The 72,089-nt window shown below is 35.5% G+C and overlaps 1 protein-coding gene across 2 annotated transcripts; it reads right to left on the bottom strand.

The window, feature by feature from the left end:
- Positions 1-14,412: 14,412 nt before the first annotated feature.
- LOC149845042 (nuclear transcription factor Y subunit A-7-like) lies at positions 14,413-66,110 on the bottom strand. Of its 2 annotated transcripts, XM_089995464.1 has the most exons (6): positions 66,069-66,110; positions 63,845-63,952; positions 23,374-23,519; positions 18,084-18,155; positions 17,796-17,960; positions 14,413-14,993 (listed from the first exon to the last, which is right to left on the bottom strand). In XM_089995464.1, exons 2-6 carry the CDS (start codon positions 63,879-63,881, stop codon positions 14,838-14,840), a joined length of 576 nt encoding a protein of 191 aa, XP_089851590.1. In that variant the 5' UTR covers positions 63,882-63,952; positions 66,069-66,110; the 3' UTR covers positions 14,413-14,837. The 2 variants fall into 2 exon arrangements, with proteins under 2 accessions (XP_089851590.1, XP_089851589.1); XM_089995463.1 differs by lacking the exon at positions 66,069-66,110 and having other exon boundaries at positions 63,845-65,983.
- Positions 66,111-72,089: the final 5,979 nt, after the last annotated feature.

Here is a 72,089-nt window from a genome sequence, read left to right as displayed (position 1 = left end):
TCTAAGTTAAAAAAAGTTAGAATGTCAGACATTTCTAGCTCCACTGAGGTCACGATGAGCAGTGTCAGTCCATTTCAGCTAAGATTAGTTTATTTCTCACGAAATAAGTTTATTTTTAGCTCGAATTTTAGCCAGACTGTCTTCAGCCAAACCCAGTAGATCATATCCCCAGGAGTCTAACATAAGTTCATCAAGAGTTTGAATGGTCCAGTTCTAATTCAAAGTCAATTTTTACACACTAAAACCTTCATTTTAACTCATTTTAGCACGTTTGAGCTCAATTCAGTCCAAATTGAACTTACTTTGACTGGTTGAGCTAGTGTTTTTACTCTGAATTTATTTCATCTGAGTATAACTGGCTTCAGATTCAGTTCATTCTAATTCAATCCAGTTTAAATTAGCTCAAACCAGTCTAGTACCGTGTTTCTGCCCCTGCAGAGCGAAGACCAAAAAAATAAAAATTAACCAGGACATTGTTTACAACAATTTTTGAATTGGGGCAAGCCCCAAATTCAGACTCGGATCAATTCCTTCATTTAGTATTTCATCAATATCCGAGATCCAATCCATTTCAGTTTGGATAGTGGATCTAATGCTGGATCTGATATCCAAATTTTATCCCGGACCTGGATTTCTCATCTGATTCATTCTATGATTCATATTCAGAGTCCAATTTATTCATTCAACCTAAAATATTTCATCAGATATCCAGGATCCGATTAATTATTTTGGATCCATTTTAGTCTGGATCCACCTTCTGATCAGTTAAGAAGGTTAATTGAATCAATTTCTGAACTCAGATTCGTCTAACATGTGAGATCCAATTTTCACTTCTCAGATTCTGATTCAGATCCAAGATTCAATTTCATTTTTTTGAACTGAATCCAAGATCCAAAATCAAAATCCCAATTTTTATTGAGAATTTGGGTTTTTTTCCATTTTCAATTCTTCAGAAATCCATATTTAATGTTCGATTCCCATTTTGAACCAATTTCTTTCAAATCGAGATCCAGATCTAATCTTTTTCGAAATCTCAGATCCAGATCCTTTTCAAAATTCAATTTTATCCTAATTTCAAAATCAATCTTTGGATTTTCAAATTCAAATCCATCATTTTGTAAAACTCTTTTGAAAAATACCCTGGATCTAGTTCAAAATTCAGTTTGGATTTTGAAATGTCAAAATGGATCCAGATCTATTATCAAAATCCAATTTTTATTCAAAATCAATTTGAGGATTTTAAAATTAAAATTAAAATCAAAATCAAAATCCATTTTTTATCCCCAATTTCAAAAGTAATCTTTGAATTTCAAAATCCAAAATCAGTATCTTTGCAAAAATTCAATCTGGATCCGGTTTTTGCCCAAATTCGATTTCATAAATCAAAATTGGATTTTTTAATCCAATTATTTCAAAATTCCTCTTTTCATTTCTCATATTTTATATATTTTTTTAATCTTAATTTCAAAATAAAAAAGGAAAAATATTGTTTTCAAAGATGGGCGTCACTTGGTATTTTTGAAATTAAATAAAAATCATTTTTGAAGCTACTTTAAAAAACCCCTTTTACCTTTAAAAACACACATGGGCATCACTTTGCAAAGTGATGCAATGTGTCAAAGTTTTGCCAAACTTTCCCTTATTCCCATTTACAAAGTTTGAAAAACGCCCACATGGGCACCCACTTGCAAAAGGGATGCCACATGTGTCTTTTTTACCAAATTTCTAACTTTACCCACTTGAAAAAAATGGGAATACTCACATGGGGTTGGCGCCAACTCCTTGGAGATATTTTCCATGATTTCATACCCAAAGTGCCCTCATTTAGCACTATAAATAGACCCCTTGGGGTCTCTCCTTTCACAAGTTAAAAAATTAAGAAATTGAGAGAATAAAAAAGAGTTCTCTCTTTCGCTTCTCCTCTCCTCTCTCTCAAGTGCTCCTCCTCCTCTTTGGATCCTCTTTTGGTGGATGGAGTGAATAAGAAGAAAGCTCAAGGTAAGTCTCTCTCTCTCCTCTTTTCTATTTTCCTTTCTCTTTTATTTTTCTCAAAATCGCCCCCTTTTTTTCTCTTCTTTTTTGCAATTTCCTTTCAATATCATGTAATAGCAATGTAGATCGAGCTTGATTCCATGTTAATTTCTATTTTTATATTTTTGATCCATTCAATTTGCTATTTATTTTATGCATTTTCATTCTAGCCATTTAGAATTAGGATTTGATCTTCAATAGATCAAATTCCATATTCTATAAGCAAAATCAATTTCAATTTATGCCTCAATGCTTTCAATTTGATTTCTAGATGGTTTAATTCTATTTTTACATCAATTTCATCATCATTTATGATCTAGAATGATAGATTTCATGCTTGATCATTTGATCAAATCATTTATGAGATTCTATTTCATTCAATTATGTTGAGATGATATTTTCAATTCTGGTTCATTTTTTAACTCATCTATTTGCACATAATTAGATGTTATTTTGATCTGATTCTTTTACTGCATCTTCATGCATATATTTTCGGAATCTCCACCAAAAATCAGATTGATCTGAGTTGTTTTGATAAAAAAAACCAGGATTCGGACTCTGTCATTTGGCCTCGTCCGGATTTGACCCAAAATTAGACCAGCTTGTTTGAGTGATTTCTCCCTAACTAGAGATGATTTCTCAAATTTGTCAAAAGGGATATCTCCAAAATTGAGTCTAGTTTGTTCACACCAATTTTCATCAATTTCTATGGTGTTTTCATGTCCGATTTTGGTTAAAAACTGTAATCCTTTTATATTGTGTCACTTTTAGGGTTTGGGTTTTAGCCCATTTTGTCAGAGTCATATCTCTCTAATAGGAGATCATTTTTGAGATCTGTAAAGGGATTCTCTTCATATAAATGTCTAGTTCATCTCAGTAAAGTTCCAACTATTTCTATAGAGTATTTTTATTTCTTTTGCATTTTAAGTCGGAACCCTGCCTGTTTGCAATCCCAGGCATTGCTCAAGCCCAAGACTAACTTGTTGCATTCATATCTCCCTAATGGGAGATTATTTTTTAAATATGTAAAAAAAAGTTTTCTTCTTAGAATGTCTAGTTAATGTATGCCATGTTTTATAAACTTTCATCAACTTTTGATCTGTCATTCAGATAAAAAACCAGAACCATGTTGATTTTCTATCACAGGTTTTGACCTGAATTCTTTAGATTGAATCTCTCCAATGAGAGATCATTTTTTAGATATGTAAATTGGAAATTTCTTCTTAGAATGTCTATCTTATCTACATAAATTTTCAACAATTTCTATAAAGTTTTCATATCTAATTCTGAATGAATTTTTTTTAAACATTTCTTAAATTACTTCATTAAGCATTTTTTAATTTTTATCTCAACTTATTTAGATGTGTTCTCTCTAATGAAAACTCATTTTTGAAATTTGTAAATAGGGTTTTCTTTCATTTTAAGTCAAGTTCATCTATATAATTTTTTTTTAATTTCTATGGTCATTTGACCCTTCATTCATTGCATCTTCCAAAACCAATTTCACAAAAGGCTTTATTTTGTTAAAATTAGGCATTTTAATAATTTTAAATTCAATTCTCAAGTACAATTCATGAATTTAATGAATTAAAAATGTTTTTTATAAATTTAGAATGCCTTGACTTCATTTTAAATGAATTTTAGAGTTTATTTGCTTTTTATTTTAATCATTTTCAATGTATTTCCATTAAAACTTCAATTTCAAGGTTAAATTCATTTTTAATTCAAGTTTTAAAATAGATTTATATGTTTTAAACCTCAATTTCGAAAATATAAAACTCCAAAAATATATTTTGAAATGCTTTTGCAAAGGCCATGCATCATTTGCATTTTATTTTGATTTTTCCTTTATTTTTTGGGGCATAAACAGGCTAAATTATGGATTTTCTTTAATTTTTCAATAATTAAAGAAAATTCATAAATGCCTACATTTATTTCTAATATGTTTGCTCATTTTTCAGGATTTTCTCTTTCTTTTATTTTCAATTATTTTTATTCATTCAAGGGTTGTAATAATTATATTAATGAGAATTTTTATTTTATTCTTAGTTTAGAATGAATGAGCATATAGATTAATTTTTCATAATTAATTATTGCACATTTTGTCTTTTATTTTTAAATACACTATGAAAAACATGAATGATACATACAACATTTAATAAAGGATAAATAAAACTAAGTAAAATTTATATTTTCGGCCCAAGTCAGAATATGAATAATACCTAGAATTATTATTCTTTATTAAATAAAAATTTGACCTACACTTTTAGGTTATTTTAAAAAATCATCATTGTTTTCATAAATCATTCTCTTTTCTTCCTTTATTTGAATTAAAATAAGGATTAATTCAAAATGTATTTATGGCCCTAATCATGAATATGTTAAAAATTAATTTTGTTTTAATTCTATAAAGGTACAAAATCTTTTTCTTTATTAGAATTTTAATTAAAGATTAATTTAAAGTATATTTGTGGCCCCAGTCATGAATATATAGAAATTAAACTTATTTTAATTCTATAAAGTATAAAATTCTCTTTAAAATTCAAACAATTTTTTAAATAAATAGCATATTCATCATTTAAGATACAATTGCAGCATTTTTTCAAATTATTTAAGTCATTTTCAAATTTTCAAATTTCCAAATAATTTTTTAAATGATTTTCAAAAACAATTTTCATTTCCAAATTCAAAGCCATTTTTCAAATTCCATTATCAAATTCAAAGTTATTTTTTAAATTTCATTTTCAATTTCAAATCCTATTTTCAATTTCAAATTTTTGATTTTTATTTTCAATTCTAATTTTTCATTTTCGAATTTCAAATTTCAACTTTGAATTTCGTTTCTATTTTAAGTATCAAATGCAATTTTCTATTTCTTTCAAATTCCAAATTTCAAATTTTATTTTCATTTCAAATTCGATTCTAATTTTTCCATTTTCAAATTTCAACTTTAAATTTCATTTTAATTTCAAACATCAATTTCAATTTTCTATTTCTTTCAAATTTCGAATTTTAAATTCCAAATTTTGAATTTCATTTTTAAATTCAAATGTCAATTTCAGATTTTCTATTTTTTAAATTTCCATTATTAATTTCATTTTCTCACCTTTTATTTCAAGTTTCATTTTAAATTTCCAATTTTAAATTCCAATTTCATTACCAAAATTTCATATTCAATTTTAATTTAGATTTTAATTTCAATTTCAATTTAATTTTCAAATTCAATTTTAATTTCAGATTTCAATTCTTCAATTTTAACTTCAAAGTTCAATTTTAATTTCCAACTTCAATTCTAACTTCTGATTTTCAATTTTAATTTTAAATTCCAAAAAATTGATTTCTAAATTCAATCCTCAATTAAAAAATCAACTCCAAATTCGATTTCCTGTCAATTCAAATTTCAAATTTCTTAACTTTGAATTCAATTTGAGACCCTTCAATTTGATTTTGCCATTTTCAAAATTCAAACTTTGAATTCTATTTCAAAATCGAATTCAATTTTCAAACTTCAATTATTCAATGTCAAACTTCAAGATTTCAATTCAAATTCATTTTGAATTCCAATTTCTCAATTCAAATTTAATTTTTGAACTTCAAAATCAATTCCTAAAGGATATTTTCAAATCCATTTCAAAATTACTTGGAAAAAATCCAAAATTTTTGAAGTATTTCTAAAAGCATACATATTTTCAAGTTTAAAATCATAGCACAAGCCTGATTTAATGTGCATTTAGGACTTAGAATAATTTTTTAGGCAAATTTAGGCAAAGCAAAGGCATGAATTCGATCCTTGGTTCAATTACCTCTGGTAAAGGCGTGAGTAACGATTGAACCTCGTATTGATGAGCGAGCCCTGTCTCCCCATTTTCTCGCAAATTTCAAAACGAAGGTGAGTTATTTCAAAAAAAAAATCTAAAGGTCAAGTGGACCTTGTGAGAGTTTTCTCTTTTCCTAAAAAGAAAAGAATTTTTTTTGCAACGATCACAACAATGTGCTCGGCCAAGCCAAAGCCACAATTATATGAAAATACCCCTGCGTCATGGCCCTGATCTAAGTTTAAGCTTGTGTTAGTACCCATAGAGCTAAGAATTGAAACATAAAGTGATTATGCATTTAGTTAGGCATGACATATATCATTTAAAAAAAACTTAATTAAAGATAAAAAGTCACTCATGCATACAATTCAAATTTTGCAATGGTAAGTGCATGCATTATTAACTGCTCATGCATGTTTAAATGCGTATGGTTAAGTGATTGATTTTGATAGAATGAGTTATGCAAGTATGAATAATTGATAGTCCTGTAAAGCATTGCATTGTATGTATTTTTAACGTGTTAATTGTTATTTGTACGTGTGAGTATTGGAATATGCTATTGCATGCTTGTTTTAATTTGTGTATTAAATAATAATTTTCTATTGAGGACTTGTTAGTCTAAAATATCATTTAAATGTTTTTCAGGTAGCAAATAGAGGACCATGCGATTGCGAGAGGTTGCGACAAAACCGAGTCAAATATTTCTCCTTTTGATAGTGTTTTGGATTGCGAACATTCATAATTGTTCAAAGACTTTGATATTATTTAATTTGAAAGTTTGTAATGGACATTTATTAATTGTGGATGTTAAATTTTAAATTTGAAGTTTATTTGAAAAAAATATGATAGATCTGTAATAGGCCAAAGCTTTTATCCCATTTCGAATTTCTGTTGCAATTTTTAAAACCATTTTAAAAAAATTTTTACACGTTTTTGAGGATAGAAATTTTGGGGTGTCACAATATGGGTCTTGAAGTAGTTGGATCTCTACAAAACATTTTTAGAGTAAAAACGATTTTTGAAAGATCAAGTTTTGTGAAAAAATGATTTTGGAGGATCATGTTGGTTTTTGTGTTCATGGGTTTTACATATGAATTGCATAGTGTATGTCAGTCCATTAAGACCCTAAGGCTAATGAGATATGGAGCTTAGTGGTATGGAACCCCAAAAATGATTTTGGGTAAATCGATATTTGGAAAAAAACCCATCAACTCGATTTTTGGGGATACCAATTTGAAAATTCTAATCCATATTTAGGATTGAATTAAGTAGGGTCGGTTCATGTACATATGAAAAAATTAGATTTATGGCAAATCTGTGATTTTATATATAGGCTTAATGTGTTCTTTAAAAAAAAAAGAATTTATTTCATAAGATCAGCTTCCTTAGACATAGGACATTTTCGTTGGTGATTTTGATTCATGCTGGTTTGGAATTAATGGTTAGCATTAATGTTAGAAGTTTTAAGGTTGTGAGTAATACACCTAGGTTTCAAAGTTGGTCGGAAGGTGTTTGATGTCTTGGTACGAGTTCTCTTGCTTTAAAAAAATTAATTACATGCAAAATATATAAATAGAGTAATGTTCATGATATGAATCAAATTTGCTCTATTTTAGCATGATTGTTAACTACGACTGATGTATTTAAAACATGTATACACCATGCTTGCTTTGTACTCATAAATGTATGTGCTAACCTTGGTTAGATTACATGTTAAATTAGTAGTCTAATTGCTTGTTTGAAACAGTCTATTCAGTTTTGATGTTTTGGACCTGACCAATCCCAAAGATGGACTTGTAACCCCAAAACTGCGAACCCTATGGCTGTCAAAATTTTTGGGGGTCTTCTATACACATAGAAGATATTTCAGACAAAAATGGGGCTCAGGGTGGCATGATTTGATTTTTTTTAATTGTGTTTGTAGGGAGGTTCTGACATGTTTAAGAGCATGAATTATTTCCCTCAAAGTACACGTGATCTGGTTACAAGATTTTTACACGTGTTAGACCACACATGGTATAACATGAGATAAAAACCTTAAATTTTTATCTCTTTACCAATAAGTACTAGAAAATCATGCAATTGTAGTACAAATTTAGATTTTTTTCAGAAACTTGTTCTCTCCTATTCCATGAGTAGTGTTTGATCTTAGTTTCTTAATTAATTAATGGTAGTAAATTTGAACATAAGGTTTTTCGTATATGAAAGATAAGACATTAGGAAAATGCCAGAAAAAAATATAATTTTATTTCTATCTAAAAAATTCACAGTCATTGAACTTTGATAACAGTCTTGTGCCAAAAAATGAACGGTTTATTGATGCTTAATAGAATTAATGAAATATTCTATTAATGGTAATAAATTATGCATGAATGATAATTAAATTAATGAAATAAAGATTGAATATGCACATTAATTCTATTGATACTTACAATGAGAAGGTAAGCGGTATTTTTGGCTCCATAGAAAGTTTGTTTAAAAAATAAAAGGTTGCTTCTCCCCCCACTATGAAGATAGGGAAATCGACTGCCATTGTAGTCTCATATATCAAGTTAGAGATGTTGGGAGCTCTCTTTCGATGATGGTCGTCCCTTACCCAACACTGGTGAATAGTGCACGACCAGGGTTAAGCTACAATTTTTTTGAATATACCCTTTTTGAGCCATTGCTCTGATCTAAGAAATATATTTGTGTTAGTACCCATAGATATTAGATTATCGAAACAATTATTGACTGTGCATTTAGTTTAGGCATTGCATGCATCACTTAAGCAAGAAAACCTAAATAAAATATGTTAAAGCCACCTATGCGTGAAGAAAATATCTGAGTCATACTATTAAGTACATGCATTATTTAACTGTTAATGCATAATTATAATATTTGCACCTGGATTAAATTATGGCATGTACTTGTATTTGATAACATATTCTAAAAGCGACCACTGCCTATTTATTTTGTATGTATTAATGGATGCATGCTATATGTATAATTGGTTTATGAATTTCCTACTGAGACTCAATAAGTCTAACCCTACTTATAAACATGTAGGTATTGTTTGACAAGCCTTGTCATGATAGGATGCTGCAGTGGTATTGAAAGCCAATCATTTTTCTTTTTCAGGATTGATTTTTTAGAAAACAATTATTATTTATTTTAGACTTGAGATACAATGAATAAACTGTTAATTTAGTTAGGACTGAATTAATTTAAATAATGAAGGCTATTTATATTTTAATTCAGTTGAGTAATTCAGTTAAGTAATTCAGTTGAGATGGTTGTATGATCTATAACTCACCCAAAGTTCTAACCAAAAGCAAAATGAGGTTTACACAGTTTGTTTAAAAAAATATTATGTGTTTTTGGAGTTAAAATTTTGGTTCATTACATGAATAGTCCAGAGATGTCATTTTTGTCCAATCGGGTAGGATGACTCTTGGCATGATGCAATTTCGGTCTTTGGGTTCCAAGAAATGGGTAACGGCTCAACTAAGGTTGGGATGAGGAGTTGGACACCACTTATAAGTTTGCAGCAAGTTGGGGAGAGGTCTCACATATTTTGGAGTGCTTATGCTTGATCCAATGAGGAAACACTGGTTGGATCATCAGAAAACATGGTCACACTCACCAAGCGCTAGAAAAGCTTTGGCTCTCCAAAAGGTATGATTGACCAATCTATGGAGGCCTAGTCTTCACGTGGACTAGCGGGAAGAAGAAGAGAGAGACCAGTAGAACCATGACTGAGGATCCTCACCACAAGAACCTCTGAATAGGACTAGGTAACAACAATGGTTGAGGGGTGACCTAGACCAACTTGGGCTAGGTCCTCAAGATGGGCTAGGGTGGAGCCTAGGAGAAGAAGAGATGACGTCAAAGGGTAGGGACATCAAAGAGGAGAAGAGAGAGAGCGACATCTAGAGAGAGGAAAGAGAAGAGTGGAAAAAGAAAATCATAAATTCTATTTCATAATGTCATAAACTAAAATAAAGGGACCTCAAGCCTCTATTTATAGTGCTTGGCCTGGGTTTGGGTCCAGCTTCAATCTAAAAAGTAAATCTAAACCATACACCCTCTAACTAGTCCTAACTGGCAATCATAACTAGACTAAGAAGGGGGTCAGTTTGGCTGACTGGAGTTCTTCTCTAACTAGATCTAAGACTTACCAAAAATAAATAAAAAAATATAAACTTCGAGTTTGTTGGATCCTGGTCACTAATTTGGAATATAAGAAAAGAAGAGAAAGAGGGTGGGACATTTCTCCTTGTTTTCTTTCTTCTTTACTTTCTAAACATGTGTCCATTGACTTTTCTTCTAGGAGAGGAACCATGTCAACAACCACATCACCTCCTTGGGCACCACTTTAACTTGGGAAGCTTCCTTGTCTGGATAAGGTGGCAATTGGATCGTAGAGTAATGAATTAGATACTTTCTTTAGATTTCAAACCGTAACAGATCCACCAGGATGTGTTACACCTTGCCCCCAAGGTGCTAAGTTTGTGAACCTCTTTCTCGGGTGCATCGCCAAATCTCTATTGTCGTGATCTCACTCAACTAGTGGCTTCTACGCCATCCGTTTGTATTTTTGCAACCTTGTGGTTTCGAGGTTGCCGGTAGGCTGGGGCTCACAAACTACTCATGGGGCACATCCACATCAATCGAAGGCTCGCTATGGTGTGACTTGATTCGAGGTATATAAAAAAAATAAAACAAGTTTCTACTTCTTCAGGGATTGTCAGACGCTAGGTTAACTAGAGGGAACAAAAAAGCGAGAAATAAGATTGCCACATCAGCCAACCATTGGTTGGCTGTCGTGACCAAGTCATTTGATGCATGTGTGTGCATGTCCAAGTCAGTTCCCATTAGGTACTTGCTCGCACACTTTCCCTGCAGTCTTTATGTCTACAACACCATTCGGCATTCATGTACCTTACTTGCACACAAGCGGTCTGTGTAGGTGACATTCTCGCGAAGGAGCCTAGTTTACCAGTGGTGTGTCCACGGTCAGGTTCCACCCAGATAAAAAATGAGGTTTGGTCAACCTCATGTATTGCAATGATTACATAATTGTTCTTTTGCACTCTCATAACTTCTTCCCAACTCCCAAACCATGTCATGTCTAGGCGAAGGAGTTTGGGACCTTGTTGCGTTGCCTCGAAGGTGGCATAAGTGCAGTTTCATGAATGTGCAAAACATTTAGCTTGTTGGTTCGACACCTGGGTGTCTCATGATGTACGCTCATTCCATGCACCAGGATAGATGTCTTTACAATTGAATTTATGCAGGATGGACTACATCTATGTGTGGAAGAGTGCTTGTGTGTGCAGCCTTGGTAAGACAACGAAAACATTCACCGCCAATAGGTTGGTGGGCTATAGCAAAAAGGGATATGAGACTGTAGCCAATTGCATGCCCTACACATACCTGAGCTCAATATTCGAGACATCGATATTGTTCACTATTTTGGACAGTTGGATGTTTATCAAAAGACTGAGTTTGATAGATGGTGCCTGAGATACATGTACATTCTCCACAAGATTCTTATCATTTGATTTATTAACGGCTTCTTATTTAACTTTGCAAACAACAACTTCTTTAACTTTGCAAGCAACTATATAAATATCACCACTAAATAACAACGATTCTACATCATTATCGTTCAGTACAAGTATCCATATATGTTAGCTATCTATGTTTGGATAACAATTATACAAAACGATCATTGACTATTTCATATATTCGATTTTACAAGACATTAAAACTACAAATTCCTTACACCTATTATTTTTTGGGACTATTATAGATCTTCAAGTAGGGTAATCAGTGCTAAGATAGTATGTTTTAACCCTTTTAGAGAGCATCATTAACTGCCTATAACCACAAAAACATATCATTCATCTAATGAAAATAACATGTGAGAAAAAATCATTCATATACATTTCATACATTCAATTAACATAACTGCTTACAACAACCACTATGAAAACTAACTATACACAATAACCCCCTAACCCCTATATTCAATGCTTGTGCACAGGAAACACTAGCCCCCATTACACCAACATAAAAATACCAAATATTAACTGAAAGACGAACAAACAAACACAAATAAGCTACGCCACAAACAAATATATATATATATATATATATATATATATATATATATATATATATATATAATGAAAAAAACCCTAAATAGTAAATCTAATGATAAATATTAAATAAAATATAGGAAAACATACAAAAAACATCCACAACAACAACCAAACACAAATACGAATGGGGTTATTAAATGCTCATATCTACAAACAAAATAAAAGTTTGTAATGAAATAAAACAAATATGCAAAGACCTGTGAAAGTCACCTTTCGACTTAACTTGGAAAGTTAATACGAAGGATACCACAACCTCATCAGAATGTAGCAAAAAAAATTATGAAAATTGTCACAAGGGGAGAGAAAAAATGTTGAGAGTTATAGAGGAAAAAGGGTTAGGGTTCTTTTAAAAAACAAACAAAAAAATAAAATAAAATGAAATGAATAAAAATGACTGTATATGATTCAACAAACATGAGAATGCATGCCAAAAATTTGTATTGATTGCCCCTTATTTGTAAATCACCTTAAAGTTGAGTTACTTAAATGAGAGCTACAAGGTTATATGCAAACTTCGTATTATATATGCGAAGATAGTAAAATATTTACAAAGTTAAGCATGTTTCAGTTAAAGAAAGTTTGTATATTTGAAAATGTGAACTTCGTATTATATATGCGAATTTAGTGAAATATTTGTAAAGTTTATGCAAGTTTCAGTTACAAAAAGTTTACATATATGGGTATGCAAACTTTGTATTATATATGCAAATTTAGTAAAATATTTGTGAAGTTTCTATAGGCTTCAATTATGTGAAGTTCACATATATGATGAACTTCGTACTATATATGAAAATTTAATAGAATATTTGAGAAGTGTCTAAATTTCAATTACAAGTTCACATATACAGTTATGCGAACTTCTTAAGGTTTACAAAAAAATAAGTATGAATTTACATTTTAGTAAGAATCTACAGTAGATCTTACTCAGTTTTTTTACCCAACCTAGCAGCTTTAAATAATTTATACCCGAACCAGGCATATACCAAAATTGTCATATTTGACCTATTTTTATACCTGGCACAAATGGTTCTATACAATATGTACTGAACTGACCTGAACCTAATCCTGTATAGGACCTGACACCCAACCAGATCTTAACTCGAATATAATGTATACAGATTATGAAAATTTTAAATATAATAATTATTAATTAAAATATAATCATAATCCAATAGGTTTCCTTTACCATAACAATTTGTCTAGCTCTAAAAAGTTAAAAATCATAATAGAAAACTCACCCATTTATGCTCGACCTAAGGCATACCTAAATCGATGAACCATACAGGTCTGCAGACTTAGTAATATATAGGCCTATCCCGAACATGAATCAAATTAAGACACAATCCATTTGGAACGAACCCCATTAACCCATATGGGTCAACAATTCTGTCATACCTGAACCTAAACCAAAGTGGGCTGGGTTTGGGTCTATTTGTTAAGCCCGATTAAGTAACAAGACAAATTAAAAGCCGTTTGAACCCTAACCAATTTGCACCCAAGCATTAACCCGTATGGGTCTTCAATTTTTGTCATACCCAAACCCGAATCAAATTGAGCCGCTAATTTTTAGACCCGACCTAGTTACACCCTTAATGTTTATGACTATTATAAATCAAAAGCTTTTTTGCACTAACCTACCACTGCGTCAACCTTAATATGGTCAATTTATTCTTCTCTTGAGCCCTGATTGGGACGCTGGCATTGGGAAGGAATATTTACATGTGTTGCCAATGTATGGTTTTTCAGACTAGACAGAAACGTGCTCTTATGAATTGTGTTGGAATCCGGTGTATGGACCACCAATACCATTCCAAATGCAGTGTTTTGGCAACACCCCTGCTCCCAAACAGCAGAGAGAGCACTGGGGGTACCATAACACAGCTCCGAGCTCCCTAACAGAGCCTTAATCCAAAATTGAACGATAATGTCTCTTACCGTGAAGGACATGATACCTTTGGGTTATCGCCCAAATTAAACAACTGCAACCTACAAACTCAATACAAAGCCACGAAACAGCTGTGGTTAAACTGCAGTTAATAGATAATCGCTCTTGCAAAACCCCAAGATTTTAGTTCAAATGCTCAGAGATCCGTCGTCCTGAGCAGTCCAGGAAAGTTCACTAGAACTGGAATGTGTTGATCCTCATTCAGTCACAATTCCGACTCAATATGAGTTGTAAATAGGGACAGGTTGACCTCTCAAACGAAAGCAAAATGGAAAAAAATCTACCACCAACAAAACCTGAAAGGAGAGAGGGGGGCAGCCTGAACATAGCAGCCATCATTTTTTACTTTTAAAAGCTCTATTGCAACATCATTGATAGATTGCATGATCTATTGTGTGTGTGTGTGTGTGTGTGTGTGTGAGAGAGAGAGAGAGAGAGAGAGAGAGAGGGAGAATCTTTAACGAACACAAAATGGGGGAGTAAGAACTATACACTGCTCGGAGTGCTTTTATCAACATTAACAAAGGTCATGGCAATTTCACAGGATGCATTTGTTTTCTCGGGGAGACTTCATAACCTAAACCTTAATTCTTAACACAACAAAGGATGTTCCCTGTCACACTTCACATTAATCACCTTCCACGATGTAACAATCAAATTCTATTTCACAATCTGGTAATCAAATCCATATTATAACTGCTTACGAAAAGAACTCTGACAAGAATAGGTGATACAGGGTGCTGGTCTCCCATCCCAGAAGCTTCACATTGGTATTGAACTCCAACGACTCGGTTATGGTACGGAACCACTGTTTTAAGAAATTCTGCATAATGCTACGGTACTGCCAAGCATATGGTATGGATGACCATGCACATGACGCTTACTCTTTCCCCCAACCTAAGAGTTATCTGAATTGGATGCACTAATAGGTTGAGATGCGCCCCCCCCAGATGCTTCAATTTGATTTGATTCGGCCTTTGAATTAAGAAATCGACCTCCACATCCCCTAGCCCTTTTCAGAGCATGCAAGTGTCTTGACTCATGGAGATAAGGCTACAATTGAGAAGTTCAAAAAAAAAATTTAACAGGAAAGAACTGAAAAGAAAAATTATGCCTCTAATTTTCAACTGTAATGCTAACAAAATTTGGATAGGGATCACTGCTAACAGAGTAAGAAGTGCAACCCCTTTCACAGGCAACTGCATGAGAAACATTTGTTTCACATATCATGATTGAAAGTGCACTTTATCATTTGAATATACTAATACGTAACCAGAAAATAAAACTGGTGCAACTAAGATACAAAGGAAGAGGCAGAACCAATGTGTTTGAACGTTAATTGGCGCACAGGATTCATATTAATAGAGAATTCCATTTAAGATGGTTTGGACGTGTCCAAACCTCTCACAGCACCTATAAAAAAAGGTAGATAAAATGCAAATAGAATAAAATAGAAAAAAAAAATACCATTAAAAAGTTTATAGGGAGGCAGTGAGGTGTTACGAAAAACTACAAGGTGACTGAGGTTTTAGCTCTAGATAAGAAGGAATTGAAAAAAAAGATCGTAAAGCCGGCCCCATGTAATTGGGATAAAAGATTGATGATAATGATGATGCTTCGTATTCTATCCATTTGCAAGTTTCACTAGTACATGCTTGTGTGCATTCATTTGTAAGTTTGACATATGTGTATCACCACAATGAACCAAAATGTCATGATAAAAAAGGGGGGCTTTATATTGGCTCAATCCAAGGCATGTTTTCCAGATAAACGATCCATGTTGGATGCATCTGTGGATTAGACTAAGCAAACAGATCTTGCACCTATGTTATCTAGACAATTATACAATTGTCAAGTGCTGGAGCTGGGTACAAAGTGTCAAGACATGTCAAACTTTGAAAACTATATATATGTTAATACTTGGTCAGACTGCCATGATGTCTACAACAACAACAACAACAACTACGCCTTCATCCTAAAACAATTGGGGTCGGCGATATGAACCAAAAAAGAAAATCATTCGGGGTCTTCCACATGAATCCTTCTCCTCCAATCATTTCTATCCAATGCCATGTCCTCGGTGAGGTTCAAAGCATTCATATCCTTTCCTATCATCTCCATCCATGTCTTCCTAGGCCTACCCCGACCTCTTTTAACTAATATACTTTCCCATTTCTCCATCCTTCTAACTGGAGCATCATTAGGCCTTCGCCGAATATGTTCAAACCACCGTAAACGATTCTCTCTCATCTTATTTTCAATGGGTGCAATGCCTACCTTCTTACATATCTTCTCGTTCTGAATCTTATCTTTTATTGTATTTCCACACATCTATCTAAGCATATGCATCTCAGCTACACTCATTTTTTGAATATAATGTCTCTTGACAGCCAAACATTCCGTACCATATAGTAAAGCGGGCCTAATAGTCATCCTATAAAACTTTCCCTTCAACCGCAATGGCATTCTACGATCGCACAACACTCTAGTTGCACTTTTTCATTTCATCCACCCAACCTTTATCATATGATTTACATCTCCATCAATTTCTCCATACTTTTGAATGATAGATCCCAAATATTTGAAACAATCATTCACCGGTATTTTTTGCTCACCAAGCTTCACTACACTCCCATCACTACTTCGTTGCTTACTAAACCGACATTCCATATATTTTGTCTTACTCTTACTCAACTTAAAACCTCTTGCTTCCAATGTCTGTCTTCATAATTCTAACTTAGCATTAACCCCAGCTCTAGACTCATCAATCAAAACAATATCATCAGCAAACAACATACACCACGGCACATTTTCTTGAATTGATCTCGTAAGCTCATCCATCACTATAGCAAATAGGAAAGGGCTTAAAGCAGATCCTTGATGTAACTCAACCGTTATAGGAAAATTGGTTGTCACCCCTCCACAAGTGCGGACATTGGTTACTACTCCTTCATACATATCTTTAATTATACTAATGTACTTTAGAGAAACCCCTTTCTTCATCATTGTCCACTAGAGAACGTCCCTAGGTACTCTATCGTATGCCTTCTCCAAATCAATAAAAACCATATGCAAATCTTTGTTCCTCTCTCTATTTCTCTCAATAAGTTGTCTAAGAAGATATATAGCTTTCATAGTTGATCTTCCAAGCATAAAACCAAATTGATTCTCCGATATCATGACAACCTTCCTCAACCTAGACTCAATCACCCTCTCCCAAAGTTTCATAGTACGACTCATGAGTTTTATACCATGATAGTTTGTGCAATCTTGTATATCACCCTTATTCTTATATAGAGGCGCCCTTATTCTTATAGTTTGTGTTCATGATGTCTGAATGGGATTATTTTTTTCTTTTTTTTTTTGTTTTCAATGAAACTAACTTTATAGATGTGTTCTACATGGTTTGCTTAGTGGGAATTGGCTGTTGAGTAGGCAGGATTTTATAAGGCTTCAAAAATCAACAGCCCATAATATCATGTCTTTTCATAGAAAAAAACACTATCGAAGAGCCAAGCTATAGCATTTGGGCCACATTAAATACATCTATGAGGTCTGATTGGGTGAAAACAACCAGCATCTATGATTTCTAGCTCAATCGGATGGTCAGGTTGCCATGACCGAATATTTCCCCTATATATACATATATATAAGAAAAATATTATAAATCCTTTTTTAATAGTCAAAAGGAGAGAAAAGGAAGAGAAACCAAATGTAGAGAGAGAGGGAGAAGGTATGCTAAAACCCAAAAAAGAGTTACAGCAAATGCTAGTATCAGGAGTAGCCATTGGTGAAAATGAAGTTGGTTTTCATATGACTTGCAGTGAACAAGCCCCTGTAGTTTATCATGCTTACCTTCCGGGATTTGATCAGTTTATTTTCTGATTCAGCTTTTGCACGTGATTGACGTCGCCTCAAGATCTGATGATACTGCTTTGCATTGACATAAACAGGTTCTTCAACAGCATCGATTGGTAAAGGCAATCCTGCTTGATGAATTCCCATCATGTGTGGATGGACCTGAGCACAACCAGAAGTATCAAAATATGTACGGTCTAATATAACATTTAGACAGTCAATTTCTAGATAAACCATACGCCAACACAAATATGAAATGGAAAGCCTGCAAGAAGAGCCATATACCATAACTTGAGCACCATAAGTTGCAACATAACTCCCATAGTATGGATCTGGATATGGATATACAGCTTGACCCTGCCCCACATTTTTAGTTTGAAATTTTGTTAGGATAAATAAATTTACTGAATGTTTCAAACAATCTAAAACCAGATTACATTTACCAAAAACTTGGAATGTCCACGTTACACACTAAGCAAAAGAAAGACCTTTTTGTAATGCACAAATGAATGTACAACAGGTTATTACAACAAAAAGAGAAAGGATGTATATAGTACAAACAACATAGAGACAATAGATTGTTACAACAAAAAGGGAAAGGATGTATATAGTATAAATGCCGTAGAGTGAATCCAGAGAACAGTTCCCCATCAACAACACAGCAGAGTCCTTGCGTCCTCCTCACTCCTCAGTCAGAAAGAAATGTAACTTACAAGGACCGAATTCATTTACTTAGTCCAGGATACACAATTCAGAATGATATAACCAATATGCATCTAATCCCATTCCACAGGGTCAACTATACCAAGTTGGACATGCAAATGAATGTATCATTTAGGCCATTTAGGTTGACTATAAGAAGTTCGCAAACCAAATATGTTCTGACTCCAACCCTCCATCATAAGTAAACTAGCACCTGAAGATTGCCAAAGTATGTTGGAAATCATGCAAGTGGAAATATGAATTTAAGGGAAATATCTTAAGAATGAGCCTAAGAAGCTAGTATAATAAATAGACTTCTTGGGCATTGTATATCAAGTTTACATTTAACAGCATGCACCAAGCAGAAAAACAACAAAACAAAAAATCAACAGAACAGTTACAAAATTAATTTTACAAAGGCCATTTTCATGTCAACTACCTCATACATAATTTTTAAACCAAAGTTATTGAATGCATGGCTAAAGAACATTTTCCAAATGTTTGGCAATCACGTTTACTATAAGGAGTTAACTAGGATCCAGCATTTGAATAATAGATCTTTTCTCAGCCATGAGACAATGTCTCATGCCTGAGAAGCTAGTATACAGCCAAAAGCCATGAGGCTCATTCTTGAGATATTTCTGTTAAATTCATATTTCCACTTGCATGATTTCCAACATACTTTAGAAATCTTCAGGGGACCCTCATGGATTTTGGCTGTATACTAGCTTCTTAGGCTCATTCTTGAGATATTTCTGTTAAACTCATATTTCCATTGCATGATTTCCAACATACTTTCACAAGGAAAAACTTTGGAATTTTGCATTCTAACTTGATAGGGAAAAAAATCAATTTTTTATCTTTATTTTTCTGAGATTAAACTTGAGCCATTAACTTTTCTTTTTCTTTCTCGATAAACTGTAATTCAGGAATCCCCTCTTCATATCTTCAAAATTTTAAAACCACAGCTCCAACCAGCTAATCTCCATATCACAACACGGCACTGTTGAATATTCACAATTTGTCCACTGTGAGCAAGGTGCTTCTATCATCTAGTCATTCTCTCCTCTTGATAAAGAGTCTTTTATATACTATAGTTCCACTCAACATGAAATACCATCAATAACCCTCCCAACTTCTATAGCTTTTTCAGAACTGTTAACTTCACATGATACCATCTGCAGTTATCATCTTTGTCATGTGTCAATTACTTTCCAAATGGTGTGTCAAGATCTTTGAAATCTTCTTCATCAAAATATAGGAGCATCATCATTATTGACCTGTGCAGCTCTGGCTTCCATTTGAACTCCTAGATCATCTCCAACTGGTATACCTATTGCTTGTTCCTACCTACCATCCAGACATCCGCCATGCTCAGTTACCCAGGTTCACGCATGGTTGTTGTAGAACGCTAAAACAGCTTTTCCTTCCAGCCTTAGAGTATAGAGAATATTTGGGATCTAAAGGATCCTCAGTGACCACAATGATGCTGTCAGATTCAACATGGAACTAAGTATGGTTGCTCGAACTAAGTACAAACAGGTACGGCTGATCTGATAGTTTCTCCCAAAAAAAAGGTGCAGAGGCTGTGTATGTGCACGTCTGACAAATTGAGAACTTCATTAAAACGTAATGAAAGATTTAGAAAAAACATCCATAAAACAATATAATATACCTTGCATAGTATATAATATGACTGGGTATGGCAGCACCCATAAAACCAGCATTATGCTGGCATCTTGAATCCACCATGTTAGACAGATTTTGCTACGTTGGCTTTTAGGTGGATTGTGCCCTTTTGCAGCTTCCTCCCCATACATATCAACCATAACTTGGATTAGTAAACTACCTGTCTCACCAATCCCTCAAAATCTTATCCCATTATACTAGCATCTATGTCACATGGGTGTGGGTGTGGGTGTGGGTGTGGGTGCGGGGGTGCGACACTTTCAAAAAACCCGGGTGAGGGGGTGCTGCAAAAATATAAAAAATTATATATATATATATATATATATAGTCCAAAAGTTGGACATAAATGACCCTAGGTGCGTTGACTGCACCCAGGGTCAGGTTGACCGCATCAGGTGCGGGTGCCGGTGCGACACCTAGTTGGAGAATCCCTGTGACATATAGGGCAAAAAAACATTTCTTGGCAATTTTTTTAAGTCCGAGAATTGGACCAAAATGACCCTGGGTGCGTTGACCGCACCCGCACCTGCGTCGAGTCGCGTCAATGCGGGTGTGGCACCCTGCTAGCCGAATCCCTGTGACATAGACTAGCATATATCATGCACTAATTTCTGTATCCCCAATTCTTGCTGATGCTTACAGCATTTGTAGGACGAACTTGCAACGATACTGATTGGACTAAAAAAAATCCATCTATAAAGATGGAGATAACCAGATAAATAGACTACAACATGAAAAGGGAGAAGTTGAACTTGACTATTTATTAAGAAAGGAAAGTTCAATATACAAAATTGGGACCTTTAAGTTCTATATATATATACCACCATCAAGAAAGGCCTCACCATAACATGGATTCTTACAAATAAAGTAAACATGATCTAGTTTGTGGCATCAAATGCAGTGTCTAGACCGATGGTGTTGCATCATCTTGACAGAGGGTCCCCAGTCTAAATCCCACACGGAATTATTGTTTCGTGTAATAACATATATTGTATTGGTATTATTGTGTATGCATGGATCAAATTAGAGATATTGTATGCACTTGTCTATTGTCAAACAGTTGAGAGAGAGAGAGAGAGAGAGAGAGAGAGAGTCAATAGCATGAAGCTACTGAGAATGCTGCAAAGTAGTCACCATTGACTGCGATACAGAACTTCAGAAAGAATATCCGGAATTATCTGGCTTTGATCTCGAGGATGAAAGTGCAAAGGTAGATGTGAACCCAAGACTTTTTAGAGAAATTTTTGTAGCATACCACTAGAATACCACTATTGCCAGGAAACTCATCACTTTAACTTGCATCCTCTCAAGAGAACTTATAGCTCATTCCGATGCCAATCAAGAAATTATGGGGCTGACAAGACCTACCCATTCTTCACTAAAGGAACAGTTTTTGGTAGAAAATTTCCAAGACAATGCAAAGACAATTCATGTTTGGCTCCCTTCAAGACCTAATAATCCTATGACATGCCTTAATCAAATTTCTGAATGGGAATTGACAATGAGCTATATCTAAGAACAATTCTCCATGGAAATAATCAGGATTTACTCTACGAAAGCAAAGGGAAAAAAAAGAAAAGAAAAGCTGATCAGAATAGGGGAATGCACTTATAATTTCTACTATTAAAGGGCTCCATGGGATCTGCAAGAACCTTTTTACCTTTTTGTTCTACTGCAAAAAAAATATTATCTTCTAATATGTGTTCTGGAAACATTTGCCAATTATGTATCCCACTTCTCAAACTCTTAAAGAGCCAAAGGGTTCACATCATTTATGGTTTTTGATCTTTTCAATTTTAATTCTTCAATAAGCATAAGATATCAAATAACGTGCTCCAAATAGGGAGGGTAATTATGTTTGAAAGGTTGGTGAACCAGCAATCACATCATGCAGTAAAAATTGAGTTTCTCCTCATGTAAGCAAAATAGTGAATGCTCATTGAGTTTAGCAATCTAATAACTCATCCAATGCACAATTTTGTAATGAAATATGCGGAAAAGCAAAGAGTGCATTAAGCACTTACAACATCCACTAAGGAACAAACAAAAGGGCTAACACCCAAACCCACAAGAGACAACACAACATAAAAATATAAAAGTCTCTTATTGAAAAGAGAGAGAGAGCTCTCATTAGTGAAAAATACAAGAGGGGTTCACCCCTATTTATACACAAGAGAAGGAGAGGGGGGATGGCCAAGAGGCCTTAAAAGGAGAGCCACCTAGGGGCTCCCCATGTAGTCGTTGGGAGCCCCCAACAGTCACATTTGGGGCCCCTTTTGTGTGAGCAAAAAACATAAAAATTAAAAATATAATTTACAAAAAATAAGCAGGAAAATAAAAGAAGAAAAACAAGTACCCCTATCGGGTATTACATATATATATATAAATATATATATATATATATATGAATTACATGTATTTTAACAAATTTTGCATTTATTCATTTATGATCATTGCATAGACGGTTCTACCTTTTATGATACATTACAATGAAGTATCCCATTGTTCATTTGTATTTCATATCAACACCGCCAGTAAATTGTTAAGTGGCAACTTTTTCTTTTCTGAGCATGAGAATAAACTTTTCACTCAGAAACAATTATCATAACAAATTGCAGTGCATGTTCTTCACATACTTGAAATTTTTTAAATGATTTGAAACTAAAATAGATTTATTTCATTTATTTCTCCAAAACACTTCTAAGGTAATAATTCTTCCATCAAAAAGAAAAAAGTAACTATCGTACTATTGTCTTGTTTTTCTTATTTTCACTCTTTAACTAACAAACTTAAAAATCCATTACCAGCTTACATGATCAATGCAACAAGTTCAGGTCATAAACGGAAATTTAGATGCAAGTTTGGTCCATGCATCTGCTATACAAGACAACGTTCAGAAAAACAAAAACAAAACAGAAGCACTATTTGAAGTACTCTTAAAAAGAATTGCCCAAATGTTTTTTTCAGAACAAATTATGTCCCAACCATTTTTTTTAGATAAGGACTAAGTCAAATGATCCACAAAGCATTATAGCAAACAAAACAGTTAAATGTTTGATCCCAATATTCAAAAAATGGAAAAAGGCTGGAACAAGTGCAAGTGTGATACTAGAAAGCTGAATGAGAAAATTTTCAGGATTCAGGCACAACACTTTCAATTGGCATTTGATTCAAGAATAAATACCATGGCATGACCAATATCTAGATGGGTGTGAGGCATCATGTGCTCAACAGAGGGTGCTGCCATGCCATGATGGTAAATCCCAGTAGGAGACTCAGGTTGCATCTGCATGTGAGCTTCCTTTTGTTGCTCATCTGCCCCAGCATTATCTGAGCTTTGCACAGAGGGTAAGATGAAAACAAAACTTCACATCAGAAATTTAGACTGGAAAGGCAGAAACATAAATTTTCAACTCTTCAGAATGTTCAATTAAGAGCCTACAACTTCTGTTCTTCTACACATGCCTACAAGTGCTATGTGAACCCATATATGGGAATAAATAGATATGCAAGGCCTATTAGCAATTCCTCATAAAGCGACTGACAAATAATTAAATATATTGATTGTTGAAATTGTTAATATCGATCATAGAACCCCCAAACAGAGAACTAGTGAACAACTTTCTAAAGAATTAAATACACAAGAAACATATGGTAACTTGACTCAAACATAAAAGAGCAAGGTGTTTCTTTAATGAAGTATGCAGAAATACAAAAACAAAGTGCACATGCACTGTTACAAACCCAATATGGGTTAATACACAAAGCACTAAGGCACTACACGACTTCAAAGAGTCAAAAAGATCAACACAATATGATAAAAAATATATCCTTTATTGCACATAAAATGCTTAAGAGAAGCATTGAACAAATGGGGACAAGAGGTCCCATATATATAGGCTACACATAAAGTGGGAGCTCCCAACGGTCATAAATGTGACCATTGGGAGCTTCTCTATGATCTCAATGACCATAGAGTCCTTACGTAATATCCTAAAGACTAAAAAAGAAGAAAAATAATAAAACTACAAAATTGTCTCTAATGGACAACAAGTATTACAATGAATGAAAAGACAAAAATACCCCTAGTGGGTATTACTTATTACATAAGAAATAAATAAATAAATAAATAAATATATACATACATATCCTCAAACTTATGGTGAAATTACCAAAAATTTATTAAGGAGAAAAAAAACCTAGGTACAACAAGAGCTTTAGTAAAGAAATTTGCAAGTTGGTACTCCGATGTAACATACGGTAACTCAATAGTGCCTCTCGGATATTCATCGCGTACATAATGACACTTCATCTCAATGTGTTTGGTTCGCTTATGGAAGGTGTGGTTGCTTACAATGTAGGTTGCACTCTTATTATCATAACACATCTTTAAAGGATTTGAGATAATCACTCTCATGTCTTTGAGAAGACTTCTTAGTCACACAAGCTCCATTGTTGTTGTAGCCATTGAAGACAAATACATTCCCAAACAGTGTACTAATTTTTAATCTTTTGTTGCCCTCTAAGAAGGTGGGAACCTAGGATGGCTGTCGTGGGGGACAGGGTGGTCGTGAAATTTTTTCACAAGATCATGATAGGTTGCTTATTGTCCTTGGCCACAGTAGTAAGGGACATTTGCCACAATTGAGACCCGAGAATGGTGTGGTTTTGGGCTTCAGTTAAGCGTTATTGGTATACCAAGCAATAGTCGTCTATGGTATTGTATCATGATGTCATCTCGAGGAACAAGTGCATACCAGGTTAATAAAATACAATTGTGTGTGAAAAAAAATACCCTTGGTGATTGCCTTGTACTTCGGTTTTTGCTTGTGAACAGTACCCACAGTGGGGTCGAGAAAACTTAAATTAATAGCAATTAACATGTTGAGGCATTCAAAAGTAAGCGGCAATAAGAAAGATAAAAGTTACTACATGCATTATGCATTGGTTTATGTATCTTATGTGATGAAAAGCATATTTAAATTGTTTTACGTACTTTAACATTTTCTAAGGTTGATGTTTGTTAGATTTATGTTTTATGCCATATTGTTGGATTATGTAAAATTTTGTACGAGAACCGTGGCTTTCACCCATTGTTTTATATATATAGGTAGTGAAACTCATGCATAACTGAGCAGCATGATTGCGGGACTAGTGCTAGACAGATCTATGGATTATTGAGTGTTCTTTTTCTAAACACGATGGGTTGAATGGAAATTGTGAACTTAAGTTGAAGTTTATTAAATTTTCTTTATTAGTTTTACCTATTTTGTTTCATCAATGGTTTGAAATGAATTGTTGGTTTGATGGTGAAACATAGGTTCTAAATCTGTGATGTGCCACGGAGCCATGGGAGGTATTTTCGTTTTTATATAAAGATTTCCTACTCAGTTTTGTAAATGAATTTTAAAAAAAAATCATAATATTTAGGGTGAGTTTTGGGGTTGTTACAGTTCTCCTTCTTTCTTGGTGAGCAAAAGTTGAGGTTTGGGAATAGTGCCCATAAGGTATCTCCAAAGTCTCTTCCTTTTAAGATTATTCTTCATGACAGAAGTCCACGAAATATAGTTTGTACTAAGGTTGTAAGTAATATACCGTTACCCGTATCGGTCAGGACAATAATAACAACGTATCGTATCGTAAATTTTTAATAAAAAAAATTTAAATCCAAAAAAATCAAAAGCATTTAGCAAAACTTCTAAAAAAATCATATCACATGAAATAATGATGAATTGCACAAAATACAACCATAAAATCACATATGAAGCATTTATGCCTCTATGAGCCGCGTAAGATATCACCAAGCATCAATTAATATAGAATAATATATAATATTGCATGCATATCTCACAAAAACAATGCAAAATATTAAATATCTTACAATTAAGAACATATCACAAGACTCATACTTTCATACATAAACAAAAATAAAATAACCAAATTTATGAACAATTAAGTGTTAAATCAGTGTTTTAAAACTAGCCGAGTCAACTCGTTGACTCGGCTCGGCCCTCCAGCGAGTCAACCCGGCAAGGCAAACTCGGTTTGCCAAAACTCGGGCCTGACTCAGCTTGACTCGGTCTGACTCGGGCGAGTTCTGGGATGTTTGAAATTTGTTTTTTGAGTTTCAAATGGTAATGATATATATACATATATGCAGTCTACTGTTTACTGTCTGTACAATCTAGTTGAAAAATCATAGGTGCAAGTTGTATCTAAGCAATCTGACCTCATATATGTGTTCAACATGGTTTATTTGCTAGGAATCACACCTTTATCATATTTTTTTATGTAAAAATATGTTTTTTTGAGTCATGAAATTTTGGCATATTGTAGGCCATTGATTTGTGAAGCCCTTGAGAAACTTGCTTACATGTTGACAAACTATTTGAAAAAAAAAATTGTGTTCTAATAGATTGTATGTACAATTGACTGTGTAAAAACATACATTGAAAAACTTACTCTATTGGCAAAACCAGGAGATTTTTGTATGCATTTGGTTTTGTCAAATAAAAAATGGTCTATTTTGCAGTTTCAGACCTTGTTTACCTCAAAATTGGGATTGATATGAAAAATCAGATAAACTGTTGAAATGGAGAACCAGGTCTTGAGTAAGGCTAAAAGAGTCTAGTACTTTCTGCAAGCTGATGAAATGGTTTGGGAGTCGGGACTTAAACTAGCAAAATTAATGAATTTTTGCTTGTCGTGACCAACTGTTCTACATCTAATAAACTTTTAATCTTTAAACTCCCAGATTTCTGTGGCACATGACAAATTGACTGTCAAAGTGCTTGTATAGATATCAAATTCAATTATTCAAGCAAACCTCTATAGCTCTTTGCAGTTGTTTTTATATTCTTACAGACATTTGGAGACTATGTTTACTCAAAAACATGGTTTCAGACAAATTATATATTGTTTTTCTTTTAAAATCAAAATTTAACAAAACCCGGTCCGAGTCACCGAGTTGACCCGCCGAGTCACGAGTCAATAAAGAACGAGTCGAGTTCCGAGTCACGGGTTTTAAAACCTTGTGTTAAATATCCAGTTTTAAATAAAACATAATATATCAATAATCATAATCATCTTCATCATCAATATCTTCTCCTCCTTCGACATCCATATCGTCTCCAAGATACGTGGGGTCTTCATCATCTACCTCTTGTGCTCCTTCCATGTTAATCCACTAAAAGTCCTCTTTATTCAAAAGAGTCTTTGCTTCTTCTTCAACCCATGATCCAATTTATCAAAATGTTCCAAATTGATGGGATTAAATTGCACTTTGTGCTTCCTTGATGATAACTTTTTGATTTGCCTCAAAAGATTACATGAGAAAATTAAAATTAGTTGGGTTTCGAATGAAAATGACAAATAAACTTTATAATTTTATATATTTTTGCCTCAGTCATAAGTTGTACGTAGACGAGGTCATTGAGCCTTTTGTGCTTCAATCTATTGTTTTTTTTTATGGATTTGCTAAAAGACACTCCAGTTTTTCTTTCATCCACTTGCACTACATGTTTGGTTAAGAATATGAATAGCAAAAGCTTTCAAATTTGGAACATCACTTCTAAACCTGGCCCACCATATGTTTGAAAAAAAACAAGAAAATAAGAAATCAATAAAGACAATAACAATCATATAAAACATCATAAGTAAATAATTTAAAATTAGAATTAAAATAAACAAAAATAAATTGCCTAGATGCATCGTGGCAATTCAGCAAAAAAATAGTGTTTATTTCAAATAACAAGTCAACGGACCTTATGCGCATTACAGGCGAACTTTTCTTTACACAAAGCATTTGTATCTCTATATAAGCATTGAAACCATATAAATTCAAAACGAGGTTTTTGATAATTAAAGTTTATACAAAAGAAAAAATTCAAAAGAAACCCTTATACAAAATTACAAAACATGCTCAGGAGCGAAACAACAAAAAAAGAGTGAGATCTTGATATCATCATATCATCGCATCATCGCCTGTCGTACCGACCTAATTATCACTTGTACCCCATAAAATAGGTTAGACTTATAAAAATCTAGTAGGTGCATAGATATCAAAATTCAGAACAAGACTAACATATGTGTTGTTTCTTTCATGACATGCAATTCAAAATAAGTAAAATGAGCATGATAATCTTATTTCGATAATTAACTGTCCTGATAGTACGCACAGAAAAAATGTAGAAACAACTAAGACTGCCCGAGGGTTTATTATTCTATGTATTTTGATACCCTAGACAACTAGTTGAGTTAGCTCTTATGAAGACGGACAATGACCGAGAGAGAATTCCCCAAAGGCCACTTGTTCAAGGGGATGCATCCGAACTTCTATAGAAGTCATTGGGATCTAACACCTAGGATAATTTTTGGTAGCCCAATCTCCTAACTCCGATGACTGAGAACACTGAGTCATTGTTACTCGAGGAGCTTAGTTGTTAACAACTTGTCCATCGGAGTTTTTGTACCATCTCATCCTCTCTCTTGAAGGAATCAAAGAGACGAATGAGCATATCAGGTTCTATTTTAACTAACGACCCATTCTACATGCTCTGGTCTTTTTAAACCAAATCAAGCATCTTGCCTGTGAAGACGATCATCACCATTTATGTGATTTTTTTTTAATCATCGTACATTTTCACACTATGAGGTTATTATAAACCTCCCATCAAATCATCGTATTACTAACATATCGTGGTCTGACAGTACCACTACAATGAGAGGGATATAGGTTTCTCGAAAAGAAACCCCAACATTATTTAGAAATTTCAAAGATCCGTGCTTTAGGCCGAGGGAATATCCGAGTCATTTCGGATACCAAAAAGAATGACTGAACGTAAGAAACTACCTAGGGCTATGTAATCGAAGCCTTTTCGTTTTGTAGGTTTGAGGAAAAAACTTAATTGCGAAAACGCAAACGCCAAAAACTTGTTTTGCTTTTCGAGACAGCGAACAATACAAGCTTGAAATCTTGCATGTGAAATTCCTTTAAAAAAATAGAGACGCAGTGAGGATACACAAATCTACGTCTTTAAATACACGTATACGTAATCTAAAGTAGGCAGTAGCACATAAAACTGCATACTTTATAAAGTTATATATATAATACATATATAGTAAAGCATAAGCCTGTACACATTACAGCATGACAACAAAGTAAATCACATAAAACAAGGCCTGATGTGTGAAACCATACATCGAGCTAAATAAATTGCGTAAAAGATGCCCGGTGTATAAAACCATATATTGGGCTAAATAAATTGTGTAAGCGATGCCCGATGTACGAAACCATACATCGAGCTAAATAAATTGCGTAAGAAATGACCGATGTACAAAATCGTACATCGGCTAAATAAATTGTGTAAGCAGGAGCATGTGCACATTACAATGTGACGACAAAGTAAATGGTATAATTTAAATGGACAAGAATACGCAAAATTGCGTCCTTGAGTTAAAAGCATATATATATATATATATAATATAATATAATACATATAAGTTAGAAGTATTCTGTCATTTGTTCTCGTATGCAACTTTCCCCTACCTCAGAGATGGTCGGACTTGCAGACAATTTCAAAAGTAGGTTCTTAAAGATTTGTGCCTTAGTAAACGTGTCTCGTCTGTTGTGCCGAAGTGGTATGCTGCAAATGAGTTTTATTGTACTACGTTAAGTTCTTGGATTTTGGTGAAAGCAACGACGATTGCGTCGCAGCAATCGAACTTGAACCCAGTTCGAACGGACCGAATTGAGCCAGGCTTGGAGGAACCGAGTCAAACTCAGCGCACTCGAGCTAGCTCGAGTGAGTGGGACCAAATGAGGCTAACCCGATATGGCATGACTCGAGACGGTAGTAGCAGTAGCTAGTGCTGCTCAGGTACGACAATGGGACGGGGGGTGGGCTCAGTGGTCAGGCTGAGCCCAGCTTGGTCCCAACCTTGTGAGGACCGAGCCTTTCTTGGTCCTTCAACAAAAGAGGGGGGGGGGGGGGCTGACAGAAGGGGCGACAGGGGAGTGGCCTCAGCCACCCCCTATCGGCTATCCCTACCATAGCAGCAACAACCATAGGTTGGCTGCTGCTGGAATCAAAAAATGAGGAAAAGAAGAGGGGAGGGTGCTCGACACCCTCCCTACTACCGAACCAGAGAAGAGGAAGGAGAGGGTGCTCGACACCCTCTCTCCTAGTTGGATTGTCAACGAGAGAAGAACAGGGGGGTGGGTTGCAGCTTCAGCCGCCCCACCTGGTCGACAGAAGAAGAAAAGCGAAGAGTGGGTGCTCGGCACCCTCCCTCCTGGCGAGCCAGAGCCACCACCGCAGGTGGCTCTCGTCTGCCGACAAAAACACGGAAGAAGAGAGAGGGTGGCACCTAAGTGTGTTAAAAATAAAATTGTATTCAAATACCCGATAAGGGTATTTTTGTCTTTTATCATATAGTACACTCCACTAGAGACTGAAATGTAATTTAACATTCTTTTAAATAAACTGCCCAACAATCATATTTATGACTGTTGGGTACAACAGTCAAAATATGGTTATTGGGAGGCAGTCCAACTAGACGTTGGATTGCCACCCAACAGTCATAATAATGACTGTTGGAAGGCAGTCCAAAGAGTTGGACTGCCTCCCATGTGCTGGAGTGAGGCTCTATAAATAGAGCCTCACTCCCTTGTTATTCCTCAATGCTTTAAGAAGCATTTGAGGGTTTTCTCTAGAGTTTTTTTCCATCTTATAGGCTTGTATGCCTCTTGTGTTGTTTGATATTTTTATCACTTTTGAGATTGTATTTGGTCCATTAGTGACCAACCTTAAGTGAGTTGATTAAAGCCCTTTGTTAGCATTGTGTTTGTTTCACTATTGTTTCATTATATGGTATCAGAGTTAAGCTCTTAAAAAGAGAATCTCGTGAAGGAAGTGTTCTTCAATCATTGATCATTCTCTATCTCCTCCATTCTAAACTCAAGTATTCATTATGAGAGAAAGAGAGTCTGCCACCGTCATCACCTACAAACTCAATGAAAACAACTACTTGATGTGGGCGACGGCTATGGAGAATCATATCAAAGGAAAAAAATTGTGGGGTTTTGTTAGTGGTTCTACTAGTGAACCACAACTCAAATTGACTAGAAGAGAAGGAGATCAAGTCAAAGCCTTGTCCGAAGAAGAAAAAGAAAAAGCCTTGGAAAAATACCAAAATAAATTGAAAGATTGGGAGGCAAGCAATGCACAAATACTCTCATGGCTTATGAATACCATGGAGTTCAAGATCGCCACAAATATCATCAAATTCAAAAAGGCATGTGACGCATGGAGCTTTCTAAGAAGTACCTTTATCTAAAAGAATATGGCTAGACTTTAATATCTCTAAGACAAGGTACGTAATTCAAAACAAGGAGATAAAAGTGTAAAAGATTTTTACGGTATTTTATCTCCTATTTGGGATGAATTAGCCATGTTTGAACCAAAATGGGAAGGTTCAACTATTGATATGAGAAGGACCCAAATCGAAAGAGAAAATCTTTTCTCCTTTCTTTATGGCCTTCGACCGAAATTTGAGCAAGTAAGATCTTCTTTACTTCATAGGACCACTTCTCCTTCTATAAGTGAGGCCCTTGCTCAAATTTGTCAAGAAGAGACAAGACTTGGAATACATAAGTCTAATGATGAGGTCCTTGCTATGGCAAGACCCGACAATTTTGTGAAAACATATAAACCACCTCACTTTGAGAAGAAGTTCAACGGGGAAGGACACAATGGAGGAGGATACAAAGGAAAAATTATTTGTCATCATTGTAAGGAACCCGAACATATAAGACCGGAATGTCCCAAATTTAAAAAGGTGTCCGCCTTAAGTGAAGAACCTCAAGAATCAAGAAAAGGGAGAAACTTCAATGAATTAAATCTTGCTCAAATAGCAGAAGCCGTCTCACAACTTCTCAAGGCTATACCTTCTACATCTGGGGCTGTCATCTCTTCCTCGTCTCCTCCAGGTAAGATCTCTTGGATTCTAGACTCGGGTGCTTCTTTCCACATGACTCATAATGAGTCTCTATTATCCGATTGCACTAAATCAAATTTCTCATGTGTGTCAACTGTCGATGGTACCTCTTTAAAAGTCAAAAGCTTAGGAAACCTTGATGATATTTTAAAAAAAATCTGTTCCAAAAGTGAGTCATTTCCAAACTGGATTTAAATCTTTTTTCGATCTCTCAAATTACTGACTATGGTTGTAAAGTATTCTTCTCATCTAAGGCGTGTTGGGTGCAAGATCTCCAGTAAAGGAAGCTGATTGGGCAAGACCATAGACGAGGAGACCTTTACTACATGGATTTCCTGTGTTTACCAAAATACTCGTTTTGTAATCATGTCAAAGACATTAATATAGATCTTTGGCATAAAAGATTAGGACACCCAAGTATATCCAAATTATCTCTTTTTCCATTTTTGGAAAAATTTTGTAAAGATAAAAAAATTGTATGTGAAGATTGTATACTTGGAAAAATGCAAATGATACCTTTTGGGTCTAGAACCTCTATGACACATAAATTTTTTGAATTAGTGCATTCGGATGTGTGGGGTCCCGCTCCTGTTATGTCAAAAGGTGGTTATTCGTACTATGTTACATTTATAGATGATTTTAGTAGACATACTAGGATTTACTTTCTAAAACTCAAATCCGAAGTTTTTTCATGTTTTAAAAACTTTCATAATCTAGTTAAAAATCAATTTAAAACAAATATTAAAGTCTTCCGCTCCAATTCTGGGGGAGAGTTTCTTTCAAATAAATTTCAATTATATCTAAAAAGTCATGGAATTGTGCAACAAAAATCATGCCCTAGGACACCTCAACAAAATGAGATTTCTGAAAGAAAACATCGTCATATCATTGAAATTACTAGAACTCTACTTTTTTCAAAAGAAGTTCCAAAGCAATTTTGGGCTGAAGTTGCCCTAACCGCAGTTTATCTAATAAATAGAATGCCTTCTCAAACTTTGGAAAACAATTCTCCTATTGAAAAACTCTTTAAAATTTCTCCTGATTTAAAAAGGCTAAGGATATTTGGTTGTAAATGCTTCATGCTTCTTGAAAAATATAGCAAACTCTCTCCTAAAGCCATAAAATATGTCTTTCTTGGTTATGCTGATAATAAAAAAGGATATCGATGTTATGATAAAACAAATGATAAACTCTATGTTTCTAGAAATGTTGCCTTTCTAGAAAATGACAATGGATTTGATTTTGAAGTTCCTAAGGAAGAATCTGAGTATGCTTTTTTATTTGATTTGTTACCCAATAAAGGTATTAGTAATGATATTGAAACCTTAGAGTCTATTAATGACTCAAGTAGTGAACCATCTCAAGAGCTTCTTCAATACTCTAGACGAAATACTGGGGAGCATCCATGTGCCCTTGACAAATATAATCAACTAACAAATACTGAAGAAACAAGTGTTAAAAGGTCAAAACGAACACATAGGCCTCCAAGTAGGTTTGTCTCATACGAATCCTTCTTACCAAACTACAGGGCATGTCTTTTAGCCATTCATTCCTATCATGAACCATCCAATTATAACGAGGCCAAAAATATAAACGAGTGAGTTGAAACCATGAAAATTGAATTAGATGCATTACACAAGGTTCGTACTTGGGCAATTCAACCTCTTCCTATCGGAAAGAAGACAATAGGGTGTAGATGAGTGTTTAAAATTAAAACAAAAAGTGATGGGTCTCTTGAGAGATATAAAGCAAGACTTGTTGCAAAAAGATATTCTCAAGAATATGGTATAGATTATGAAGAGACCTTTTGTAACGACCTCAACTCATACCTTTTGAAAATGCAGAATATTTTTTTTTCAAATCAATGCGGAAACCTTCCCAGAGATTCGGGGTCCTCACAGTTCCAATTTTCATTGGATAGCCCAACACCACAAATAAACTTGCAATCATCATCCATAAGTACCAACACCAATCTTTTATTTATGAATCAGAGTAAATTGCTGCTACAGTGCTTTATACAACTGAGAAAGTAAAAAGAACTGAAAGTAACAATAAAGCCAAAACCAAAGAAAGAGTCACTCTGCCACTGCTGAAACTGTCCAACCCAAGTGTGACCCTCGTCCATCCCTAGTGACCAGTCCAACCTCGTTGCTCACCATTTCCTATGAAAAACCAACAAAGTAGAGGGGTCAGAACCGAAATTCTGAGCACGGCTACTTCTAAGGAAACCAGGTGAGACAAAGAACATGGATAAGATTTCATATATTGATTTGAGTGAGTGCAAATATAACAAATGTGCAGAATCTGACAATTTATACATGTGACAGATTGCATATACTCACCAATAAATAACAGTAAGGCAGTAGCTCATAACAAGAACCAAGTAACCAAACCTTTCAGCATGCTTTTAGGAAATGAATTACATACCATTACCATATCATGAACTAGAGAACATTCCAAATTATGCATGATTTAATGCAGAACAGGAAAATGCATGATACCCTTTTCAATGCATGAATTCCTTTATTATCTTACATTTAAGTTCTCTTTTCCTTTTCATATGCATGCCCTATTTAATGCATACATCTTTAAGTTCCTCTTTTTAATTTCCATCGCCCGTGGATACACCAAACAGGTAGAATCCCCGAGGTCAAGTAGGTTCCCAGGGTAGCTTAACACAATTTGTATTTTATTACTGGGTTCCAACTTAGCCATCGACCGAGTCATCCTCGGAACATTAGACATCAACATCTAATGTCGGGGACACAAGGGACACCCCACGCCCACAAGTGTCACTTTCTTGGTACCAAACAAACTCACAACTGTGACCAACACACCACTCCCGGGTAAAGGGGAAAGAACCTCAATATCGGGTTCAGGGGACCAAATTTACGCACACGGAGTTTTTGTATTCTCACAGTCTCCCCAAGACCGAAACTTTAAGATCTTCATTCTCCAGATGAAAGATCCCAGAATATATGTTACACTATTCTTTATTATGTTTTTATTAAATTTAATTCTTTAAGTTTGCAACACCATATGCAAAAGTACAGTGAAAAAGCTCGCATCCACCTTTGCGAGAATTCTTATGGGACTTCAGCCCGCAAGGACCACCAGAACAGTATAGTAGTGTGTCATACCAACTTATCTGGTGTAAGTGATGCAGTCAAATTATATGTGAAAAGAAAACAAACCCACGGCTCTCCAGGCCGATGACGGTCCATTTAGGCTATCGGTGCATCACATAATAAAACCAAGTAGTGTTTATCCATAACACTATGCCAATAATGTCAAAAGCATGTGCACTAATGCAATTACAACCATATGCATGTCATTTATCAATCATATGCATTTTCACTATATGTGTGTTACCTACATCATATACGGGTATTAACCAATCCATGTCTTCTTTGAGTATGTGAGTGTACATGTACCATTTCACATAATAAATCAAGCATTCATTCCCAAAAAGAATTATCAATAACTGAATCATACTCACATTCATGAGTACCATAAACATAACAATAACAGTTACATAACCTTCTTCTAAATAACATTCCAGCATGTTCTTGACACATATATAGGTGTGTATAGGTTCCAAGATTTCCCTTTATTCATATCGAAACTTAGATCATACACAGTATTTATTAAATCTGGAACACATTTTCATCAAAACTGATTCATATCAGTTAATTGAAATCATAAACTTCCATGGCAAACCAATACACCCTGCATGCTCAAAGTATGTCAATAATACATTAGGTCATTGGGACTACTTGATTCCACAACTACACTTCCGTTTTACGTTTTTCATAATATATATATATATATATATATATATATATATATATATAGCATCTAGGTATGGTAGTTTCCCCAAGTAGCTGGGAGAAATTTTTGATTGGTTGTTGCATGATATTTTTGTCTATATATCCTGCCAAGGTACGAATTCCATCAAGATACACAGATACCTTTGCTGGCTAAGAGGTATGTCTAACTAATCTCATAAGTTGCTTGTCCAGCATTGAGTGTTAATATTGGATAGAATGAGGAAATTCTTCTTGATAGTATAAGCCAATATTTAATTGGGAATAACCAAAAATAGGGTAGGAAAAAGATTGGACACTAATAGTTTATTTAACAAAGAAATGAATGAAAGCTAAAGAACATTCACAAGAAGTAGAGTTGTTTCAATCCTCCAAACTCTTCACAACAGGAAGTCTTCCAAGGAATGGTAAAATAACATACCCCTTTTGATGGTACAATAACCAAATGCAAACCGAAAACATAAATTCAAATTCTAGGAATCCAATATTCAGTCCAAAATACAATGCTCCATTATGGAAATAGCAAGACAAGATTTGCAGTAAATTTCTGAGGCTTAATTACCCAATTAGCAACAGCAACTACAAATCCCAAAAGGTCCTTATGTACTTGGTTTCAAGAATACAAGCACTCAGGTTCAGATACAACATATTTCAAGTGAGTAACAGTATCAAGACTTAAATCCATACGCAAGATCAACTGGTTTCATGACTTTAAATTATCGTTACCATATCATATCCAAGAATAGAACATTGTGGCAGAGAAAATAAAAACACACAAGAAAGACTCCCGTATCTTTCTACGAATCTACTACCAAATAGGGTTATATATAAAAAATCATTCAAAAACCTCCAGATTCAAATTCCCCCTTTTTTTTATCATCCTAGGCATATTCATGGGTTCCCAGCTAGGGAACCCCCAAATCGGGGTATCGATTTAGGGCTACACCCACTGGATTTGAGGGTTTTTCGATTTAGGGCTACACCCTGATTTTTTTTCAAATCGGGTGCCGAGACCACTGGAAGCCCCCTTTTTCACCTTTTGAAAATGAAAGACACAATCGCCGATGGGGGTTTTCTGTGGACACTACCTCAAATCACACACACGAAATCGAACCCCTGTTCGATCCCTCACCCCATTTCCAGGAAGACCCATACCTATTTTCAGTGGTTTCTTTCCGGCGATCGGAGGCTTAAGACGCGAGTACATAGCCCGCTGAAGTCCTCCCTCACTGTTGTCGTGACAGGGATGCTCGTTGTGGCCGGTGATGGCTGCTGGTTGCCGCAGTTTTTCGGCGACCACCTCTTCTCCGATGCACGCCCAATCGATAGAGCGAGAGAGAGAGAGAGAGAGAGAAGAACATGCTGGGAAGGGGGTTTTCCCACTTTTATGGCAAGCCGTTGCTCCCCCTCCTTCCGGAAAATCGGAAGGGTTGGTTACGCCCGGGCGTAACACCCCCCCCCCCCCCCTCTCCCCTTCTATTCTGTTTTCTTGAACCGACCTGCAAGAATCGTGCCCTAGGCACGATTCTTGTTTCGGTTTACCTTTAACACACGCATGAGGGTCCGGGTCCGCAACCCGCGACACCAAATCCAGTTTACAACTGGATCTGGGTCGCCAAGAAATAGCGGATCCACAGTTGGATCCTTGCGGGTCCCACTACGGGTCCGACCCAGTACCTGAATTTTTTTCTTCCCTTTTTATCTTATAAATAATATTAATTATTTATTAAATCTAAAATTATTATTATAAGCATAATTTTAACACCCATTTTATCGATTACTTACGGATCCGGATATCGGGTCCTAGGCCCAAATCAACTAAAATTCATTGATTCTATTTCCCAGGTATTACACCTTTGCCCCAGTAGCTCGTATGACTACAGTTAGAACTCTAATTACTATAGCATCCATTCGAAAATAGCCGATATATCAGTTAGATGTTAAAAATGCATTATTGAATGGAAACTTAAATGAAGAAGTATACATGGATCATCCCCCTGGTCTGTCTATTGAAAAAGGCATGGTCATTCGTCTTCAAAAAGCCCTATACGGGCTTAAACAAGCCCCTAAAGCATGGTATGATCGGTTCAGTGGTACGATATTAAAACTTGGATTTAAATCTTGTTACACTGACACTGCTCTTTTTGTGAGATCTACGGGTACCTCATTGATCATTCTTCTTTTGTATGTTGATGATATGATCATCACAGAGAATGATCAAAAGGAAATTGAAAATATTAAAATTTTGCTTAAAAAATCCTTTGATATGACTGATCTTGGTTTTTTGAGATACTTTTTAGGAATTGAAGTAGCCTACTCACCAAGAGGATACATTTTATCTCAAATCAAGTTTGCAGCTGATATTGTTGAGTGTTCAGGAATCACTGACACAAAATATGTTGATACTCCTGAAGTAATAAATGCGAAAATGTGAGCTGAAGATGGAGTAATATTAGATGATCCAACCCCTTATCGACAACTTATTGGATCGTTGATGTACCTGTCCATTACAAGGCCAGATATTGCGCATGTCGTACATTCTGCAAGTCAATTTCAACATGTGCCTACAAGCGTCCACATGAGTGCAGTATTAAGAATAGTTCCATACATCAATAAAACTATATCTAAAGGACTATTCTTATCCTCTTTCTCATCTTTAAGTCTTATTTCTTACACTGATTCTGACTGGGGAGGAGATCCCAATAACCGTCACTCAACTACTGGCTTTTGTGTGTTTTTAGGTGATTCTCTCATTTCTTGGCGATACAAAAAACAACAGAAAGTATCTTTATCCTCTACGGAAGCTGAGTACAAGGCAATGGCTACCACAACCACTGAAGTTGTATGGATGAGAACACTACTTTCCGATATGAGTGTTGATGTCTCAGAACATTCAAAGCTATGCTGTGATAATAAAAGTGCCAGCAATCACACATTTCACGAGCGAACAAAACACATTAAGATGGATTGTCACTATGTTCGCGAAGAATATTTGAAGGAAACTATTACATTGCCATATGTCCAGTTCGAATTTCAGATTGCAGACTTCTTCACCAAAGCTCTTCCACTGCCTCAATTTTTGTATCTTCTTAGCAAACTTTCGGTGATTTCCTCATAAGTTTAAGGAGGAGTGTTACAAATAAAATTGTATTCAAATACCCAATAAGGGTATTTTTATCTTTTATCATATAGTACAGTCCACTAGGGACTGAAATGTAATTTAACATTCTTTTAAATAAACTGCCCAACGGTCATATTTATGACTGTTGGGCACAACAGTCAAAATATGACTGTTGGGAGGCAGTCCAACTAGACGTTGGACTGCCACCCAACAATCATAATAATGACTGTTGGAAGGCAGTCCAAAGAGCTGGACTGCCTCCCATGTGTTGGAGTGAGGCTCTATAAACTCCCTTGTTATTCCTCAATGCTTTAAGAAGCATTTGAGGGTTTTCTCTAGAGTTTTTTTCCATCTTATAGGCTTGTATGCCTCTTGTGTTGTTTGGTATTTTTATCTCTTTTGAGATTGTATTTGGTCCATTAATGATCAACCTTAAGTGAGTTGATTAAAGCCATTGTGTTTGTTTCACTATTGTTTCATTGTACCTTGTTTCATTATAAAGTGGTGCCACTACCTCTGAAAAAAAGGGGAGCAGTGGGTGGCTTAGGGCAGTGGTGTTAGCAAAGAGGCGACTAAGGTGGGTGTTGAGTGGTGGAGTCGGTTGCCTCAGGCAGTAGGGGAGAGGCGGCACCAGGGTGGTGCCGCTGCTCAGGGAGTCGTCAAGTAGTCCTCACGACAGAGGTGGTGGAGGTTCTCACCACCACCCATGGCTAACCGCAGTGAGGGTGTAGGTCAACACCCTCACAGTAAACGATGAGAGAGGGAGAGACTTAAAGGGAGTCGGGGGGTTGCGCCGGCATGTGAAAGAGGGAGACAAGGGGGGGTCTGACCTGATTTTGGGCGAGGGAGAGAGAGTCGGGTCTCCAGTGTGAGAAAGAGGGAGATAAGTCAAGAGAGAGTCAGGAAGGAGAGAGACAAGAGGCTCGGGTCTGGTGCTCCGAGTTGCATTAAAAAGACCCCCCCCACCCACTTTGGGGGATTTAAATAGGCTAATTGGGGGGGAGGCACCCATATCCGAGTTGGATCCAAACAACAATTTTTTTTTTAAATACAAAGTCTTACATCATCCATGTTACCAACGTCCTCAAGCATGAGGTCTATGTAATGGGCAACACACAGGATCCAAAAGAATTACCCAAAATTTCTTTACCTGCTACCTTATAATTTGTTGTATTATCCATAATGAACTGTATAATGTTTTGAGGTTGAACTTCTTCCACAACCTAGTAAAAAACCCTCAGCAATGTCTTGGGCGTATCAGACAAATCAAATGATTTAAAAAACATGGTTCCTTTGGGGCAATAGACAAAAAATTTATCAAGGTCATCGACATTCTTTTGTCCACCTATCTGCTATAATGTTACACCTAGTTTCTCTCCATGACTACTTCATCTCAATCACAATATGCCTTCACTTCTTTCACATTAGCATCTAAAACTTTTCCTCTCAAAGCATGATATAAAGGCATTTTATATCCAAGCTCGATATTGGTTATGGCATTTGCCATGGCCTGAAAATGAAAGGAATTTGCAGCATTGAAAGAAATGCAAGCATTATAGAACCATCTTTCAACCATGGCATCTGCTTGCTTGGCTAAATGTTAAGGAGTTATCGCAGTACGAATGTCGGGTTGTACCTCAGGGGCAGTCCTAGGAGGAAAAAAATTCCTAATAGAGCCTTTAACTCTACCTCTTGGTCCTCCTGTTGAAGAACACTCTACTCATCTGCTTTCTCTGCTTCCTCTTCTTTTTGTGCCCATCACGTCACTACTATTGGCACCAACCACACCTTTTTCCTTCGTTGTAGAACTTCCTACTTCTGCTCCTACGTTATGGGTAGTAGGATCAGAAGTATGGAGCTCATCTTCGTAATACATATTCTCTCGGGGCTCCACATACACTATTTATGCTTCATTCATCTCTCTTGTACTTTTTCTCTCAAATCATCAAGTAATTGCTGGCATTGTCATTTTATGGCATCTAACAATTTCTTTGACATGCATGCTCTCAGATCATCAAGTATGTCCCAGCTAAATGATGCTTCAACCAAGAGATACCACTCGAATACTATTTTGGCAACAGTTGCATTTGATTTTTAATTGGTTTTCACTCGTTACTTGAGTGCACCATCGGCATGTCGGATCTTTCGATGTCAAATTCCCTAAAAAACACTCAATAACAAGCAAAGAATGGAGACTTTTTTACTTTAACCCACTTCCTTGAGTGGAAAAATTGGTGAAAATGCACCCTTGAGAAAATTGCAAAAGCCCTCTGCCTTGCGCACAAATCGGCCCCCAAATCGATCTCACGGCTCCTAGGGTGTGTGAGTCTCTTCTAACAGCCTCTAAAGAAATGGAGAAGTCGGCCCTCAAGAGGCTTCTAAAATCCAAAACTTAAAAGTCAAATTTTCGGTCCTTTTAAAGTACGATGTATTGTACGATACGATACGACACGATACAAGAATGTATTGTATGATACACCAAATACAGATACAATACACACTCATATCGCAATACGAGTGTGTATCATATCGTAAAATCCAAAAGTAACTCTACGTGAAGAATCTTTGCAAACAATCAAGTTTTCAAATAACTTGATACTTCAAATACTCAGTACACAAAATAAATGCACAGTGTTTATAAGCTTTACACCACAAAAGAAGTGCAATAAATGCAGTGTTTATAAGCTTTACACCAAAGAAAGTGCAATAAATGCACAGTGTTTATAAGCTTAAGGAGACAAATCGTTACTCTAATTAATACATACAATGGGCTCACATAGCCCTTTGACTGTTGTACACTGTACACAGTCAGCCACTACTGTGTACAAAAACATTATATAAAAAAATAAAAATAAGAAATGAAAAAAAAATTACAAAAATAAAAAAATAAAAAGGAGGAATTACAATCATACTAAAAAACATGAATATGCGTAAAATATAGAAATGACTAAAATACCCCTACAGCCAATACAATAAAGAAATATATATTTTATATATACAAGTAGATGAATACATATACATATATGAAATATATATATGTATATGTATCTTCTTTTATATATATAAAATATATATAAAAAATACATTGTCTTATAAATTATAATTTAACACCCCCCCTCATACTTAGGGCAAGATGACCGAAAGTTTGCCAAGAAGGAAATTGAACCGCGGAGCACACAAAGCTTTGGTGAAGAAATTTGCCAACTGATATTCTGAAGTTACATATGGAAGATCTATAACTCCTTTCAAATACGCTTCCCGAACATAGTGACAGTCCATCTCAATGTGTTTAGTCCGCTCATGAAAAGTACGATTTTTGGCAATGTATATCGCATTCTTGTTATCACAGCATAGCTTGGTGGGCCCTTCTATTGAGATCCCCATGTCTTCTAATAGCTGATGAATCCATACAATTTCCATGGTAGTAGTCGTCATGGCACGATATTCAGCTTTTGTTGATGATAGAGACACTTTTTGCTGCTTCTTACATCTCCATGAAATCAGCGAGTCTCCTAAAAACACACAAAAACCAATGGTGGAGTGACAGTTATTTGGATCACCTCCCCAGTCAGAGTCAGTATAAACAATTAATTTTTAAGTCAGAAGAAGAGGATAAGAATACTCCATTGTTTAGTGTGCCTTTTATGTATCTCACAATCCGCAAGATGGCACTCATGTGAACTGATGTTGGTGCATGTTGGAACTGACTTGCAGTATGAACTGCACGAGAGATATCTAGTCTAGTAATACTCAGATACATCAAAGATCCCACAAGCTGTCTATAGGGGGTGGGATCGAAGAGAGGAATACCATCATCAATCTTCATTTTAGCTCCTACTATAGCAAGAGTTTCACAAACCTTATCACTTGTAATACCTGACCGGTCAATAATCTCAAAGGCAAGCTTAGTTTGAGATAAAAATACCCTCTATGAGAGTAAGTTACTTCAATACCCAAAAAATAAGTTAGAAATCCCAAATCAGACATTTCAAACCTATCCTTCAAAATTGATTTTATGCTTTTAACCCCTTTAGAATCACTTCCGGTTATAAGCATATCATCCACATATAAGAGCAGAATGACAATCCCTGTATTGGTTTTTCTAACAAATAAGGCAGTGTCAGTGAAACAGGAAGAAAAACCATTTTCTAACATTACGGAGTTAAATCTATCATACCAAGCCTTAGGAGCTTGTTTTAAACTATAAAGTGTTTTTCGAAGACGAAGCACTTTCCCTTTGGGAGTCTTCATTCCTGGTGGAGCATCCATATATACTTCTTCATTCAGATCACCATTTAAGAAGGCGTTTTTAACATCCATTTGATAGATGTTCCATTTGTTGATTGAGGCAACGGTAATGAGACATCAGACAGTGACCATTCGGGTTAGTCAATCCTGTATTCTTGACTATATCCCTTTGCAACTAATCGAGCCTTATATCTTTCAAGAGATCCATCGCTCTTAGTTTTTACCTTAAATACTCATCTACACCCTATTGCTTTCTTACCCTTAGGAAGATCTTGGAACTCCCAAGTCTTTGCCCTGTTGAGAGCTGAAAGCTCATATTCCATTGCTTTCAGCCATTCATCATTCTTTTTGGCTTCTTCGAAGTTTTTGGGTTCTATATAGGAATGAATGGCGCTAAGGCAGACTCTATGTTTAGGAGTAAGTGAATCATATGAAATAAACCTAGAAGGCATCTTTCTACTTCTCTCAGTTCTTCGTAGGTTTTCATCATTTGTTGAATTGGACCCACTAGGTTCACTGAATTTTTCAATTGCACTCCTAAAACTGTTTTTATCTCTATAGGTATATGTTATAGGATCTCTCAATGCTCCTTCACTTCTATGCTGGGAGATAGGTGGATGGGAAGAGCCATCTTCTTTATCATTGACGTCATTATGAATGAAATCGTCATCACTATCATCATCATGTGCTAACATTTCAAATAAAAAGGAGTAATCCATGTTTTCTTCAAAGGGTTCACTCCTTTCAAAACCATTAACATTTTCCAGAAAATTCGCATTTCTGGAAACATATAGCTTGTCATTCTCAATATCATAACAACAAAACCCTTTTTGGGTTTCAAAATATCCAAGAAAAGCACAGGCAATGGCTTTTGGCGAAAGCTTGTCATTCTTGTCAGTAAGAACGAAACATTTGCAACCAAAAATTGTCAACCGACTATAGTCGGGTTCTTTGGTATACAATTTTTCAAAATGTGAAATATTGTTCAAGTTTTTAGAAGGTAGCCGATTCATCAGATAGACAGATGCTAAAGTCGCTTCAGCCCAAAAACCTTTTGGGATGTTTTGAGAAACAAGTAATGAGTTGTCTCTATTATATGTCTATGCTTCCTATCGGCTAATCCATTTTGTTGAGGGGTTTTGGGACAAGATCGTCGGTGAAGAATACCATGACTTTCAAGATAATTTTGAATTCACTTGAAAGGTATTCTCTACCGGAGTCAGTTCTAAAAATTTTTAGATTCTCATTAAATTGATTTTTAATCATCATATGATAGGTTTTAAAAATTGAGAAAACTTCATATTTGTGTTTAAGAAAATAAATCCAAAAATATCTCGTGTAGTCGTCAACAAAAATGACATAATATGCAAAGTCTCCTTCTGATAGGACGGGTGCCGGTCCCCATACATCCGAATGGATAATTTCAAAAGGTCTTGTTGTAAACATAGATCTTTCACAAAAAGGCAATTTTTTTATTTTCCCAAGAATACAGTCATTACAAGTTAAATCACTTTTACATAGACTTTTAACAAAAGGTAAATGAGAAATTTTTGCAATATTTGGATGTCTAAGTCTCTTGTGCCACACATTAATATCCTTTTGTTGGACAACATTACAAAACAGGTTCTTTGGAATTTGAAGGGAATCGACATAGTATAGATCGCCCTTCCTAGAGTCTTCCCCAATCAATCTCCCGGACCGGGGATCCTGTATCCAACACTTGTTAGATAAGAACTTTATATCACACTCATGATCCGAGAGTTGAGAAACAGAAAGCAAATTTAAGTTTAATTTGGGTGTAAATCTAATTTTTGGAATAAAGAACCCTTGTTTTTCAAAATTTCCTATTCCTTTTACTTCAAGAGATGTTCCATCCGCAGTTGAAACAAAAGATAGAGAGGGATTTTTTGAGTATTCGGAAAAAGAACTAAAACTTGGGGTCATGTGAAAAGAAGCACCCGAATCTAAAAGCCAAGAGGTCTTACCGAGAGGAGAAGAGGTTGACATGGCGGCTCCGGAAATAGCCCCTTTTAAAAGAGGTTGAAGTGCATCCACGATTTGTTGCAATGAAAGAGCTCCATTTGAAGATGATGAGCACTATTCCTTTTGAGGTTGGGATGTAGTAGCCATGGCAAGTAATTTTTTTCACTTTGGGCAAATAGGCTTGATATGCCCCGGTTCCTTACAAAAATGACATAAAAGCTTGCTATAATCCTTCTTCCCTGCTTGACCACTTGAGTTTTGATTCTTGAAGTGAGGAGGCTTGTAGGTTCTTAAGTTGCTCCCCGGTCTTGAGACGGCATTAACTCCTTCATTTTCTTCATTATAGGAAGGTGTAGCTAGAACACTTGGGTTGTTCTTGCTTATACCCATACGAGTCTCTTCCCCACTTAGTTTAGTAATTACATCTTCAAGAGAGGGGGAAGTGAAGGCGGATAAAAGAGAAGATCGAATTTGTTCGAATTCAGGCCTAAGCCCATTCAAAAAATTAAAAAATCTATTTTCTTCCAATTGTTTATAACGAAGCTCTATGGCTTCTCCACTCCACTTGGGTTCGAGCATAGCAAGCTCATCCCAAATAGAAGAGAGTTCGGCAAAATACTCCCTTATAGTCATCTCTCCTTGACGAAGAGTTAGAACTCTCTTTTGGAGGTAATATTTATGAGACAGGTCCCTAGAGGTGTACATCTTATCAAGGTACTCCCACGCTTGAGAAGCCTTCTTAAACTTGATAATATTGGCGTTAATTCTTGTTTCTACGGATGAGAAAATCCATGAGAGGATTTTAAAATTCCTCATCTCCCATTCTTCATGCTTTTTCCTCCAACAAAAAGGGGATCTTCAAGAGAAGCCCAAGTACATCAAATGGGAGAAAGATTGAGTCTTCACTCCTTTAGATCAAACTTTGGAAACAGTTCTGGATTACATGTTAAAAGCATAGGATGATCAAACTCCCTAAAGTCGCAGATCCTCCCGTAATCTTGGGAAAATTCAAAGACTAGTTCTGCAAGTTTCATAGAGCAACAGGGCACGATACAAAGCATTGCTTCGTCCTCAAGCATATGATACAAGACTGCATTGATAGAAGTGAGCTGGTGGAGGACGAGGAAGAAGAGCACCCAGCAGTCCTGACCAGGGTTACCGGAAGCGCCTAGCTAAAAGGGGAAGCGCGAAACGTCGCGCTTCCGAAGCGTGGGGGGAAGTGTCCCCTTTTTTTGGGAAGCGTGCTTCCCTTTAATGGGGGACGTGCTTCCCTTTAATGGGGGACGCGCTTCCCTTTAATGGGAAGCGCGCTTCCCATCACGCTTCCCCCTCGCTTCCCCCACGCTTCCCCTGTTTTTTTCAATTTTTTGTATTTTTTATTTTTATTTTTTTCGCTTCCCCTCACTTCCAAGACGCTTCCTAGGTCGCTTCCGAGACGCTTCCTAGGTCGCTTCAAAGACACTTCCCGAATCGGTCCTAAGTGGTCCCACGCTTCCCCGCTTCCTAAAATTTTGAAAGTGCCTCGCTTCCCGCCCCCGCTTCCCGTATCGCTTCCCGCTCCCGCTTCCTCAACTGGCAACCATGGTCCTGACAGAGCCATTTCCGGACCACTCAAAGAATTGAGGATGCCAAAGTTTTCTGCAGTGTCATTCCTTTTTGGTAGTCGTCTTGTAGGGGCAAGTCAGCCCAGTCTTTTATGAATCATTTCTTTTAAAGTACTTGTAAATATTCAGTTTTGTTATCAAATCTTTGCTTATCAATGAAATGTCAATTTCCTTATATCCAATACTTCTTTCTTTTGCCATACTAGGGCGTTAAATTCCTGCTCTTTTTCAGAATGCGGGACAATCCTGACATCATTCATGAGAGAAATGATATTACCTATGAGGGTCTTTCAAAAATCATAAAATTTTGAAAGTTTCTACAAAATCTTGGTCATGATAACCGAAAAGTTCAAATATTTTTGGTCCAATCTTTTTCAAAATCAACCCTCGTGTTGATCTTCTTTTCTAAAAAATAAATGGTGTCAAATCATTCATCTTCAAAAATCAACCCTCGTGTTGATCTTATTTTCCAAAAAAAATTGGTTTTGAACCATTGCATTCAAAAATCAACCCTTGTGTTGATCGTATTTTCCAAAAATGGGTTTCGAACCATTATCAACCCTCATATTGATCTTATTTTCCAAAATTTGGATTCAAAACATTATATTTAAAGATCAACCCTTGTGTTGGTCTTATCTTCTACAATTGGTTTTAAAACATTATATTCAAAGATCAACCCTTGTGTTGGTCTTATCTTCCAAGATTGGTTTTAAAACATTATATTCAAAGATCAACCCTTGTGTTGGTCTTATCTTCCAAGATTTGGTTTTAAAACATTATATTCAAAGATCAACCCTTGTGTTGGTCTTATCTTCCAAGATTTGGTTTTAAAACATCATATTCAAAAATCAACCATTGTGTTGATCTTATTATCAATTTCGAACTGTTATTTTCAGAAATCAAATCTATTGTTGATCTTCTTTTTCAAAAAGTAGGTTTTCAAGTCATTGCCTTCAAAAAATTGACCCTCATGATGATATCTCATGTTGATTCTCTTTCAAAGATCGGATCTCGTGTTGATCATTCTTCTTGCGGTTGGTCTTCTTTCCAAAAATGATTTCTCACTTGTCTTTCAAAAATGAACATTTTCCTTCACTTTCAAGATCCCATATGCAGGCAGGATTAGACAAACTCGTTTTTTTTCAAATTTACATAATTTGTGTCGTTTAGCTTCATGGGTACGATGGAGATTTTATCTTGATCAACCATCTTTTACAAATATGATAAAACAAGGAGAAAAAAAAAAGAGAGGGTAAGAGAAAGCAAACACGATATTTTGATGCTACGAGCCTTTCTTTTCTCTCCTTTCAAAAGAGGCTTTAAAAACCCCAACCAAGGTGATAAAACACATTTGCAAGCTTAGCACGGAAAACAAGGCAAGAAATCTTCACGATGTAAGATGAACCTCGCTTTGATACCATGAAATGAAATGAGGATCTTGCAAACACGAACTTAGATCAGCACGAGAAGGTGTCTAAAAAGACACTAAAGCATAACCCTTAAAAAGGGTATAATGGAAAACAAAAGAAGAAATAAAAAATATTCTTTATTGATATGAAACACCAAATGCTTAAGAAGCATTAGAATAGAATACAAGAGGGGATGCACCCCTTTATATACAAGTGGGAGAGGAGAGCTCTTAAGGAGCTCTCCTTGTAACCGTTGGACTAGTCCAACGGTTATAAATGTAACCGTTGGACTAGTCCAATGGTTACATTATTAGTTAAGTTTCAAGTGGAACTTAACTAATAATGTAAATCTAGTTCTATTAGAACTAGACTCTAAAAAAGCTAAAAAGAAAATAGCAAAAAAATACAGAAAAATAAAAATAAAATTACATATATATATAATAATAATATGAATATTATTATTATATATATGTTACATTTTAACACTAAGGCTCTGATACCATGTAATGAAGTATGCGAAAATACAAAAACAAAGTGCATATGCACTATTACAAACCCAATATGAGATAGATAATACACAAAGCACCAAGGGACTTCACAAGCACAAGGTGCATAAAAGGCTTCAAAGAGTCAAAAAGATCAACACAACATAAAAAATATATCCTTTATTGCACATAAAATGCTTAAGAGAAGCATTGAACAAATGGGGACAAGAGGTCCCATATATATAGGCTACACGTTAAGTGGGAGCTCCCAAAGGAGTCATTGGGAGCTGGGAGCTCCCAAAGGTCATAAATGTGACTATTGGGAGCTTCCAATGACTAAGTAGAGCCCCTACATAATATCTTAAAGGCTAAAAAAGAAGAAAAATAATAAAACTACAAAAATGTCCCTAGTCAATAGCTATTATAATGAATGAAAAGACGAAAATACCCCTAGTGGGTATTACTTATTACATAAGAAATAAATATATATACATATATGTATATATTTTAACAGTTTCATCATCTTATCGTCAAATAGGAAAATGGTAATTGCTTAGGCAGAGATGTGCTCTAATGATACCACTTAAGAAGTAAAAAGTGATCTCACAATGTTTCCTTAGTTTGAAAGCATTCTTACATATCTTAAGATTGCTTTCTGGATGCCATTCATGGTATTAGCTAGTTCCAGCATATTTCCATGACTGGATATGGATATTGCTCTTAAGTATTGGAGCTTGTGCATTACTGATGACTATGATTAGGGATGAGAAATCCACTGTATTGCAGTCCATTACTAATTATTCATTTTCTTGGTCATTCACACATATGATATCATTAGTGAAAATACAACCAATGACTTTTTGACGCTTGTAGTGCTCTTTTTATACAACAACAACAACAACAACTACGCCTACATCCCAAAACAATTGGGGTCAGCAATATGAACCAAAAAAGAAATTCATTTTGGGTCTTCCACATGAATCCTTTTCCTCCAATCATTTCTATCCAACGCCATGTCCTCGGTGAGGTTCAAAGCATTCATATCCTTTCCTATCATCTCCATCCAAGTCTTCCTAGGCCTACCCCGACCTCTTTTAACTAATATATTTTCCCATTTCTCCAACCTTCTAACTGGAGCATCATTAGGCCTTCGCCGAATATGTCCAAACCACCGTAAACGATTCTCTCGCATCTTATTTTCAATGGGTGCAACACCTACCTTCTTACGTATCTCTTCGTTCCGAATCTTATCTTTTATTGTATTTCCACACATCCATCTAAGCATCCGCATCTCAGCTACACTCATTTTTTGAATATGATGTCGCTTGGCAGCCCAACATTCCGTACCATATAGTAAAGCGGGTCTAATAGTCGTCCTATAAAACTTTCCCTTCAACCGCAATGGCATTCTACGATCGCACAGCACTCCAGTAGCACTTTTCCATTTCATCCACCCAACCTTTATCCTATGATTTACATCTCCATCAATTTCTCCATACTTTTGAATGATGGATCCCAAATATTTGAAATAATCATTCACCGGTATATCTTGCTCACCAAGCTTCACTACACTCCCATCACTACTTCGTTGCTTACTAAACCGACATTCCATATATTCAGTCTTACTCTTACTCAACTTAAAACCTCTAGCTTCCAATGTCTGTCTCCATAATTCTAACTTAGCATTAACCCCAGCTCTAGACTCATCAATCAAAACAATATCATCAGCAAACAACATACACCACGGTACATTTTCTTGAATTGATCTCGTAAGCTCATCCATCACTATCGCAAATAGGAAAGGGCTTAAAGCAGATCCTTGATGTAACCCAACCGTTATCGGAAAATTGGTTGTCACCCCTCCACAAGTGCGGACATTGGTTACTACTCCTTCATACATATCTTTAATTATACTAATGTACTTGAGAGAAACACCTTTCTTCATCATTGTCCACCAGAGAACGTCCCTAGGTACTCTATCGTATGCCTTCTCTAAATCAATAAAAACCATATGCAAATCTTTGTTCCTCTCTCTATATCTTTCAATAAGTTGTCTAAGAAGATGTATAGCTTCCATAGTTGATCTTCCAGGCATAAAACCAAATTGATTCTCCGATATCATGACAACCTTCCTCAACCTAGACTCAATCACCCTCTCCCAAAGTTTCATAGTATGACTCATGAGTTTTATACCACGATAGTTTGTGCAATCTTGTATATCACCCTTATTCTTATATGACTCATTAGTGCTCTTTTTATCTCCTATAAAAATTTAACAAATTACATTTGACAAATTTTCCCCATTGCACTACAATATTTTGTAGCAGTTGTTTCAAATCCTATAAAAATATGACAAATTAAACTAATATTTATGTCGGACTGTTTACAACATACAAAGAACTGCCTCTCGTCAGTTTCCTTAGGAAATGAACCCATAAAATTATCTTGATGATGCACATATCAGAGGTCCAGAGTGTGGGTTTATTATACCTAAAGAGCATTGGGACTAAAATTTCTAAATGTGAAAAGAAAGGATTTGAGGCTACAAAGGATTAACAAAATTACATTCTGAAGCATTGAGAGAACTGTTAAAATATATACATATATATACACGAGTATATATATGTATATTATCCTGTGTATATACCAAAATACCCAATAGGGGTATTTTGGTCTTTTCATATGTATTTTTTAGGCTCTTTTTTTTTCTTTTTATTTTTTTCTCCTTTTATTTTTTATTTTTTTTCTTTCTTTTGGGACCATTGGGGGGGCCACTTAGTGAGACGTTGGGGTCCCCAACAGTCATATTTATGACCGTTGGGGAGCGGGCTCCCCAACGTTCACTAAGGGGAGCCCCAATGGCCCCCCTTTATGCTTTCCCTCTTGTATAAGTAGGGGACTCCCCCTCTCATTTGTAAGGAGTTCTCTCCTCTATTTCTTCTTAAATAATATTTTTTTGCCTTTCGGCCCTCATTCCATTGTGAGTTTTATGTGATTTGCACATTACGTGCTTGTGCTATTTGGTTCATTATTGAACCATTTCTTATTTCCGCACATTTCATTATATGGTATCAGAGCAAGGTTGAATTACTTGTTGTCTTGAAGGTATTTTTCTTTGTTCTTTTTCCATTTCTACCTCTGTCATCATGGAGCACGACACAAGAGTTGAACTCTCTTTCAAGCTCAATGGATCAAATTATTTGATGTGGGCATTGGCCATGGAGAATCACCTTCGCGGCAAAAAGCTATGGGGCTTCGTGATGGGGATGTCTCTTGAGCCAACATTGAAGCTCACCAAGATTGAAGGTGGCGTCGAAAAGGCTCTTGATGGAGAAGATCGCATTAAGGCAATAAATGATCATCAATCTAAGGTAGAAGATTGGGAGAGTAATCACGCCAAAATTTTGGCATAGTTCATGAACAATGTTGACATAAAAATTTGTGCCAACATTGCCAAGTTTAGAAGAGCCAATGAAGCTTGGTTCTTTCTTAAGGAGATGTATACCCAAAAAGATTTAGCTAGACAATTTTTTTGTCAAAAAAAAATTTGGTCTACTAAACAAGGGGACATGAATGTCCGAGATTACTTTAGTGCTCTATCCCCTCTTTGGGATGAGCTTGCTCTACTTGAGCCTAAGTAGGTGGCTCCGGAAGATATTGAGTTAAGAAAAGAACAAGTTGAGAAAGAACATTTCTTTCAATTTCTTCATGGTCTTAGGCCGGAATTTGAACAAGGGCATCCCTTCATAGAAGCAAGGCCTTACCTATTGAAGATGCTCTTGCCGAAGTTTGTCAAGAGGAAACTCGTCTTGACATGACTCATAAAAATGATGAAATTTTGGTCGTTACTAGGCCGGGATCCAATGTTAAGCCTTATAGGCCTCCTCATTTCGCTAAAAACAATGGCTTTAGAAAGGGTGTTATTTGCCACTATTGTAATGAACTGGGTCACATCGAACCGGTATGTCCTAAGCTTAAAGGGAAAGTGGCTGTGGTTGGTGAGAATGTTCAAAGTGAAGTCAACAACAATGGAGGAGACATTAAAGACACTAAATCAAATTTCGGAGGCACTCCAACATCTTTTTTAAAAATCCTCTATTTCGGGTGCTGCTATCGCAACCTCTTCATCTCCTCTAGGTATGTGGATTTTAGACTCTAGTGCTTCTTTTCACATGACATCTCACAAACACATTCTTTCTAATGTGCATTCCACTCCCATAACATCTTATGTTTCAATGGCCGATGGGACCTCTTTGAAAATTGAAAATATTAGAACACTTGATTCAAAACACCCTCAAAAAAATTTTGTTCCAAAAGTAAGGGTAGTTCCAAAAATCAATTTAAACTTATTTTTGGTCTCTCAAATTACCGATCTTGGATGCCAAGTCTCTTTCTCACCTAAGAATTGCTCTGTGCAGGATCTTCAGTCAGGGAAGTTGATTGGGCATAGCAATAGGAGGGGCGATCTGTATTTTATGGATTTTTTGTGTCTTTCCTCCAAGTCATTTTGTAGTTTTGTAAATGACAAAAGTATAGATGTATAGCACAAGAGACTTGGCCATTCGAATTTTTCAAAGATGTCTCGCTTCTCTTTTTTGGGAAAATCTTGTAATGAAAAAGTTATGACTTATAAAGATTGCATCTTTGGTAAATTGAAAACCACTTATTTTCCTCAAAGAAACTTTGTCTCTACTCGACCGTTTGAATTAGTCCATTCCGATGTTTGGGGTCCTTCTCCTGTTATGTCTAAGAGAGGTTTCTTATACTATGTAATCTTTGTGGATGATTTCACTAGGTACACATGGATTTTCTTGCTAAGTAGAAAATCCGATGTGTTTTCCACCTTTAAAGATTTTCATGCAATGATCAAAAATCAATTTCTAAGTACTTTGTCTATTTTAATATCAGATTGTGGAGGATAGTATATGTCAAACGAATTTCAAACTTATTTAAGACAAAATGGAATTTGTCACCAAAGATCTTGTCCCAGCACACCGCAACAAAATGGTCTTGCAGAGAGAAAACATAGTCACATTATGAAAACAACTAGAACTCTTCTGATTTCAAAAAATATTCCAAAGTCTTTCTGGGCCGAAGGCGCTTTAACTTCAACATACCTTATTAATAGAATTCCTTCGTCATCTCTAAACAATGTCTCTCCTTTCGAAAAGCTTTATAACATGTCTCCGGATTTTAAAAGATTAAGAGTTTTTTGTTGTAAATGTTATGTACTTACTCACAAAAATGGCAAGCTTTCTCCAAAAGCTATTGAATGTGTTTTCTTAGGATATGGTGAAAAACAAAAAGGATATTGATGCTTCAATCTAACAAATAATAAACTTTATATCTCTAAAAATGTTACTTTTCTTGAAGAAGAAGATGGTTTTGCAAATCTTGAGCCAAAAAAAACAATAACTATGCATTTTTGTTTGATTTACTGCCCCGACAAGATGAATCAGATTCAATTGAAAATATTGAGTCTCTTAATGAAATTAAAAATCAAAATGATCAAGTCTCTGACAATGAAAGAAATGAATCTCATGAAAGTGTGGATGAACATATGACAAACAACACTCAAGTTTATACTAGGAGAAGTGAAAACTCTCATCTGCGCTTTTGATCAATTCTCTCAAAATATGTCTTTGAAAGAATCATTTCAAAGAAGGTCAAATCGTATTTCTAAAGCACCAAATAGGTTTGTATCTTATGAGTCTTTTTCACCACATTTTAGAACTTGGTTATTAGTCATTCACTCCTTTTATGAACCATCTCACTATAATGATGCTAAACAATACACACATTTGAATGAAGCAATGTAACATGAACTAAATGCTCTTATGAAAGCTCAAACCTGGGAACTTGTTGATCCTCCTCAAGGAAAGAAACCCATAGGATGTAGATGGGTCTTTAAGATAAAAACAAAAAGTGATGGATTGTTAGAAAGATATAAAGCTAGATTGGTAGCTAAAGGATACGCTCAAGAGTATGGGGTAGATTATGATGAGACTTTCGCCCCAGTCGCTCGGATGACAAGTGTCCGAACTCTTATTGTGATTGCTTCTATCAAAAAATGGCATATCTATCAACTTGATGTTAAAAATGTTTTTTTGAATGGAGACCTTTGTGAATAGGTTTATATGAATCCTCCTCCTGATATGAGTTTAAATGGAAAGGTTTTGAAACTAAAGAAACTTTGTATGGTCTTAAACAAGCTCCCAAGGCTTGGTATGACAGGTTTAGTAATATATTGATTAATTTGAGTTTTGTTTCATGTTATACCGACATTGCTCTCTTTGTTAAGAAAATAGGTGATTCTATGGTAATTCTACTTCTTTATGTTGATGATATGATCTCACTGGAAGTGACAAAGAGGGAGTAGACGATATTAAAACTATGTTAAAGAAAACTTTTGATATGTCTTACCTGGGTTTTTTGAGGTGTTTTCTAGGTATTAAGGTGGCCTATTCACAGCAAGGATATGTTCTATCTCAAATGAAGCTGGCAGCAGATATTTGTGCCAAGTCCGGGATTTCAGATGATAAGAAAGTAGAGACTCCTGAAGTTATAAATGCCAAATTAAGGCTTGAAGATGGTGTTCTACTTGATGATCTCACTCCTTATCGTCAATTAATTGGATCACTTACTTATTTATCTATCACCCGACCAGATATCGCGCATGCAGTCCATTCAGTAAGCCAGTTTCAGCATGCCCCTACGACAGTTCATATGGCAGTTGTCATGAGAATTGTACAATATATCAAGAATAGCATCTCAAAAGGGCTTTTCTTATCCTCCTCTTCATCTTTTGATTTGACTGCTTATACTGATGCAAATTGGGGAGGTAATCCCAATGATCATATCTCAACTACTGGTTTTTGCAATTTCTTAAGTGATTCACTTATTTCATGGAGGTGCAAGAAGCAGCAAAAGGTATCCTTGTCATCAACAGAAGCTGAATATTGTGCCATGGCGATTACAACTAGGAAAATTGTTTGGCTTAGGAGTCTTCTTTATGATATGGAGATTGTCATTTCAATTCCTTCCAAGATGTGTTGTGACAACAAAAGTGCGATCTACATTGCAAGCAATCATACATTCCATGAGCGCACCAAGCATATTGAAATGGACTGTCATTATATTCGAGATGAATACCTCTGAGGGACTATTACATTGTCTTATGTTACATCAGAATATCAGCTAGCCGACTTCTTCACCAACGCTCTTCCAACTCCTCGTTTTATGTTTCTTCTTAGCAAACTTTCGGTCATTTCCCGTAAAGTTTGAGGAGGGGTGTTAAAATATATACATATATATATTGTGTATATACCAAAATACCTGATAGGGGTATTTTGGTCTTTTCATATATATTTTTTAAGATCTTTGTTTTTTCTTTTTTTCTTTTTTTCTTTTTTTTCTCCTTTTATTTTATTTTTATTTTTCTTTCTTTTGGGACCATTGGGGCCCCCACTTAGTGAGACGTTGGGGTCCCCAACGGTCATATTTATGACTGTTGGGGCTCCCCAACGTTCACTAAGGGGAGCCCCAATGGCCCCCTTTTATTCTTTCCCTCTTGTATAAATAGGGGACTCCCCCTCTCTCATTTGTAAGGAGTTCCCTCCTCTATTTCTTCTTGAATAATATTCTTTTGCCTTTCGGCCCTCGTTCCATTGTGAGTTTTATGTGATTCGCACATTACGTGCTTGTGCTATTTGGTTCATTATTGAACCATTTCTTATTTCCGCACATTTCATTACAAGAACAACTCCTTGATTCTAAACTGCCAGCGCAAGCAGTACCTAAGGCCCTAAAACTACAATACTATTGCATACAAGTGTTTAGAATATTGATATAAGAGTGTTCAAGCATGCATATCACGGTCACCATATACAGAGGTTCCTGTCTCTGCATGGACATAATTTCTGATCCAAGATATTATTCTAGCATGCAATTAAAAGAAACTAAGTCCAAACCCAAAAAAAATCCTGGAACTCAGTTTACCTAGAAAATAACAAGATAAACCACTCCATAAGAAACATCTATGTTACTGATATGATCACATGCTAAATATATCGAGCAGCAATCATGTCACAACACTAAATCTGCAGTGCCAATTTAGAGAAATCTTGTGCACCCAAATCTGACATCAAACATAAAAGGATAAAATAATACATGAGAGTTTTTGTTCTCAGATGCACTTAATGTTAAAATATATGTATACATGTATGTATATACCTATATATACATACATATATACATATATAGTTGTTAATCTTGTAATAGTTAAAGGCCTTATAAGGGCATTTTAGTCATTTCTCCTTTATAATAAAGCTGTTTATTAAAACAAATTTTTTTCATTTATTTTTCTGTTTTTGTAAATTAGAGGAGCCATTAGGGCTTCCATGATCTTTTTGACAATAGCAACGACTCGCTTGGGAGCCCCCAATGGTCGCTCTCTTTTCTACTTTTTCTCTTGTATAAATAGGGGTGTGATCCCCCCTATTCTTTTATGCTTTTACTCAAGCACTTAATAAGATCCTATATTTTGTACTCTTGTTTTTGCCCTTTGTTGGCTATTTATGTTGTCCCTTAGTGGACTTGTGCTTGTGGACATTGTGAGTGTGATCTTGTTTAAGCCCTTAGTGGCATTGGCTTGTGCTTGTACACTTTTTGTGATTGTCATCTTGTCAGCCTGCATTGTTTTTATCACTTCCGTTATTTCATTACATGGTATCAAAGCCATCGAGTTATTGAGGAAGTGCATCTTCAAAGTAATTCAAAGTGAGGAAAAGCTTCTTCAAATGTGCTTTTGCACATTATTTTCTCTTCCGCTTTCTGTTACTATTTCTTTCTACAAGAATGAATCATGAACAAAAAATTGATCTCCTTCAAAGCTAAATGGCACAAATTAGATGATGTGGGCATCCGCTATGGAGAACAATCTCAAAGGAAAGAAACTTTGAAGGTATGTCATGGGCATCATCCCGGAACCACAATTCAAGCTCACAAAAAAGGAAGAAGATCAAGAGAAAACCTTAGAAGGTGATAGCATGTATGAAAGTCATTCAAGACCATCAAACTAAGGTATAGGTAGAAGATTAAGAAAGTAACCATGCCAATATTCTTGCATGATTTATGAACAATGTTGAGCTCAAGATATGTGTCAACATTGTCAAATTTCGTAAAGCCAATGAGGCTTAGTTCTTTTTGAAGGGTATGCATACCCAAAAGGATCTTGCAAGACAAATTTTCTTGCAAGACAAGATACGAACAATCAAACTAGGTGATATGAGCATTCGTGATTATTTTAGCTCTCTTGGCTCACTTTGGGGCAAATTATCTCTTCTTTAACTCAAGTGGGTTGCTAGTAAAGACGTGGAGTTAAGGAGAGAACACATGAAAAAGAATTATTTTTTCAATTTTTATATGGCCTTAGGCCCGAGTTTGATCAAGATCTTCTCTCCTGCATATAACTAAAGTTCTTCCGTTAGAAGATGCGGCTGCTAAAGTTTGCCAAGAAGAAACTTTTTTTGGTATAGTTAAAGGAGAAGATGAAGTATTGGCCATCTCTAAACCTGACAATTATACTAAATCTTACAAGCCTCCACACTTTGGAAGGCAAAATAACTATAATGATGGGTATAGGAAAATCATTTGTCACCATTGTCATGAACCGGGGCACATAAGGCCAAATTGTCCGAAACTTAATGATACCTTCAAAAACAAAGTAGCTTCCATTGATGAAACTACACCAAAGAAAGAAGAATCCATTAGAAGAGGAGGAAACACTTTTTCACCTACCCAACTATCAGAGGCACTCCAAAAACTACTTAAATCTCCATCAACTTCAAGGTTCACGATAGCATTTTCCTCTCATAGATCCTTGACTCGGGAGCTTCTTTTCATATGACTCCACATGAAAATAGTTTATCTAATGTTTGCACTAATTCAAAAAGTTCTCATATTTACACCGCTAATGGAACATCTTTGCAAATTAAAAGTATTGGAACCTTAAAGTCTTGTCAAAATTTTTGTGTCCCAAAAATTAGAGTTGTTCCAAAATTAAATTTAAAATCTTTTTTCGGTTTCTCAAATATCCGATCATGGATGTGAAATCTCCTTCTCATCTAAGAGTTGTTTCGTGCAGGATCTCCAATCCGGGAAGCGAATTGGGCAAGGCCATAAAAGAGGAGATCTCTACTACGTGGAATATTTAAATCTCCCTTTAAAATCATTTTGTAACTATGTCTAAGATAAAGACATTGAAGCTTGACATAAAAAACATGGACATCTAAGCTATTCAAAAATGTATCTTTTCCCTTTTGAGAAAATTTTTTTTAATGAGAAAGAATTAATTTGCAAGGATTGTATTTTTGGAAAAATGAAAGCTATTCCATTTACAAATAGAAAATTTGTCTCTAAAAGACCTTTTAAATTAGTGCATTCCGATGTTTGATGACTCTCCCTGGTCATATTAAAAGGAGGTTATTCATATTATGTTACATTTATTGATGATTTCACTAGATATGTGTGGATTTACTTCTTTAATCTCAAATCCGATGTTTTTTCTTGTTTTAAAGAATTTCACATGATTATTACAAATCAATTTCAAAGCAATATTTTTATCCTTAGATCCGACTCGGGTGGAAAATGCCTATCCAATGAATTTCAAAATTATTTAAAATAAACCAAGATTTAGCATAATAAATCTTGTCCAAGAACTCCTCAACAAAATGGACTAACCGAAAGAAAACATAGACATTATGGAATGTAATATCTCATAATTTTTCCTATATTTATAAGCTCAAAAATACAATTTTTAATTAAATAATTATATTTAATGTCAAAAATTGAAAATAATAAATATGGGCTAACGTCAATGCGGGTTTGAACCTGGTTCAGGGCCCATTGAAGATATCTATATATGATCTGTAACACGTCAAATTTTATTTATTTTTAACTTTTAAATTTGACTGAAATTCAAGAGTTAAATGGAACCAGAACCATAGTTAGATCCCGTTATGAACTGTAGATCTCGTAGGAGATCTGATTTGGCTATTTTGGATATGGGTTGATTCAAAAAATGTATTTTTCAAATTAGACCGACCTTTATTTTGGGTCTTTTTCCAATTTGAATCGAAGTCAACCAGTCTATATACATTTGGGTTGACGTCAATATGGATCTGGACCTAATTCAGGATCCATATTGACTAGGGTCATGTATAGGCTGAAATCTAAATGGATATGGATTTGGATCAAGGGTTCAATCTAGACCCATTGTAAAACCCACGTTTAAAAAAAAATTATCCGGACCCGGGTCGGGTTTGGACCCGACCCAGGCTCTTTCTCGTTAGGGTTGTAAAACCCGACGCAAGGGTGAGGGTTTTTAAACAAAAAACCCTCTCCCCTGTTCGCCGTACCCCGCCCGTGCCGTTTCCCCCCTCGATCAGATAAGGGAAACCTCTGAGGGTTTTCCCCCATTATCGGACCACCGAGCACTTTAAGAGCATTACAGGAGGGGAGGGTGGGCTCTCAGCGACGCGCCTCTCTCCTCCTCTTCCTCACTCTCCTCGTGCTGATGCCCCCTTCTCGCAACCCCCGAAGCTGCCGTGGCCAACCACCTCACCGGTACGCCTGCACCTCTCTCTCGTTCTCTGTGTGCGACAACACCGATGTCGCCGACCGACCACGATGCCGATCACCTCTCGGGTACGCCCTTCCCTTCTTCTCTTTCTTCGGTTGCCGGCAGGAGGCCGTCGGCCCCCTGCCGCGCCTCCCCCTTCTCCTCCCCCCCCCCCCCCCCCCGTCTTTTGGTTCTCCTCCCTCTCTCGGTTGTCTCCCCGGGAGGCCGATGGCCCTTGTCGTGTCCTCCATTTCTCCCCTCTCTCTCTGATGGCTTGCCGGGAGGCCGACAGGAGGCCCACGATCCTTTACCAATAAGGATTCTTTTGATGACAGTAGCCCATAAATTATAGTTCTTTCCATCAAATTTTATTAGAACTGCCATCATCACTTCTTTTTCAGCCATAGAACCAAATAATATAAAGCAAAAGACGAGAGAGGAAGAGAAATAAATACTTGAGCAAACTTTCAACTATTTTTGAAGCACCAATGTCCATAAGCATTCATAAGAAGACCAATCTTCAAGAAGGTTAGTAGGCATGCTCCTTGAGGCAAAGCCCGATCTTCAAGCTACTTCAAAGTACGCTTGAGAAAGAGTCGAATAACACAAAGGAGTCGATTGGCTATGATACCATATTGAAGGATATGCTTTTGGAGTGCCACTTATGGGCAAGAGAACACTTTGCAGATATGACCTCTTATGAGTCAAGAGATGAAAACACAAGAATGAGCCACAATGGGCTGCGAACACGTAAAATAAATAATACTATTGGGGAATAATCACTTAGAGAATGTTACAAAAGGAGCGCGGGGGTAGACCCCTTTTATATACATAAGAGGCTCCCAACGACTCTATCAACATTCCAAAAAAAAACCATAAGGCTGGGAATAATTACAAGAAAAAGAATAAAAATAAAAACAGAAAACTAAAAATAGAAACACACTTATTTCTGTTGTACATGTGAAAAGATCAAAATACCCTTAAACTTCGAATATACAGAAATGTAAAAACTGTATATGTAAATATATATATATATATATATAGATATATTTGTTATATATATATATATATATATATATATATGTTTACATTTAACAATACTGACACTATTCTTTTTATTAAAAGTATAAGTACCAAAGTAGGCATACTTCTACTTTACGTAGATGATATGATAATCACTGGGAGTAACCAACAGAGAGTCAGTGATAAGTAAGAATATTTTAAAAGAACATTTTAGCATGTCTCACTTGGGTCATTTGAGATATTTTTTAATCATTGAAGTTACATACTCTCCCAGATGGTACATTCTATCTCAAATGAAGCTTGTTGTTGACATTTGCGCCAAGTCTGAAATTTCAGATGACAAGAAAATGGAAACCTCAGAAGTAATCAATGTTAAGTTAAGGCTTGAAGATGTGACTCTTCTTGAAGATCCTACACCCTATCGCCAGCTGATCGGAGCACTCACTTACTTACCCATCACCAGACCAGATATAGCTCATGCAATTCATTCTGTCAATCAGTTTCAACATGCTCCGACCACTGTGCACATAAGTGCTGTGTTAAGAATTATCAGATACATTAAGAATATCATCACTAAAGGGCTTTTTTTATCCTCTTCTTCCTCTCTGGATTTATTTGCTTATTCTGATGTTAATTGAGAAAGAAATCCTAATGATAGAATCTCAATTACAGGTTTTTTTGTGTTTTTAAGAGATTCTTTAATTTTGTGGAGATATAAGAAGTAGCAAAAGATATCATTGTCATCAACCGAAGCTGAATATCGGGCAATGGCTACAACAACAATGGAACTTGTATGGTTACGAAGTCTTCTCAAAGATATGGGCGTAATCATCTCTTACTCTTTGAAGTTGTGATGCGATAACAAAAGTGCAATCTACATTGCAAGCAATCACACCTTCCATGAGTGTACCAAACACATTGAGATGGATTGTCGTTATGTCATAGATGAATATTTGATAGGAACTATTACATTGTCGAATCACATCAGAACAACTAGTGGATTTCTTTACCAAAGCGCTTCTTGCACCTTGTTTTATTTTCCTCCTTAACAAACTTTTGGTTATTTCATCGTAAGTTTAAGGGAGAGTGTTAAAATATATGTATACATGTATGTATATACCTATATATACATATATATAGTTATTAATCTTGTAATAGTTAAAGGCCCTATAGGGGTATTTTAGTTATTTTTCCTTTGTAATAAATTTGTTTATTAAAATAGTTTTTCTTTTTGTTTATTTGTATTTTTCTGTTTTTGTAAATTAGAGGAGCCATTAGGGGCTCTATGGTCTTTTTGACCATAAAGTCATTGGGGCTCCCACCAGTCAGAAAGACCGTACAGTCGTTGGGGCTCCCAATGGTCAGGCGGCTCTCTTGGGAGCCCAATGGTCTCTCTCTTCTGTACTTTTTCTCTTGTATAAATAAGGGTGTGATCGCCCCTATTCTTTTATGCTTTTACTCAAGCACTTACTCAATAAGATCCTATATTTTTTACTCTTGTGTTTGCCCTTTGTTCGCTATCTGTGTTGTCACTTAGTGGACTTGTGCTTGTGCACATTGTGAGTGCGATCTTGTTTAAGCCCTTAGTGGCATTGGCTTGTGCTTGTGCACTTTTTGTGATTGCCATCTTGTAAGCCCTTATTGGCATTGTTTTTATCACTTTCGCTATTTTATTACACTTAATAGATAGAAAGCACCTTAACAACTAAGTTTTACTCAGGAAACTGGAACAATCAAACTAGCAATCAATAACCTCCAACAAATTTTAAAGAGAAAGTAATGCCCCTGATTTTCAGGAAATAGATTTTCCAGTTTTTGGTACAAACTAAAAACAAAGCATGAACAGCTAAAAATGGCCTTTTTTTGAACTAGTTCATAGAATAAAATGTGGACAAAACATGCCCCACATACACTGAACATAAAAAACTCAAGTAGTTTGAGAAGTGAAATATGCACTCCTTGCACTGAAGATGCATATAATGGAAAGAATTCCATTATGTAATTGCTCGCTTAAAGATCCCACACAAAAAAGAAGGAAAATGTATGTTATAATGGAAAAGATAATATTCATACAGGAACTAATGAGTCATTTGAGAAAAATTACCATAACGAGAAGATGGATCATGCACTGAAGATGCATATAATGGAGAGGATTCCATTACATAATTGATCGCACATAAATAGAAGGAAAATGCATGTTTCTTATAAAGGAAGGGATTGCATTATATAATTGCTAGCTTAAACATTCCACATGAAAAAAGAAGGAAAATATATGTTGCTTATAATGGAAAAGATAATCTTCATCACAGGAACTAATGAGTCATTTGAGAAAAATTACCACAATGAGAAGATGGATCATGCACTGAAGATGTCATGACAGTTCAATCTTTCTTTTCAATCCAAACTACAAGATGGAATAGAAATCGAGGACACCAAGACACAAAATCTGAAACAAAGAGTCAGTTAGAACAATTTTGCTTGAGCTACAGCCCGAATGTTCCAATATTAGAAAATACGACACATCACTAACTCATCTAATGTAGCTTACAATTCACACACTGGACATATGAACCTTCAAAGATTACAGCCAAGAACTTGCCAAACATCTCATAGTCAGCAAGATGAGAAGGATGATCAAAATAATAATCATGACAATGTAGACCAACAAAAGAAAACAAATTTTGCCTTACAAAGAGTATTATGATGCATTAGAATATCATCTTGGTGACCACATAAAATCAAAATGACTGGATAAGTGTGATTTACTGGTTACAGACGTGGGCAGAGTAGAGAATTAAATGCTAAGGTGATAGTAAGAAATAGCACACACCATTTCCACTTTCACTGCACCTTATACAACCTTTTAGTGACAATAAGTTAGTGAAATCCAAGGTTTGCATCAGACCTCAGATGAATTGAAAGAATAAACACCTTAAATTAAATCTTCACCTTCACATTCTAATAGCGCTTTAGGAAAATACAAAGTTATGTGATCCAATGCCACAAATATCAGCAAGATATTGATGATAAATTGACAAAAAATGGAAATCAATATATCACAATGTTAACTAGGCTTTCTTGATTTCTTTTAACATTTTTCTGATATTTTGATTTCTTACTTGATTTTAATTTTTTAATCTCTTATTAATTTCATGATATTCTCAATATTTTCCCAATAAAACCTCTTTTATTGTGAAAGATTTTACTTGATGAGAAAATTCTGAGAGCAAGATTTGTGACACCAAGAGCTACCAGTGCGCATGGGTGTGTGAAGACAGTCAGACGTGATTGTAGTCCCTTTAATTCATTCTTGATGTCCTTACGTGATTATCTGACTTATACAACCAACCTAAAATAGTAAGTGTCAGCTTGTTCTTCCTAGAGTCTTGGAAGCTCCACCCCAAGGAGTGTTATTCCAAAAAAGGAAGCTAGACTTTACTTGTAGAGGCCTCCAAACAACTTGCGTTCAAGAAGGAATAGCATCTGCCGTGGCATTCGCAAGAGCACAGACACCCGCTCCAAAATGTGAAGGGTGTACAGCCCATATTGGGAACCATTGGACATTTAATCAACTAGCTGTACAGCTCAGTGGCTGAGCGGTCATGACAGAGAGCTTTATAGGACATAATCATCTACCCAGTTAAGTCAAAATTGATGGCCAAATTATATTAAACCACACAAACGAATCAAGAAACTGAAAGATTATCCTGATGGATTCCAGGGACCACCTGCCCAAACATACAGCTGTACTTTTTTATCCAATCCATGATAATGTAGTAAAAGAATAAACACAAGTACCACAACGAAAGTGTATCTCCCCAATTCCAATCAACCACATCCCTTGACCTCCAAAACTCCTCGATGACGCCATTGCTAACACTAACAAGCTATTAACTTTAACAGCATGCAAGGCCAGCTTGATCATGCCTAATAATTCTTCCCCACTAACATAAACAACAAAAGAATTCATCTTCTACATACCACGCCAAAAAAGAGTACCTACCCACCAAACTAACCAATCATCGAAAACCCCAGATTTGGTGAATTCCTAGAGAAAATGTAACATGATGAACCCCAAATCCCAGAAACCCTCAATTTCACTTACAAACCATCCGCACACTCAATCAACACAACCTAACACTCCGTAAATCACAGTTCGCACAATTCCTAATTTAGCGAATAAAACACCTCATCATCCTCTGCTATCCTCTTCGACCGCACGACCGAAGAAAACGCAAAGAAAATCAAACTCATACACTAATCTCAATCATCAACAAAACCTAAGCAGGTTCTGCCAACACTAGATCCTTGCAAATTCCAAAAAAAAAAAATCACATCTTAGAGGTTTCCAAAAGGAGGTGAAGAAACCAAACCAAGAAAAAAAAAAGCAGAGAGAATTAACTCCAAGAAAATCAAGCAATTTAAGGAACAATAATTTCACAGAAAGAAAAAAAAGGAACTACGGACGGACGCTCCATTGAAATAGAGGCAATAACGAAGGATTTAAAAGCTAATTTAGCAATTAAAAAATATATAAATTGCTAGAGACTTAGGGTTTTTACCTTGTGTGTGAAGAGAGAGACTGAGGAGGCTCTGTCCTTCGGACGGCCTTCAAAACGGATCTTCTCTTTTTTTATATTCCTTTATTCTCTTTCCCCGTTTTTTTTTTTTTTTAAGTCTTTATTCTGCAAAAAGTAGTGAAATGGCTTTTATGACATTATGTATAATGAATAAGCCATTTATGTCCTTCTGGATGCTTTGGTCTATGGCTGCAGCAACTAGATTCGGGTCAGCCTTGTTTGGATCTTTCGAATAGGATTTTGGTGGTAGTCTACAATATCCAGTGTTTTTTGGCCTTTGACATTTTCAGTTAATGTCAACCTGCGCAATGGAACATGTCTATTTGTTTATCTCTAGATTCAAAATTGAAAGAGCATCATCTTTCAATTGTGTGCCAACCTAAAACCAAATTGAGTTAGGTTTGTTTTGGCTACATCTTGATACAAACCATATGTAGCGCATTTACATGCTTAATGAAAGACTTAGATGACAGGCTTTGATTGTTGATTTGTGAAGATGTTGAATGAGCCATACTTGATGCAAAGGTCTGAAAGTTGGAAAGAATGTTGATCGAGCTGCTTGTGTCTTGGAACAAATTGGGACACATGACCAAATCGCAAGAGGCTCACTTATTTTGCGAAAGATAGACCATTGAACCTACAATCTCGAGAATTGATCCATACCCAAGTTGCCCAAGTCAGTTAATCCTTTGCAGCCCCTAATTATTGCTTGCATTAAACTGTTAGTCAACTTGATTCATTAGTCAAGTTTTCAGGCCGTGACTTGATGATCAAACAACTTCGCTTGGTACTTGAGTTTGATCATGGGACAACTAGTCTAAGTAGCTGAGTTTGACCATAGTTCTATAACACTAGAAGAACTTCGCTTGATGTGACTAGTCACTAAACTCTAGTGACAAAAGTTAAAAACCGCAAAATCTCGGGAGATTTTAAAATTTTTCATAAATCTTGTAAAATCTTGAGAATAAAAAACAAATTAAAAATATAAAAAAATAAATTTTATAAGAAAATATAAATAAAACACATTTAAAAAAAATATCTCAAGGATTTTTATGATAAATATTTTTTAAAATATAAATATCAAAATCTTTCAAAAAATTATTGTTTTAAACTTTCAGCCAATTTCTCACGATATATGGGTGAGATTTTTATAAATATCACAAAGACTTGGATTGTAGGGGGTAGGGATGGCAGTGGACCGAGGCAGGGGCGAGGGGCAAGGTCTCCACCCCCACCCCATTTCAAAATATGAACCTTCATCGTCACCTCCATCCCCGTACGGGGATGGATTTCAACCTCCACCCCCGCCTCCATCCTTGTTTCATGTCCTCCATCCCCGGTCCAAACGGGGGTGAGGTGGGGCGGAGCTTCGTTTCCCCTTAGTCTATAGTCATTCCTTAAAGGTTTGGAGACGGGGCGGGACAGAAAGCTTGGCAGAGATTGGGATGGGGACGAGGCAGGGCGGGGAAAAGCTCAAGTCCATCCCCGTTTCATGCCCATTGTCCCCCGGTCCACTGCCATCCCTGGCAGGGGGCATGGTTGGTTGCTCAAAGTGACCAGCTGGTAATCGCACTGCATTGAACCTTTGATCCCACTAGTAGACTAGATGCATATCTGTAATTTTATATTTAGGGACAGTTATGGTATTTTTTGAATTGGAAGGGACTAGAGATGTACAGCGTCGTTTTATAGAAAATTTAAGGAATTTCGAGGTGGCATTCTAGTAAAATAATGAGTTGTGCATCTTTCTACAACGCGATTAATCTCTGTTGTCCACGTGCATCATGGATCGATCACAGTCGTCAGATCGTTGGACGAAAGGGGTTGGGCTGCCCGACTTTCACGACGGGCAAATAGGATAGCCTCTATTTTCCACAAAAAGAAAAGGTGGGCGTGGGACCACGAGGACGAGTGGCTAGAATTATGGTGCGACGCTGACGGGCAGCTTCCTGACCATGCATGTGGAGGGGCTGACCGTAATAAAACATGTTGCCTGCCCCGCATGTTTTTTCATTTCTCCAAAACTGCCAAACTCTCCCACAGTTTTGGGAGCGTGGGAAACAGAGGTGCAAACGGGTCGAGTACGATCCAGATCATGTTTTTTATCCAAACCCTATCCAAATTTCAAGCAACAGTGTTGGATCCTAATCGTGATATACATAAGATCCAGCATAGTAGAGTTGAATCTGAATATGGGTTATATATAGGGGTGCAAATAGATTAGATATGGTGGGATATCCAATCCATATCTGGCATATTATTTCTAGACGTGAATCCTTTAAGCAAGATCCGGATGTGTTTCAGATTGGACTCAGATTCGCTTAATCAGAACATTTTTTTTTAATCTGTATTTTATGTCTGACCTTATTTGGGTTCATACCAAAGTCCTATTTTATTACATTGATTACATGTAAGGAGCATGTTTTTTATACATTTTTACTAGATCCACCACGTATAGTTTGGATCCGGATTCAGTCTTATATGATCAGATCTCATTCTGCATTGAACTCGAATTCAGCTGAAGTGCACAAAATTCAGATTCAAATCAGGCAGGATATGACTGGTATCCCATCTGCTTGCTGCTCTAGTTCAGTATCATAATGTTGGATCTAAGGAAAACGGCTGGTGTCAAGTTGCTTTGATACCAAAAAAAGAGAAAAAATACACAAATGGATCAGATTTTATTCAGAACCCATTGAATACAAGTATTAATCAAGAAACCTGATTTCATGAATCGAAAAATATATATTTGGATGTTATCTTGAGATATATGCCGTAGAATAAGGTGTCGATTTGAATAAAAGGTTGGACAGATCCAAATCTGGAAAATAGGACCTTATAACATGCACCTTATGTGCTTGCTTGCTAACAGAAGTTCAACTCCTGCACACCCCCAAGGGTAGGATTGGTAAACAAGATGAATCATAAAAGTTTTTGCTATTCGGCCCTTTCTATGCCTCACAAGCCAAGCTCGACTAGCTGATCATGAGCTGTCTCATTTTATAAAAAAAAAAAATTAAGTGTTTTTCAAATTTGATAACATATGTTATATGTTTAATATATGTGCATATAATATATAAATATGTATTGTATTCTATGTATAAATTACATATAATAGGTAATACATAAAATGAGCTTGTAATAACCCAAATTTTTTATCTCAAGAATCATGTAAAATTTTTTTTTAATGATTTTATAAAATTACAGTGAAAATCCAAACGGGATAAAAGCTTTGGCATATTACAGTTCTATCATACCATTTTCAAATACACTTCGAATTTCAAATAAAACATCCACAAATAATTAAATGTTCATTACACTTGTAATTAAATAATAACATAGTATTTTCAAATTAAAATATTATCAGAATCTTCGAGCATTGATGAATGATCGTAATCCAAATCACACTAAAAAAGGAAAAGGTCTCGCTCGATTCCTGTCACAACCTCTCGTCATTGCTTGGTCCTTCGCTTGCTACTTGAAAATATGTAGTTATAATAGGTCAGACAATTAAGTCCTCAGTAGGGAAGAGTTATTCAATATACATAAATTAAAATAAGTAAACACGAATTAATTTGATAATCACACGCTCAAACATTATTAAACACACTAAGAATACATATGTGTAATTCTTTACAGGACTTTCTAACATACATTTACATAATTCTTTCAATCAAAGGCATTCACTTAATTATAAACATTTAAATATGCATGAGCAGTTAAAAATGCATGCACTTACCATTACAACAGTTGAATTGTATATATGCGTTACTTTTTATCTTTAATTAGGTTTTCTTTTTAGATGATGCATGTCATACTTAACTAAATGCGCAATCACTTTAGCTTTCAGTTCTTAGACTTGTGGTACTAACACAGGCTTAAACCTGGATCAGGGTTGTGGCGCAGACAATGTTTTCATATAATTGTGGCTTTGGCGTGGCCGGACACCTTTCACCAGTCTACAAGTGAGGGACGAACGTATCGAGAGAGTGCTCCCAACACTATAATCCTGATGCATCAATTTTTCACTCATGTGTTTCTATCTACTGCACTTTAATGTAGAGGTTTCTCCTATCTTTATGGTTGGGAAGGAGCAATCTTCAATACTCAAAATAATGCCCATGAAGTCGAAAGTACCGTTTGCCCTCTCCTTACAAGTAAAGCCCAAGATTTTTTCTTGATAATCAAAGTGAATAAATGATGAATTATCGGTATATTTATGACTATAATTGTGAATTCTTGATTTTCTTGATTTCGATTAATTATGAACATTTGTCTCAAATTATGAAGACTATTTGAAAAATAATTAAAAAAGCTAAAATATGTGAATTAAATAAGAAAATAAATGATTTGTATATTTTTAAATTATGAATTTTGGATTTGGATCTAATCTCATTAGATTGGACCCATAACATCGGACGCTCTGAACAACATCATTATTCTTTCGATAGAATTTTGGTCGATCAATTGCTCACCTATTAAATCATATTTAACCTTAACATTTCTTATTTTGAGGGCATCAAAATCGACTATCTACATTCCTAAATTGGTGTTGATTTTAGCATTTTATCATCTACCGAAGGTCATGTTTAATTATAGGTCAAAAATTAACATTTTTTTACATCGATTAAATTTTATTGTCAATCCGTGTGTGTAAGATTAAATCTAAGACCACCACGATGATCTACATTTCAAGATCTATCAAATCAACTATTTAAACGTCTAATTATAACGAGTCTTTGGTTTTGTAGGTCTTATGAAAGGTTATCATGTCACTAGAGCCCAAGCTAGGGTAAGAAGTCCTTACTTTTCTTTTATAGCTTAAGTAATTTTGAAATTTAATGAATTATGTTCTATAATTTATTTTCTTATTTTATTAATAAAAATTTAATAAATGTTAACTTCTTATATTAGAGATGAGACTATTCTCTAAGCCCATCTATAAATAGAAGCCCTCATGAGAAAGATTAACAAGGTTAGTTCTCTCTCTTCTTTTTTTTCTTTTATTTTTGGGGTTTCTTTTCTCCTCCAAAACATGTATGAGGCTTAAAGAACCCTTGTGCGGACATTAAATCTGCACTTAGTCGTTTGATGGTGGTGTAATAGGAGTTGGATCGTTCATTTCTCCATTCTAACTATGAAAATCGATCATAGACATGTAAGATTTATATAGTCAATGTTTTTACACCCTTGGAGCATGTATGATTAAAGTATTTTGATTTTCAGCAACTTTGAATATGTTCTATATATTTTTTTGGTTGAAGAAATCATTTTTTGAATCAAAAAATACAAATATTGAGTTTTTTCCCAAAAATGATTTTGAGAAACATACAAAATTAGGGTTTTGCTATTATTTCATATTAGATCTAATCATAATATGATTTCTTATGGTGTTATTCATGTATTAACATATATTAAGTTAGATTAAACAAAAAATATTCAGATTCTAAAGGTTTTATAATCTCAAAAAGGGTTTTTAAAAAATTATTTTTTAATAAACCTAAAGTTATGATGTCTGATAAATTTTTCTCAACCAGTTTTGGAAAAAAATAAACAACTCTATGAATACCTATCTGAAAAATCTAATTAAAATCACTATAATTATCTACACATTTTGATCTTGAATTTACAATCTTGTTTCACTCATTTTGGATTTGTATTGATGCAAATATGCATGTTTTAATAGAGCCCCAATTTTTTGCTCTGTTTATAGGATGATTTCGACTCATCTTTGATAAACATTATAAACACATATGAAAAATGACTCTAGATATTTTATAAAAAAATGAGTAAATCTTAATACCCAATATCAGACTGTGTAAAAAGGGTTTTGTCAAAAATGTTTTGAAAAAAATTCAAGAAATATCTTAATCTAATTAAAATCCTATAGATTACAAATTTTGGACTGAAACTCTATCGGAATAAGGTTTTATAAAAGATTTTAATTATTTATGTATTTATTATTTTTGTAAATGGTTTATTGAGTTATATTCTTAACAGGTA

This window comes from Nuphar pumila, chromosome 2, assembly GCF_984573655.1.
Source record: "Nuphar pumila chromosome 2, dmNupPumi1.hap1.1, whole genome shotgun sequence".
Lineage (NCBI taxonomy): Eukaryota > Viridiplantae > Streptophyta > Magnoliopsida > Nymphaeales > Nymphaeaceae > Nuphar > Nuphar pumila.
Note: the sequence above shows the minus strand (reverse complement) of the source record. Positions and strands in the feature narration are given on the sequence as shown.

Excerpts from the sequence above, each read along its gene's own strand:
- LOC149845042 (XM_089995464.1), bottom strand. The coding sequence starts at position 63,881 with ATGACATCTTCAGTGCATGATCCATCTTCTCATTGTG. Across the intron at positions 17,961-18,083 it reads CTTATGGTGCTCAAGTTATG|GTCCATCCACACATGATGGG; the intron begins GTATATGGCTCT and ends GGTTGTGCTCAG. Across the intron at positions 14,994-17,795 it reads AACTGATCAAATCCCGGAAG|CCTTATCTCCATGAGTCAAG; the intron begins GTAAGCATGATA and ends TCTCAATTGTAG.